Below are 65,587 nucleotides of genomic sequence, written 5' to 3'. Positions count from 1 at the left end.
CACTATGTTGATCATATCTACTATATGATTCACGCTCGACCTTTCGGTCTCCATGTTCCGAGGCCATATCTGTATATGCTTGGCTCGTCAAGTATAACCTGAGTATTCCGCGTGTGCAACTGTTTTGCACCCGTTGTATTTGAACGTAGAGCCTATCACACCCGATCATCACGTGGTGTCTCAGCACGAAGAACTTTCGCAACGATGCATACTCAGGGAGAACACTTCTTGATAATTAGCGAGAGATTATCTTATAATGCCACCGTCAATCAAAGCAAGATAAGATGCATAAAAGATAAACATCACATGCAATCAATATAAGTGATATGATATGGCCATCATCATATTGTGCTTGTGATCTCCATCCTCGAAGCACCGTCGTGATCACCATCGTCACTGGCGCGACACCTTGATCTCCATCATAGCATCGTTGTCGTCTCGCCAATCTCATGCTTCCACGACTATCGCTACCGCTTAGTGATAAAGTAAAGCATTACAGCGCGATTGCATTGCATACAATAAAGCGACAACCATATGGCTCCTGCTAGTTGCCGATAACTCGGTTACAAAACATGATCATCTCATACAATAAAATTTAGCATCATGTCTTGACCATATCACATCACAACATGCCCTGCAAAAACAAGTTAGACGTCCTCTACTTTGTTGTTGCATGTTTTACGTGGCTGCTACGGGCTTAAGCAAGAACCAATCTTACCGCGCATCAAAACCACAACGATAGTTTGTCAAGTTGGTGTTGTTTTAACCTTCGCAAGGACTGGGCGTAGCCACACTCGGTTCAACTAAAGTTGGAGAAACTGTCACCCACAAGCCACCTATGTGCAAAGCACGTCGGGAGAATCGGTCTCGCGTAAGTGTACGCGTAATGTCGGTCCAGGCCGCTTCGTCCAACAATACCGCTGAACCAAAGTATGACATGCTGGTAAGCAGTATGACTTATATCGCCCACAACTCACGTGTGTTCTACTCGTGCATATAACATCAACATATAAAACCTAGGCTCGGATGCCACTGTTGGGTTTCGTAGTAATTTCAAAAAATTTCCTACGCACACGCAAGTTCATGGTGATGCATAGCAACGAGAGGGGGAGAGTGTGATCTACGTACCCTTGTAGATCGACAACGGAAGCGTTAACTTGGTTGATGTAGTTGTACGTCTTCACGGCCCGACCGATCAAGCACCGAAACTACGGCACCTCCGAGTTCTAGCACACGTTCGGCTCGATGACGATCCCCGGACTCCGATCCAGCAAAGTGTCAGGGAAGAGTTCCGTCAGCACGACGGCATGGTGATGATCTTGATGTACTACTGTCGCAGGGCTTCGCCTAAGCACTGCTACAATATTATCGAGGACTATGGTGGAAGGGGGCACCGCACACGGCTAAGAATATGATCACGTGGATCAACTTGTGTCTCTAGGGGTGCCCCGTGCCTCCGTATATAAAGGCTCAAAGGGGGGGGGGCTGGCCGGCCAAGAGGTGGCACACCAGGAGGAGTCCTACTCCTTCCGGGAGTAGGACTCCCCCCCTTTCCTAGTTGGAATAGGATTCGCGGAGGGGGGAAAAGGAGAGAGAGGAGGAAGGGGGGCCGGCCCCCTCACCTTGTCCTATTCGGACCAAAGGGGGAAGGGGCGCGCGGCCCATCTCTGGCCACCTCTCCTCTCTTCCACTAAGGCCCACTAAGGCCCATATACCTCCCGGGGGGTTCCGGTAACCTCCCGGTAATCCGGTAAAATCCCGATTTCACCCGGAACACTTCCGATATCCAAACATAGGCTTCCAATATATCAATCTTTATGTCTCGACCATTTTGAGACTCCTCGTCATGTCCGTGATCACATTCGGGACTCTGAACAACCTTCGGTACATCAAAATGCATGAACTCATAATATAACTGTCGTCGTAACCTTAAGCGTGCGGACCCTACGGGTTCGAGAACAATGTAGACATGACCGAGACACGTCTCCGGTCAATAACCAATAGAGGAACCTGGATGCTCATATTGGCTCCTACATATTCTACGAAGATCTTTTATCGGTCAGACTGCATAACAACATACGTTGTTCCCTTTTTCATCGGTATGTTACTTGCCCGAGATTCGATCGTCGGTATCCCATACCTAGTTCAATCTCATTACCGGCAAGTCTCTTTACTCGTTCTGTAATACATCATCCCACAACTAACTCGTTAGTTGCAATGCTTGCAAGGCTTAAGTGATGTGCATTACCGAGAGGGCCCAGAGATACCTCTCTAACAATCGGAGTGACAAATCCTAATCTCGAAATACGCCAACCCAACATGTACCTTTGGAGACACCTGTAGAGCACCTTTATAATCACCCAGTTATGTTGTGACGTTTGGTAGCACAAAAAGTGTTCCTCCGGCAAACGGGAGTTGCATAATCTCATAGTCATAGGAACATGTATAAGTCATGAAGAAAGCAATAGCAATATACTAAACGATCGGGTGCTAAGCTAATGGAATGGGTCATGTCAATCAGATCATTCAACTAATGATGTGATCCCGTTAATCAAATAACAACTCTTTGTACATGGTTAGGAAACATAACCATCTTTGATTAACGAGCTAGTCAAGTAGAGGCATACTAGTGACACTCTGTTTGTCTATGTATTCACACATTTATTATGTTTCCGGTTAATACAATTATAGCATGAATAATAAACTTTTATCATGATTTAAGGAAATAAATAATAACTTTATTATTGCCTCTAGGGCATATTTCCTTCAAGACGGACTAGTCAACATCGGTGAACATCTTCATGTTGATCGTATCTTCTATACGACTCATGCTCGACCTTTCGATCTTCTGTGTTCCGAGGCCATGTCTGTACATGCTAGGCTCGTCAAGTCAACCTAAGTGTTTGCATGTGTAAATCTGTCTTACACCCGTTGTATGTGAACGTTGGAATCTATCACACCTGATCATCACGTGGTGCTTCGAAACAACGAACTGTCGCAACGACGCACAGTTAGGGGGAACACTTTCTTGAAATTATTATGAGGGATCATCTTATTTACTACCGTCATTCTAAGTAAACAAGATGCAAAAACATGATAAACATCACATGCAATCAAATAATAGTGACATGATATGGCCAGTATCATATAGCTCCTTTTGATCTCCATCTTGGGGCTCCATGATCATCTTGTCACCGGCATGACACCATGATCTCCATCATCATGATCTCCATCATCGTGTCTCCATGAAGTTGCTCGCCAACTATTACTTCTACTACTATGGCTAACACGTTTAGTAATAAAGTAAAGTAATTTACATGGCGTTTCTCAATGACACGCAGGTCATACAAAAATAAAGACAACTCCTATGGCTCCTGCCGGTTGTCATACTCATCGACATGCAAGTCGTGATTCCTATTACAAGAAGATGATCTCATACATCACATATATATCATTCATCATTCATCACAACTTTGGCCATATCACATCACAAAGCACTTGCTGCAAAAACAAGTTAGGCGTCCTCTAATTGTTGTTGCAAGTTTTACGTGGCTGCAATAGGGTTCTAGCAAGAACGTTTTCTTACCTACGTAAAAGCCACAACGTGATTTGTCAACTTCTATTTACACTTCATAAGGACCCTTTTCATCGAATCCGCTCCAACTAAAGTGGAAGAGACAGACACCCGCTAGCCACCTTATGCAACTAGTGCATGTCAGTCGGTGGAACCTGTCTCACGTAAGTGTACGTGTAAGGTCGGTCCGGGCCGCTTCATCCCACAATACCGCTGAAGCAAAATAAGACTAGTAGCGGCAAGAAAGTTGACAACATCTACGCCCACAACAAATTGTGTTCTACTCGTGCAAAGAGAACTACGCATAGACCTAGCTCATGATGCCACTGTTGGGGAACGTTGCAGAAAACAAAAAAATTTCTACGGTTTCACCAAGATCTATCTATGAGTTCATCTAGCAACGAGTGATCGGAGTGGATCTACATACCCTTGTAGATCGCGTGCGGAAGCGTTCAAGAGAACGTGGATGATGGAGTCGTACTCGTCGTGATTCAAATCACCGATGACCAAGCGCCGAACGGACGGCACCTCCGCGTTCAACACACGTACGGTTGGGAAGACGTCTCCTCCTTCTTGATCCGGCAAGGGGAGAGGAGAGGTTGATGAAGATCCAGCAGCACGACGGCGTGGTGGTGGATGCAGCAGTGATCGCAGTAGGGCTTCACTGTTCTTCTGCGAGAGGGAGAGGTGTAGCAGGGGAGAGGGAGGCGCCAAGGCTTGGGGTGCGGCTGCCCTCCCTCCCCCCTCCTTTATATAGGCCCCCTAGGGGGGTGCGGCGGCCCTAGGAGATGGGATCTCCTAGGGGGGGCGGCGGCCAAGGGGGAGGAGTGCCCCCCAAGGCAAGTGTAGGCGCCCCCTCCCCTAGGGTTCCCAACCCTAGGCGCATGGGGGGGCCCAAGGGGGGGCGCACCAGCCCACTATGGGCTGGTTCCCTACCCACTTCAGCCCATGGGGCCCTCCGGGATGGGTGGCCCCACCCGGTGGACCCCCGGGACCCTTCCGGTGGTCCCGGTACAATACTGGTGACCCCGAAACTCTCCGGATGGCCGAAACTGCACTTCCTATATATAATTCTTCACCTTCAGACCATTCCGGAACTCCACATGACGTCCGGGATCTCATCCGGGACTCCGAACAACTTTCGGATTACTGCATACTCATATCTCTACAACCCTAGCGTCACCGAACCTTAAGTGTGTAGAACCTACGGGTTCGGGAGACGTGTAGACATGACCGAGACGGCTCTCCGGTCAATAACCAACAGCGGGATCTGGATACCCATGTTGGCTCCCACATGCTCCTCGATGATCTCATCGGATGAACCACGATGTCGAGGATTCAAGCAATTCCGTATACAATTCCCTTTGTCAATCGGTACGTTACTTGCCCGAGATTCGATCGTCAGTATCCCAATACCTCGTTCAATCTCGTTACTGGCAAGTCACTTTACTCGTACCGTAATGCATGATCCCGTGACCAGACACTTGGTCACTTTGAGCTCATTATGATGATGCATTACCAAGTGGGCCCAGAGATACCTCTCCGTCATACGGAGTGACAAATCCCAGTCTTGATCCATGTCAACCCAACAGACGCTTTCGAAGATTCCCGTAGTATACCTTTATAGTCACCCAGTTACGTTGTGACGTTTGGTACACCCAAAGCACTCCTACGGTATCTGGGAGTTACACGATCTCATGGTCTAAGGAAAAGATACTTGACATTGGAAAAACTCTAGCAAACGAACTATACGATCTTGTGCTATGTTTAAGATGGGACTTGTCCATCACATCATTCTCCTAATGATGTGATCTCGTTATCAATGACATCCAATGTCCATAGTCAGGAAACCATGACTATCTGTTGATCAACGAGCTAGTCAACTAGAGGCTTACTAGGGACATGTTGGTGTCTATGTATTCACACATGTATTACGATTTCCGGATAACACAATTATAGCATGAATAAAAGACAATTATCATGAACGAGGAAATATAATAATAATCCTTTTATTATTGCCTCTAGGGCATATTTCCAACAATAATTGACCTCCATGTTAAATCTTTCGGCTGAACTGGAAGAACAGGGGATGCATAAGGACTGTAACTGTGTTGTATGATCCCTTGTAGCAGCATATCTTTGACTTGTTTCTTGATTTCATCTTTCTAGAAAGGATTGTATCGATACGGTCTGATGTTGATAGGCTGGGCTCCTGGGACCAGAGGGATTTTGTGATCGAATGGTCGTGCTAGTGGTAAACCCGTGAGAGAATTGAACAATGACTCATATTGACTCCGACGAGATTCGCCAGAGGAAGTTTTGGAACCCTAGGAAAGCCCTAGGGGTTGCTCTTTTCCGTGTCTCGCACGTCCCTTAACCAATGAAAAAATTGCGCGCTGTAGCGTTGCAAATAGCACGCTATAGCTTTCTGAGAATTGCCTCGCTAAGTAAATCGATGTACAAAGTCTCGCTAATAGCGTATTTCAAGGTCGACACTATTTTGCTATAGCGCGCTATTTTTTTCCTTGCTCTTAACACTCACAGCTTCCATGTTTCCGCGTCGAAATGCTTGCTGGGCTTCTTGAGCCTCTTGGGCTTGGGCCCTTGCTGGTTGACGATGGTAGATCAGTCGTACCATCTCCTCGGTGGGAAAGGAATTGCTAGTTAAGTCTGTCGCTCAAAGTGTTCTGGTCTTTTCCATGTCCTACTTCAAGTTACCAAGAGGATTATGCGAACACCTCAACATGCTTATCAGAAAGTTTTGGTGGGGGAGCAAGGAAGGAAAGAGGAAGCCTCATTGGGTATCTTGGAAAACAATGACACAACCCAAGAGCATGGGAGGCCTGGGTTTCAAAGACTTTGAGCTTTTCAACCTAGCAATGCTTGCAAAACAAGTATGGAGGTTATTACAGTGTGCGGATAGCTTGAGTGCTCGTGTGTTAAAAAGCATTTATTATCCAAATACAGACATCCTCGAGGCTGAACTAGGGGGTCACCCGAGCCAAGTATGGCGAGCCATTATCGAAGGTAGAGATACACTTAAGCAAGGCCTGATTAAGCGCATCGGTAATGGAGTCTCAACAAATATATGGACACAAAATTGGCTGGCCAGAGAAGGTATGTTTCGGCCATATGGTACTACTGCACCGAATCCCCCTACCACAGTATCCGAGCTCATTATAAGCACCACATCATCATGGAACAGGCCGCTTATCCAACAGATTTTCATGCCAATAGATGCACAAGTTATTTTGGAAATCCCTTTGTGCACTCGGAACATAGCCGACTTTTGGGCTTGGCACTACGAGAAACATGGCTCTTTTACTGTCAAGTCAGCCTACAATATGCTCGTGGCTACCAAACTGCGAAGGGAGGCTTGGTTGGAAGGGGCGGCTGGCTCCTCTACCGCTATCGCAGAAGAGGGAGCGTGGAAAAGATTGTGGAAAACGGAAGTGCCCGGGAAGATTCGTATGTTTCTCTGGCGACTCTCCAAACACTCCCTGCCAACCAACGATGTGCGAGCTCATCGTCATATGACAGACTCTGAGCAGTGTGGGCTGTGCGGCTCTAGGGACTCATGGCGCCACTCCTTGCTTGAGTGCACAACATCGAGAAGTGTATGGGCTTTGATTAAGGAGGAGACTACTCATAAAATCATAGGAAATGTTGAACCAAGTGCAAGACAGTGGCTATTTACATTGATGCAGCTGTTAACACACGATCAGTTTGTCTTAATGGCAGTCACGCTATGGGCCATCTGGCATGTCCGCCGGAAAGCTATCCACGAGTCCATATTCCAGAGCCCCCAGGCTACGTATAATTTCATTACCAGATTCATGGGTGATCTGAACATCATAAAAAGTAAGGAGAGCAGCGAGGTCGCTCACAATGGAGGTGCAGCGCCGGTTCAGCGGAGGCCAAAGAAGCCACCTGCGGGTTACTGCAAGATACATGTTGATGCTGGAGTGATGACTAGAAGGGGAGGATCAGCAGCAGCTGTATGTAGAGATGAAGGGGGCAACTATCTGGACAGCTCTGCGTTAGTTCTGGAAGGAGTGGTGGACCCGGCCACTCTCGAGGCTATAGCATGCAGGGAAGCCTTGTCACTGGCAGATGATCTGGGCATTCACAATTTCATTGTCGCATCGGACTGCAAGCAAGTCATCTCGGACATCAACAGAAACTCGCATGGGGTGTATGGAGGGATCATCACAGAGATACAACTTAGATCATCTATCTTTCATTGTAATTTTTCTTTCAAGAGTCGTGCTGTTAACTATGAAGCACATAGCTTAGCCAAGTTTTCGCTCTCTAGAGGTCCGGAACGCCACGTTTGGTTTGGCGTGCCTCACGACCAAAGATGTATCCCACACCATGTGGACTTTCATGAATAAATTTGGCTTTACCCCTCAAAAAAAATCGGATTTTAGCGCCGCCCACCACCACCGCTACACACTCACGCACGTACTGTCCTCCATCCATCGACCCTGGCTCGACCGCGTAACTTCTTGGCGTCGTGCGCGCGCGTCACATCCGCGCGCCCCCCGCCGCCGATGCCAGCCACACCGGCCGCTCCAACCAAAGCTCGGACGCCAGCTGGGTCATCGGCCCCGGCCGCCCCCGTGTACATCCCCATCGTCCTATATATCGTGGCCGGCTGCATGCACGCTGCAGTTCACGGCGCGTGCGGTCCAGACGAACGCACCGACGCCCCCTATAGCTCAGGAGCACGTGCGAGTGCCACCGACTGACCGACGACGCAACCGCTGGCTCCACGCACATATATAGACAGTGGCGACCTCGACGGGCTTGTAGTACTCCTACTACGGAAGGAGGGCGAGCGGTGTGGCCGTCGTATGCGCACCTGTCATGGCGGTGCGCGCGTGCGTGCGGGAGTCCGGCCGCTGAAAGCGATGGAAAGCGACGGGGCAACTGGCCGGAGCACGGGAGGTTTGACCATCGCCAGCGCGCCTGGTTGGCCGGCCGGCCGGAATCCATGGCCTCGTGCGTACGTGCGTGGCACATGGCACCATCGCCAGCCGGCCTGCGATCGAGTGCACGGATACTTGCAGATCAGCAGTAGCGGTCAGAACAACGATACAAGCTTGCTGCCAAGGCCATCTCCAAAGCTAACCCTCAAAACACCCACAAAGGTCCGGACCACACTGTCTTGTCGCAGTTTGCCAGCAAACGCATTTCTGTATCAGTCTGTCGACGGACGTCCGTTTTCCCGTAAACCGAAGACAAGCAAAGAGGGCTTTGCGGGCGGACATCCGCATAACGAACCAAAAGACGTCATGTACCCTTTCCACTCTGTCCGGATGACGAAATGATGACGAGATCCGCTGGCTGTTGTGTTTAGTGAAAGATTAGTTTAGAGTTTTGGCCGAAGGCGATTATTAGCATGCGTTCGTTTGGTAGAAGGCTAGCTATGATGTTCATTACTCGTCTAGTCTAGTAATAATGTATGCATGTTTTGGCGGAAGGGTTGTGGATGTTGACGCAAACTATTGTGTTTGGTCGAAGCTAGGTAGTTGTTAGTGCTAAAAAATGCTTGTTAGCAGTAGTAGTCCGGCTAGAAGTTCAATTAGTCGTGTCCTAGTTAGCCTTACGTCCGTTTGTGTTTGGCCAAATGCTATTTTTAAGTTAATAGAAGAGGACGCATGAGGTATAGCATTGGATGGTCGGCTCCAACATCGATGTATATGGACTGGTCTCTCTGTCCATGGACAGATGTGGTAGCAAATTTACAGGTAAGCGTTTAAGATGCCCTAAGTAGGGAAATGAGTGTTCCAACTTATCTCAAAGGAAACGATAAGAAACTACTTCCCATGTTCCATACTAAGAGCAACTTCAAGAGTTCCCTAAAAAACGTTTCATAAAAATCGTTTCATAGGATGTTTGTATAATTTACGGAAAGTTTTTCGATAACAATTTTTTCCCATTTTTTGTAAAATCTTTTATTTTAATTTTTTTATTAGACTAGGCCTAGGGCCCAGAAGCCAGTGTCATGTTCGACGGTAGCCGGTGAGGTGCGGCGTTGGTACATGGCGTCGATAGCGGCGAGGTGGCGGCAGGGCAGCACGGCAGTGCGGCGGTGTGGCGTCATTGAGGCGATAGGGCGGTGCGGCGCGGCGGCGACGGTAGAGGCATTCCAGCGACGGAGCGGCGTTGCTCCTGCGTTCCGGTGGCGGCGTTCATAAAGTTTCAGACAGTTATCCATATGCCAAAATTATAGTATGAAAAGCCCATCCCATAATTTTTTTGAAAACCCCCCTATATTAATTAATTAATAATGTTATTATAATCATTCATTACAAAATTCGCCACACACGGAGGAACACTATTAAGAAGAATCCCATCAGACTTATTTATAAAGCTAAACTTCGCAATTTCGTGAGCCACCTTATTGGCCTGCTGATTAATTTTCGCAATTTTAACATTCTTGAGCATCCTCAATATACCCTAGACTTCTTTCTTCAGATCAACGAGCAGAGACCTGTCAAGATTCTCATTTGCAAGGAAAGAACGGACAAAAGCACAATCAGTCTCCAATATAATGGACCGGTGAAGAGTGATACCTATATAAAGGCCTGCCAGACAAGCACGTAGCTCAGCTTCATTCACGCTGCAACACTGGCCCAGAAAGTCCCAGGAAGAAATAATAACTTCACCCGATGAGTTCCTTACAACCACCCCCACACTGGCCGCACTAATACTGTCCACATAGCTGGCATCGACATTGATCTTGATATAATCATCTGGTGGAGGCTTCCATCCCACCTGTTCATGTGATGTTGCTAAAACTGGTGTAGCACCTCCTATTTTCCCTTTGTTATTAGTAACAACCTCAACAGAGTTGTGACTGGACGTAAAAGAAGACCAATAGTTTACCACAAAAATTGCAGAAGCAGCAATGGATTCCTTCCCTTTCCCAAAAATTAAATCATTTCTTAGGTGCCAGGCTCGCCAGAATATAAACAAAACTTGCTCTCTCTGTTGCAAGCTCAAAAGATCCAACAAAATCAATAGCCAATCTGGTCCCGAGAATTTGAACCACTCTTCATCAGGAATATTCCATGATTCTCTCAAGGCCAATCGCAGGGCACGAGCCTTAGGACAAGTAACGAGGGTATGAAAAGTGCTTTCCTCTTCTACTCCACAAATAGAGCACATACCTGAAGTAATCTGATGTTGCTTAACACTATTGGTCTGGACGACCAAACTATCGGTCGTGGCCCTCCAAGCAAAAAGCCTTATCTTCTGCGGGATATTAGCCTTCCAAATTAAATTCCAGAGTCTTCTTTCTCCGCATGGATCGCCACTAGATTGACCCAATTTATCTTGACTATCCTTCAACTTAAGTGCTAAATTATACGCACTTTTAACGGAAAATATACCGTTATTCTCATAATGCCACGCAATAAAATCCCCATCCCCATAAGCATGAATACGAATCTTAAGAACCTCCTCTGCATCATGGGGATAGAAAAGATACTTGATCAAATTTTCATCCCATGCCTTTCTCCCACTTAAGAACAAATCAGAGACCCACTTCAATCTAGTATTATGCCTTTTAGCTGAAATTTTAAGTCCAGTGCTCATGGGTAACCAGTTATCCCTCCAAATATTAATGCCAGATCCATCACCCACCCGCCAAATGACACCATTCTTAAGCAAATCCAGACCATGCATAATACCTTGCCAAGTCACTGATGCAGACTGAGGAAACACTGTATCAAGAATATGTCCATGAGGGTAATACTTTGCCTTCATCATCTTAGCACACAACGAATCCGGATGAACCAATAACCTCCATGCTTGTTTGGCTAAGAGGGCTTGGTTAAATAATCTAAGATCCCGGAATCCCATACCCCCCTTACCTTTAGACCTTGTTAATTTGTCCCAAGCTAACCAATGTGTTTTTCTTCGATCTTCCTCATCTCCCCACCAAAAATTCCTGATAATCTGTGTTAACTCCTCACAAAGGGAAGCCGGGAACTTAAAAATACCCATAGCATACACAGGTAGAGCTTGAATAACTGATTTTATTAAGTCTTCTTTCACCCCACACGAAGCGTATTTCTCTATCCAGTCAGAGAGCCTTCTCAAAACTTTATCTTTAGTAGATTGGAACTTACCAGCTTTCATTCTTCCCTCAGGAACCGGAAGTCCAAGATATTTATCTTCGAACCCATCGACCGTAATTTTTAAGATTACCATAATAGCCACTTGATTCTCTAAACTGCACTTTTTCCCAAACATCATGGAACACTTATCAGGACTTAATAACTGCCCGGTCCCTTTCTCGTACTTCGTCAGAATGTTTTTAATGACAATTGCTTGATCAATGGCGCCTTTGAAAAATAACATACTGTCGTCCGCAAACAACAAGTGAGAAATACCTGGAGCTTGTCTATTCAAATGAAACTCCTGAAGAGATCCTTTGGTTGAAGCATCATTAAGCAGCAAAGAAAGTGCCTCAGCAACAAAAAGGAACAAGTACGCAGATAAATGGTCCCCCTGCCTGAGTCCCCTAGAAGGTGAAAAAGACTCCAGCAACTGTCCATTGAAGCGGATGACAAATTTCACCGATGTACCACACGACATAATCCAATTTATCCACCTCGGCGCAAAACCCAAAGCCCCCATCATACATTGCAAGAAATGCCAGTCTACGCGATCATAAGCTTTCGCCAAATTCAACTTATACGCACAAAATTCCCCTCTTTAATCTTTAAGAGTACTCAACGAATGCATACATTCAAAGGCTATGAGAGCATTGTCAGAAATTAACCTTCCCGGAATAAACGCACTTTGAGTAGGGGAAATCATACCATTAAGGAGCGGCCTCAGTCTGTTAACAAGGCATTTGGAAATAATCTTGTAGATAACATTGCATAAATTGATCGGCCTGAAATCTTTAATAGACTGAGGTTCTTAATTTTCGGAATGAGAACAATAGTTGTGTTATTAATCCCCTCAGGCATAACTCCAGAAATAAAAAACTGTTGGACAGCCTTAACAATATCCTCCTTGATCAAACCCCAATTCCGCTGGAAAAACCTTGCAGGAAAACCATCCGGCCCCGGAGCCTTTAACGGCCCCATTTGGAAAAGCGCATCACTAATCTCTTGATCCGTAAAAGGTTTGCAAAGCTCCTCATTCATATCATCAGGGACAAGGGGATTGACCAGCGAAATAATATGGGACGGGTTAACTGAATCATCACATGAGTAAAGTTGTTTAAAGAATGAGTTAGCGGTACCTTTCATCTCCTCCAAATTTTCCGTGAGGCACCCATCCTCCTTCCTTAGAGCAGAAATATTATTTTTCTTTGATCTCCAGGAAGCCTTCCTCTGAAAATAATTAGTATTACGGTCTCCTCCTCTTATCTTGTCCAACCGAGATCTTTGCTTCCAAAGCATTTCTTCCTTTATAAGAAGTTCATCCATCTCTGCAAGTATTTTCTTCCTTTCCAACCCTGCAGAATGATCATTCCTGCTAAACAATTTTTTTAGTCTTTTACGAGCCCACTCTAGTTTCTTTGGTAGATACCCAATATGAACGCGACTCCACTCATGAAGAGATTTCATTAGTTTGTCTAGCTTATTTGCAACATCTCCAAGATCATTAATATTAGAATGTCTATTCCAGCAAGCACTAATCTGATCATCCAAAGTCCCACCTTCCCTCTCCCAATAAGATTCATATTTCAACTGTTTAACAAAAGTGGCAGCTTTGGGAGAACCCAACAACTCAATAAAAATGGGACAGTGGTCAGACCTGGAGCTTATAATATGGGATACCTTACATTGAGGGAACATAGAAGACCAAAGCGGGCAAGCCACCGCACGATCAAGCCGTACGTTAACATTCTTGAACCCATCTTGCTTATTATCATACGTCCAAGGCACACCATGAAAACCCAAGTCATATAGATTACAATCGGACAGGGCTTCCCTAAAATTAGCCATAAGCCTAGTAGACCTCTTGTGGCGAGAGAAATGCTCATTTTGCCACATAGCTTCGTTAAAATCTCCCAGCATAAACCAAGCTCCTATAGCAAGAGGGTTTAACCATCTCAAGAGATCCCACATAACGTACCTTTGGCTCGCCTTAGGCTCACCGTAAATGAAAGTGCACCTCCACTTTGTTCCATCTCCCTTGCCGACATACATATCAATAAAATGATCCCCATATTTGTTCAGCTCACACGAGTAGGCCTCATCCCAAAAGACAGCTAGTCCTCCACCTTTACCATGGCCAGAAATACTAAACACATTATTCATACCCAACCTGTAGCGCAAACTCTCAACATACTCTTTATTTTTCCTTGTTTCAGATAAAAAGATAACATTGGGTCTGTGCGTCTTAGAGAGGCACACCAACTCTTGAACTGTACGAGGCTGGCCCAAGCCTTGACAGTTCCAATTCAACATTTTCATGGCTCCTGACGGGTGTCATCTGCGCCCGCCAAGTCACCGGCAGCCCCAAGGCTGGTAGCTTCCTTTGTTGCATCCCCATCCTCTTTTTCCTCACCCACTGATTCCCTCCTCCTATCCCAAGCCTCCTCCTCTCTTCCCTCCTTTTCCTCAGTACCATGAACAATAGACCCATCTACACCAACTACAGCCTCAACCCTCTCAGTACAGACTCTTTTACAAGAAACAGTTCTATCACTTGCACTCTTATACTCTAAGCTCTCAGAACTAGTGCTATCCATACTAAACACTAAATTTTGATCATCAAGCAGACTCCTTTTGCTACCAGCCGTGCTCTCGAGGATGGCTGCAAAGGCGCCCTTGCGACTGGACATTTCGCTGCCACTGTTTGAGGGCGAAGGGACCCCAAACTTCACATGCTTGGCACAGACGCCTTGAACGGCAGCGCGTTCCAGTTGCTCATCTCTGTACAACCTTTTCCATCGGCCCCGAATAGATTCGGCAGCCTCCCCTTTAGCATGGGCGCTCATGTTGATGGAGCTAGCACCCACGTCATTAGTGCCCTGCACCTCCACCAGATCTCCATGGTTGACTATAGGAGCACCGTCAGTATCTTCCATGTGCCGCAACTCAGCAGCAGCAGCAGCAGGGGGCTCAGGAGCACTCAAGATGATGGAGGGAGTGCCCCCCTTAACCCCTACAGTAGCCTGATCCGGCCCGTCTTCCATGCCAGATGCGATGTTCATCTCAGCATCATGGAGGGAGAGACCCCCGGCCGCCAGCGTCTCCTTCCCACTACTCTGCACACCAATAGAAGTGGGGAGCAAAGGCGCCGCGGCGACCGAGAGCTTCTGGACACTTGTGGTCACCGCCTTGATCATCTTCTCCGGGAGCTTGGACCTGCCCGCCGCCTCCGCATCTCCAGGGGCCACCGACAGCCCTTCATAATCGAGGAGAGGCCCGGTCGAAGCCCCCGAAGCGTGCAAATCCCTCGGATGTGCTGGAGCCTTGAGGTCGATGGAGAAGTTCTTCTTCCGTAGCTCACTAGGGAGTCCACCGAGTTTAGCCGTAGTGTGCCCCACGATGCCGCAGCACAAACAGAAATTAGGCAGCTTTTCATATTTAACTAGAAAGTAAATCATTTTAGTGCCCCCTGCGTTGGTTGTGTCGATGAACTTCCTCACTGGCTCATCCACCTGATGCTCGACGCGGATGCGAATGTACTCGTCGACGATCTTCTTGTTGTTGTGTAACACCGCAATGACGGTGCCGAGCTTGTCGCCTAGAGTCCTTCCCATTTCCACGATCTTGATCGGAACCGGCAACCCATGAATTTGCACCCAAATTCTGAAAGAATCCAGGGGAACATCCACGGGATCACCGCTTCCATCAAACGCCGTGAGCAGGACGGCATCATTTCTGTAGTGCCAAGGTCCAGCTTGCAGAATATGACGTCGGTCTCCCTCCTACGTGAAGGTGATGACGAACCGCCTATCTTCGCTTTTGACCCTCTGGGCCGCCGCCTCGCCGCATAGCCGCCAAGGCCCTTTCAGCTCGTTGACGACGGCCTGGGGGTCAGCCAGGTACGGCGAAAGTACCCGGCCCACCACCAGCTTGTCCGCCACCGCCCGCAAAGCCGCCTCCATGTCGATGACGATCGGCTTGTCGTTGATCAGCTTGGCCTTGCTGTTCCTACGGAGGGTAGGTGGCATCGTCGTCGTGGCAGCAAAACCAATGGAGGTCCTCGGCGTAGCCAGAACCAGGCCACTCGGACCCCCTACAGCAGCCTTGCCAATCATCAGGGGAGGCAAGGCAAAGGTAGCCGTCGGCTCGCTGTTCACCGCAACCTGGGAGTTTGGCGCCTCCTCCATCAGCCCGTCCAGATCGCTGCAAGACCCGGCCGCAGCAGCCTGAACATCTTGGTTCTTCCCAGCCATAGCCGAAGGGGAGCCCTTACCTGTCATTTTTCCCTGAAACAAACGAACAACAGAGCGACTGGAAGCAACGACTGAAGATTGCGACCCAAAATCGTGCCCCGCTCCCGTGAAATAAGCCTCACCCTCCTCAAATTTCGTCTCCAAATCAAAACTATTAACTCCTGAATTTAATTTCGCACAAGAAACGACGCTATTTCCAAATCCCCCATTCACTAGGCTGTTGAGCGCACTGGAAACTGCCCCTTTCTCTCCCCAATTACTCACCAGATCGGCCTCCGACGGAGAATCCGGCTTCAACAAATCCGGTGCGACCGCCTCAATCGTCGCCGTAGCTCTCACTTCCTTCAATTGAGAATTCTCTCGATCTAGATTGAAGAAGCCTTGCATCCTCTACCAAAGACGATGTTGGAAATATTCCCTAGAGGCAATAATAAAATGGTTATTATTATATTTCTTTGTTCATGACAATTGTCTATTGTTCATGCTATAATTGTGTTACCCGGAAATCGTAATACATGTGTGAATACATAGACCACAACACGTCCCTAGTGAGCCTCTAGTTGACTAGCTCGTTGATCAAAAGATAGTCATGGTTTCCTGACTATGGACATTGGATGTCATTGATAACGGGATCACATCATTAGGAGAATGATGTGATGGACAAGACCCAATCCTAAGCTTAGCTCAAAGATCGTGTAGTTCGTTTGCTGTAGCTTTTCTAAATGTCAAGTATCATTTCCTTAGACCATGAGATTGTGCAACTCCCGGATACCGTAGGAGTGCCTTGGGTGTGCCAAACGTCACAACATAACTGGGTGACTATAAAGGTACATTATAGGTATCTCCGAATGTGTCTGTTGGGTTGGCACGAATCAAGACTGGGATTTGTCACTCCGTATGACGGAGAGGTATCTCTGGGCCCACTCGGTAATGCATCGTCATAATGAGCTTAATGTGATCAAGTGGTTGATCATGGGATCATGCATTACGGTACGAGTAAAGTGACTTGCCAGTAACGAGACTGAACAAGGTATTGGGATACCGACGATCGAGTCTCGAGCAAGTAACGTACCGATTGACAAAGGGAATTGTATACGGTTTGATTGAATCCTCGACATCATGGTTCATCCGATGAGATCATCGTGGAGCATGTGGGAGCCAACATGGGTATCCAGATCCCGCTATTGGTTATTGACCAGAGAGTCGTCTCGGTCATGTCTGCATGTCTCCCGAACCCGTAGGGTCTGCACACTTAAGGGTCGGTGACGCTAGGGTTGTTAGTAAGACTTGTATGTGATTACCGAATGTTGTTCGAAGTCCCGAATGAGATCCCGGACGTCACGAGAAGTTCCGGAATGGTCCAGAGGTAAAGATTTATATATGGGAAGTTGTCATACGGTCGCCGAATTCGGGGGCATATCGGTATTGTACTGGGGCCACCGGAGGGGTTCCGGGGGTCCACCGGGAGGGGACACCTCTTTCGGAGGGCCTTATGGGCTGTATGGAGAAGGGAACCAGCCCAAGTGGGCTGGGGTGCCACACCCCCCTAGGACCCATGCGCCTAGGGTTGGGGGAAACCCTAAGGGGGGGCGCCCCCTTGCTTGGGGGGCAAGCCCCCCTCCCCTTGGCCGACGCCCCCCCTCTAGATCCCATCTAGAGGGGGCCAGCCCCCTTCCCCTTCCCCTATAAATAGAGGGGTGAGGGGAGGGCTGCAGAGAACATCCAAGGCGCAGCCCCTCCCCTCCCCAACACCTCTCCTCCTCCATAAGAGCTTGGCGAAGCCCTGCCGGAGTACTGCAGCTTCATCACCACCACGCCGTCGTGCTGCTGTTGGAGCCCTTTTCCTCAACCTCTCCCTCCTCCTTGCTGGATCAAGGTGCGGAAGACGTCCTCACTCCGTACGTGTGTTGAACGCGGAGGTGCCGTCCGTTCGGCGCTAGGATCTTCGGTAATTTGGATCACGTCGAGTACGACTCCATCAACCCCATTCTCTTGAACGCTTCCGCTCGTGATCTACAAGGGTATGTAGATGCACTCCTCTCTCCCTCGTTGCTAGATGACTCCATAGATTGATCTTGGTGATGCGTAGAAAATTTTAAAATTCTGCTACGTTCCCCAACAGACGCCGTAGACAACCCTCTGGATCCCGCGCTCTCCGAAGGATCTCCCTTCCCCGCCTCCTAAAGATGCTCCACTCGTCGCCGATGTGGCCATCCACCCTCCGCCGCTCCTCGCGGCCTGACCCGACGAGCGCCAGGGCCGGCGCCGCCGCCATTCCCGTCACGAGCGAGTCGCCCTGGGCGTCGCCAGAGCTCCTCCCCAAAACGTTTTTTTTCTCCCGGTTCTGTCAGCAATTAGTTATCATCCCATAAATTTGAAGGTTGAAGGGTGGAGGAATGTTTTTATGGATCCCGGAAAAAATTATGGGTTTATGAGAGTTGTTTGAGGTCTTTTTTTAGCTCAACTTTTCGTAAACAGTAGTTATTTTAAGGATACAGATGCTATTGGAGTTGCTCCAAGTGTCCTTGCATTGGTGAGGATATGAGTTAATTTGGTGGTGGTACTCCCTCTGTTTTTATTTATCCCGCCTATTAGCTTTGGTCAAAATTAAGCTTTGTAAACTTTGAAAAAGTTTAGAGATAAAAATATTAACATATACAATAACAAATTGTTACCATTAGATTCATTACTGAATGTACTTTCATATCATATAGATTTGTTATGATAAATATTTATATTATTTTCTCTAAACTTAGTCAAACGTTGCTAAGTTTGAATTCAGTCAAATCTAATATGCAAATTATATAAATAAAAAGGGCGGGAGTACTCGAGAAAAATAAAACGTGTACCAAGCCCATCCACGTGTAAGCAAAGCAAGTGTACGTTTGTGTGCCGCCCAGAATAATTCACATCTCACATGGAAAATGAATAAAATGCGCAGCTGGAGACGCGTGTACACATGTGAACATTGAAGTACTTTCCGCGCCTAGTATGCCCAAAGTACGTACGTGTCCACCTAAAATATGTCGATCCCGACCCAGGATGAGGATGGATCGATCATCCCTCCCTCCATCTCCATCCCGTACAATACACTATCTTCATCACTGCCTAGGTTAATTCAAGCCCATGCTACTAGCTACCAAAGTAGTAGTACTCTTATTTAATACCGCACGCAGGCACACAAGTTTGGTCCAAAGGTTAAGGTCATAGTCATATCTTTTTTAGTCATATCTTGCTTGCACCTCCAAAGACTACAACGCCTGCCTTTCTCCTCCTCTCCATTCATTCAACGCTCTACCTAGAATCGACCCCACGCTCTCTCATGCGCTACTCCATGTCCGGATCCGCATCAGGAGAAGGAAATCACGACGGCGGCCAACTCTACGGCGAGCACGACAGCGTCTTCTTCCAGAGTCCGGCGTGCGGCGGTGGGGACGATGTTGGTGTAACCCCGTCGGCCTACTCCACCATCACCAACTACCTGCAGGGGCTCCTCAACCCCGCGGAGCTCGCGAGGCCACCAAGCTGCCCGGCTGCGGGCCAGGTGATCTGTGCCGCTGCGGCCCCGTCCACGGCCAACTCGTCGACGTCCAGCGAGGCGGTGGCCGGGCCCCGCGGGTGCAAGAGAGGCATGCCGGCGCCGGAGGAGGGAGACGAGGATGGTTTGGCCGATCATGGCAGCTGCAGGTACGTGAACGAGTTTATCAGGGTGGATTTGATCTTGATGCAACCTGTTGGAAATATAAGCAAATTACTACGAGATTTAATCCGAATAAACAGAAAATAAATTATGACCACAGCAGCAGAGATTAAACTAGTCATGCGAACTAGCATAGCAGATGAACATATCACATCTAGGGCACATACTAGAAGCATGAATTCTACCACGATCTCGAACAGGAAGGATAGAATCACATACGGTACAGCGGGTGCAGCACCGCCGACGTTGACGTTGTCGCCCATGTCGTCGAGGACAAGGTTGCCGAGGTCGGGGAAGAAGTCGTCGTTCGCGAAGTCGTCGCTGCCAGCAGTCGCGCTCCCCAAAAACCTGATCGCCCCTCTCCCATACAGGATCACGAGAGGCAGGGTTCCGGAGGCCTGTTGTCCCTTCTCGCGGTGCACGTCGGAAGGAGGGATGGAGAAGACTTGCTTGGCGGCGCAATGATCTGAAACGGTGGTGAGAAATCATACGAAGCGGCGGCGGCTAAGGTAGAATATATTGCGGGCCGGGTAGGTCGTGGGAGTAAACCCCACGTCCGAGTCGTCACGATCCAAAAGAATCGAAAACGGTACACTAATTAACGCGTCTGTTAATTATTAATTAATGACTCATTAATTTTCCCATGCAGCAAAAATATAGACAACGTGCATAGCTCTATCCTCGGCTCGGCTCAATCCCGCAACCCGCGGCGCGGCGCGGCGCGGCGAGGCGGGCGAGGAGGAGGAGCGCGCGTGTAGGTCTCCTCTTCTCATGCTCATACAAGTGGTAGAAGAGCTCACCTTATAAAGAGGTGCAACTCTCTCTCAACTTTCAGGGTGGGACTAAATTTTAGCCCCACTCACTCCACTCACATGTGTGCATGAATGGGCCAAGAGAATTTCAGAATTTTAGTTGGGCTTTGGGCCAAAGGCCTACTAGCAAAATTCCACCAATACCCCACAAAGTCTCATTGGCACATCTCATCATTTAGTTCCAAAACATTGTTTTATATATCGGTGCTTAGTGGAGACTGTGAGGTTGAACTTCCACTTAGAAATTTATGCTACACTAGATCACAACTTGAATAGTGGACTATGCCTTGAACTACAAGTTTTCTGTGAAACTAGTTTCACACAAATTCTTGATCGATACTGGGCTGCCGCAAGGCTTCCCCGCGGGTGGAGCGTATACGTCATACTCCAGAGCCTTTCATGAATTTATTAGAGAACACCCAATTCTCAGACGTTAACAGTCAAATTCATATAGGTGTGTTCCTCAGAAGATGTTCTGCAGGACAACATCTCTGCTTACCCGAATAAGCCACTTGGAACACATTAAGATAAGTATCAACCTGCCATGCAGATCAGGAGAGTATTGCATCTTCATGGAGTGGGATAATTAATATAGGGATACTCTCCTCCCAGCTGACCAACAGCTTGTCTCCCACTTCTACTTCACGGGATCTCCGATCACATGGAGTGGATTACCACTATGGACAACTCATGCGGTGGGTCTCAAACCCATCCCCATTGATGCATTATCTATCACATTACGTGATAGACCCTTTGTGAAGGGATCTTCCAAGTTTTTCGACATTTGGATATAATCCAACGTAATAACTCCGGAGTTCCTCAATTTTCTGACAGATTTTAGTCTCCTCTTCACATGCCTTGAGGACTTCATATTGTCCTTAGAACTGTTTATCTTGACGATCACAGTTTGATTATCACAGTTCATCAGGATAGGGGGTATTGGTTTTTCAACCATAGGTAAGTCCATCAAGAGTTCACGAAGTCACTCTGCTTCAATAGTGGCAGTGTCTAATGCTGTGAGTTCTGCTTCCATAGTTGACCTTGTTAAGATGGTCTGCTTGCAAGACTTCCAGGAAACAGTGCCACCACCAAGTGTAAAAACATAACTACTTGTGGCCTTAATCTCATCAGTATCAGATATCCAATTTGAGTCACTATAACCCTCCAGTACCCTTGGATACCCGGTGTAGTGAATCCCATAGCTTGCGGTGCCTTTCAAATAGCGCATAACTCTCTCAAGCGCATGCCAATGATCATCTCCCGGTTTTGACACAAACCAACTTAGCTTGCTCACAGCAAAAAAGATGTCAGGCCTCGTGGCACTCGCCAAATACATAAGCGAGCCAATAATCTGAGAATACCTTAGTTGATCTCTAGCAATCCGTCAATTCTTTCGAAGCAACACACTAGCATCATATGGAGTTGGAGAAGGCGTGCAGTCGCTATACCCAAAACGATTCAAGACCTTTTCCACATAATGAGACTGAAGCAGTGTGATCCCACCATTCTCATCTCTCAACAGCTTGATGTTTAAGATAACATCAGCTACTCCTAGATCCTTCATCTCAAAACAGCGAGATAAGAAATCCTTAACCTCCTTGATTAAATCAAGTTTGGTTTCAAAGATCAATATGTCGTCGACATACAGACAAAGAATAACTCCTTCGCCCCCACCATAGCGATAGTACACGCACTTGTCACCATCGTTTACTACAAAGCCGGCAGCAGTTAATGTTTTTTCGAACTTCTCATACCACTCCTTAGGAGCTTGTTTAAGGCCATATAAAGATTTTAATAACTTGCACATCTTTCCTTCCTGACCAGGTACTACAAAACCATCTGGCTGATCCATGTAAATTTCCTCCTTCAACTCTCCATTAAGGAAAGCCGTCTTAACGTCCATTTGATGAATGAGAAGACCATGTGAGGAAGCCAGTGATAGTAGCACCCGAATTATGGTCAGTCTAGCCACGGGTGAGTAAGTATCAAAAAAGTCTTCACCTTCTTTCTGGGTATAACCCTTGGCCATAAGCCGTGCCTTGTACTTTTCAATCGTACCATCAGGTCTAAGCTTCTTCTTGAACACCCACTTACATCCTACAGGTTTGCACCCATAAGGACGGTCAGTGATCTCCCAGGTATCGTTAGCTAAGATGGAATCCATCTCGCTACGTACAGCTTCCTTCCAGTAGTCAGCATCAGGAGATGCATAGGCTTCTGAAATAGTCCTGGGTGTGTCATCCACGAGGTACACAATGAAATCATCACCAAAAGACTTTGCAGTCCTCTGTCTCTTACACCTCACAGGAGTTCCATTGTTACCCTCAACAGGATTCTCAACGTGTTCCATCGCAATGGTGGGTTCAGGAGTTACAGTGAATTCCTCACTAGATGGAGTAGGTATCTCCTGATTTGATGAACTCGACATATCCTTCATAGGAAATATGTCCTCAAAGAAAGTTGCATCATTTGATTCCATAATCGTACCAACATGCATGTCGGATACCTTGGATTTTATTATCAAAAATCTATTGCCGACGCTATGAAAAGCATAGCCCAGAAGAACACAATCCACGGTTTTTGGTCCAAGCTTGCGCTTCTTGGGAATTGGTATATTGACTTTCGCCAAACAACCCCAAGTACGTAGGTAAGAGAGTTTCAACCTTTTCCTTTCCCATTCTTCAAATGGAGTCATGGTCTTATGCTTTGTGGGAACTCGGTTTAGGACATGACACGCAGTCATTAGCGCCTCCCCTCACCATTCCTTGGATAGACCCGAAGTCTTTAACATGGTGTTAACCATATCAGTTAGAGTTCGGTTCTTTCTTTCGGCTACCCCATTTGACTGGGGTGAGTAGGGAGGCGTCCTATCATGGATTATACCATGTTCCGCACAAAACAAATCAAATTCATTGGAAAAATACTCTCCACCACGATCGGACCTAAGCCGTTTAATTTTCCGATCAAGTTGGTTCTCCGCCTCAGCTTTATAGTTTTTAAAGAAAGTCAAAGCCTCATCTTTTGATTTCAGAAGATACACATAACAATATCTAGTGGAGTCATCAATCAACGTCATGAAGTATCTCTTTCCACCTTTTGTCAACACGCCATTCATCTCACAAAGATCAGAATGTATAAACTCTAGTGGCGCCAAGTCTCTTGCCTCTGCAGTCTTATGGAACTTGCGAGGTTGCTTAGCTTGCACACATACTTGGCACTTGGAGCCTTTGACAGTAGAGATTTTCAGAATTAAATTCATATTGGCTAACCGCGTCATGCAACCAAAATTAATATGACAGAGTCGTGAATGCCAAATATCAGACTCATTATTGTGGCAAAAATTATTAATAACTTTAGTGCAAATATCTGATAAAGATAGGCGGAACAAGCCTCCGCACTCATAGCCTTTTCCAACAAATTGTCCACACTTAGAAATTACAACTTTATTGGATTCGAAAACCAACTTAAAACCATCTCGACATAAACGGGAACCACTAACGAGATTTTTATTGATGGACGGCACATGATGAACGTTCTTCAGACGCACAGTCTTCCCCGAAGTAAACTTCAGATCGACTGTACCAACACCTCGAACGATGGCATGTGACCCGTTCCCCATCAGCACGGGTGAAGTCCCTGTTGCCTGGTAAGAAGAAAACATGGAGGCGTCAGCACAAACATGTACATTGGCACCGGTGTCAATTAACCAATCAGGAGATTGAAATACTGAAAGGATGGTAGGAAAAATACCGTACCCTGATTCCTTCATATCAGTATCACCGATGACAACATTAGCGGACTTGTCGCTCTTCTCATGTTCGCACTCCTCAAAGCGGTTAGGACACTTCGGAGCCCAGTGATTAGGATCACCGCAGACATGGCAAAATCCCTTTCCCTTCTTATGAGAATTCTTCTTGAAGTTGGTAGAATGTGATGGCTAGTTCTTTGTATCAAACTTGCCTTTGCTCTGAGCTTTGTTCTTATTGTTTTTTAACTTGTTGGGCTGGGAGTTCTTCTTCTGTACCATGTGGGCACTAGAACCTCCCTCAGCAACTCGAGCACGTGTGTCCTTTGCTCTCGCCTTCTCTTCAACATCAAGAGTACCAATGAGATCCGCAACGGAAAACTCCTGTCTCTTGTGTTTCAGGGAAGTAGCAAAATTGTTCCACGAAGGTGGAAGCTTGGCAATGATGCCTCCGGCAACAAATTTGTCCGGCAACACACACTTGAAGTACTCAAGTTCTTTTGCGAGCGACTGTATCTCATGAGCCTGCTGTACAACAGGGCGCTCATCAGTCATCTTGTAGTCATAGAATTGCTCCATGACGTACAACTCGCTGCCGGTGTCCGAGGCACCAAACTTGGCCTCGAGCGCAGCCCACATGTCCTTGCCGTTGTCAAACGACATATACGAATCCACAATGGAGTCATCAAGAACACTCAGAAGAGCGCCTTTAAAGAGGGTCGATCTTATCAAAAGCTTTCAGCTGTGCTGGATTAAGATCTCCCTCAGGCTTGCCCTTGGTGGCATCATAGGAGCCCATGGTCTGAAGCCAGTAGACTGCTCTCGTGCGCCACCTTTTATATTGCGCCCCCTTAAAGGCAGGCGGCTTCAGATGCGCAGCAAAACCACTCGGAATAAATTGCCTATAATCAGGTTTTTGGATTGTTGGAAATATGAGCAAATTACTATGAGATTTAATCCGAATAAACAGAAGATAAATCATGACCACAGCAGCAGAGATTAAACTAATCATGCGAACTAGCATAGCAGATGAACATATCACATCTAGGGCACATACTAGAAGCATGAATTCTACCACGATCTCGAATAGGAAGGATAGAATCACATACGGTGCAGCGGGTGCAGCACCGCCGGCGTTGACGTTGTCGCCCATGTCGTCGAGGACGAGGTTGCCGAGGTCGGGGAAGAAGTCGTCGTTCGCGAAGTCGTCGCTGCCAGCAGTCGCGCGAGTGCGCTCCCCAAAAAGCTGATCGCCCCTCTCCCGTACAGGATCACGAGAGGCGGGGTTCCGGAGGCCTGCTGTTCCTTCTCGTGGTGCACGCCGGAAGGAGGGATGGAGAAGACTTGCTTGGCGGCGCAATGATCTGGAACGGTGGTGAGAAATCATACGAAGCGGCGGCGGTGCGGGCCGGGTAGGTCGTGGGAGTAAACCCCACGTCCGAGTCATCACGATCCAAAAGAATCGGAAACGGTTCAGTAATTAACGCATCCGTTAATTAATTAATTAATGACTCATTAATTTTTCCATGCAGCAAAAATATAGACAACGTGCATAGCTTTGTCCTCGGCTCGGCTCAATCCTGCAACCCGCGGCGCGGCGTGTCGCGTCGTGACGAGGCGAGCGAGGAGGAGCGCGCCTGTAGGTCTCCTCTTCTCATGCTAATATAAGTGGTAGAAGAGCTCACCTTATAAAGAGGTGCAACTCTCTCTCAACTTTCGGGGTGGAACTAAATTTTAGTCTCACTCACTCCACTCACATGTGTGCATGAATGGGCCAAGAGAATTTCAAAATTTTAGTTGGGCTTTGGGCCAAAGGCCTACTAACAAAATTCCAACACAACCGTGTGCTAACTGAATCCCAGCTGATCCCCTTGTATTTCTTGCCCATCGATCGATCATCACATGCGTACATAGACTTTGTCGATCAGATGGAAGAAGTGTAGATCCATCCACTGGTACGTGTTCTTGCCATATCACTCTCGGCCTCCATTGATCTTCTCGGCCGGACGGTCTGAACGCGAAGATACTGCCGCACGTGCCATACCGGATTTAGGGCTCGCCATCCGTCAACTTGTCACCTACCTACCTACCATTTCAAACAAACAAAGGTTATCCAATCAGTTTCGTGGGTAGCAACGGAAGAACCGGCGACAGAATGATGTTCAGGCTCTGGTCGAAACGCAACAAGACTGCATATCCATGTCATTCTTGGATGAGGCATGTGTCTGATAGATGTCTATCTTATGAATTCTTGTTTTCCCTACCCCTTGAGTTCATCTTGAATTGCTTGTATTATCTTGATGCTATTTTATGAGTCGATAAAACTGCCTTTTATCAAAAAAAGATTTTGCGCTGTTGCCTTTTAGACCTAGCTATGTTGCTTTGTACCGAGAGACAGACGTGAGTGAATTCCAGCTTTTACCCTCTATTTTGATATTTTTTTTACACTAATTACCTTATTTAGTGATATTCCACCCGTTTTAGCCATTTAGCAAAAGTTCTACCACATTTTACCCTATTTAAAATTTTGTGTGTGCCTTGACCGGCTGTTAGGGGCTTTGTACCAAATACAACAATAAAGGCAGGCACTTCTACATGTATTAACTCTGTACCGGTCACCATATTTGCTACCTCGGTATTCAAATGTGTAGATGCATCAGATTTAGTAAAGTAGTATATTTACACCAGTTTAATCTGATCCACAGAATCATGCAAACTAAGGTCGTATGTGATAGTATTGAAGAAAAACATAGATGATTTCAGGTTATACCGGTAACAGTTTTCAATGGTAACATGCCACGCTGATCATATTTGTTACCTAGGTATTTAGATATGTAGGGGAGAAGATTGACGTACCGGCAGCCGCCCACTCCAACGTTCACCAGCAGCCACACCTCTTGCCTGTCGTTCTTCGCCTAGGTCGGCCTACGCCCTCCTAACAAAGGAGGTAGTGGTTTGGGGCAGGATCATGCATGCAATTGGAAGGAATGCGAACGATGCATGCCGTAAATATTGGAGGCCAGCATGGTGTGGTCCTACTCGTGAGTTGTTTGTTGGATGCGAGCGACCTGCTCTGATGCAATCATATCATACTAGGCTAGTCAGGAGAAGTTGTGAGGACCAGTTCAGCAGGAAGAAAATAGTCAGGAAAAAATCATCGATGTGGCATGCTAGCTGGACCTGTCAATTGGGACTTGCCCGTCAGAATGCACACAAAATTCTAAACAGGGTAAATTATGGAATCACTTTCGGTAAATGGGTAAAGCAGATAAAATCTTGCTAAATGAGGGTAATTATTGTCGAAAATATCAAAATAGGGGGTAAAAACTGGAATTCACTCACAGACGTTGTTGTTTGCATGAAATGGAACTGGGGTTCCACCCCTGTTTCCAATCAAATGAAAGAAAAGAAGAACCGGCCGCTCAATGCAGGCTCATAACTAGCTAGTTTTCCGGGCAACTTCTTGTTTAGTTCCGCTTTGCATGTAGAAATTGTACTGTCGGTTACCGTGGCGAAATTCTCAGATCATGCACGTAAAACTAAGAATCACTAATGATGATCCTCATTGCGTTGACTGACTGATGCAGGAGCGCCAAGAAGGAGCAAGAGAAGAAGGGGAAGGGGGAGAAGAAGGCCCGTGGCTCCCGTGTGGCATTTGCGACCAAGAGCGAGGTTGACCACCTCGACGATGGCTACCGCTGGCGCAAGTATGGCCAGAAGGCCGTCAAGAACAGCTCCTTCCCAAGGTACTACCTCCTTGCATGCGTATGTGTATCGAAAGGAAAAACATGCCCTTCCACTTTTTATTTTTGCTCCTGTAGTGAGCTTGCAACTTCAGTTTGGAGATGCTACCCAACTATTCAAGTCGGATGGCAGGACTGTAATATGACCCCTACTTTGCTTTCCTTAATGAAATTGGGGAGAAATCCCTTCTATAAAAAAATCGTTTCGACTTTTGATCGCCATAATCATCTTTTTGAGTTTGAACTACACAATCTTTCACTTGAAGTTAAAGTTTCTACAACACACAACACATGTAATCATCTTGATTAGGCATCACGATATGCGTATTTAGATAGCAATGAATGTGTATGTGTGCACGTACTTATGGTAAGGCAGCCATATTCTAGCAAAATATGTCTATGTGCAAGTGGCGGGGCCAGAAATTTCCTTCCTGGTATTCATTTGTGCAATGCAATAGCAATGTGACAGCAAATATACAACAAGCTAGCAACAACATGCCAACGGATAACAAATCTTTGGTATTCATGTGAATACCTAAGAATACCCCTAGTGCCGCCCACCTGTGCATGCATGCACTGTAAGGGCAGCCATGCTACGACAACAATTTACCAATACATTGCATTGAAGTGAGATTCTGAAACGTGTGCAGGAGCTACTATCGGTGCACGACCGCGCAGTGTGGGGTGAAGAAGCTAGTGGAGCGGTCGCAGCAGGACCCTTCCACGGTCGTCACCACCTACGAGGGCCGCCACGGCCACCCAAGCCCCATCACCGCCCACCATGGCGCACGGATGCTAATGGCCACCAGTGCCGACACTGCCTACTCGCTTGCCGCGCTCCAACATCACCAACATGGCTTTTTTCCAACCGGTACTGATGTCTACACTTCGTCGGTGGCACACCGAGTGTCGGAGTATGGCGGCATTCAGTTCCATGCCGATCTTCTTCCGGATGCCACGATGGGATACCAGCAAGGGTATCGTTAAGTCAGTCACTACGAGTATGTACATAATATATCTATAGCTTCAGTTTGGCCTTAATTAGCAAGGCATGGAGCTGGCCCATGGCACATACATTTTTTGTTTCAAACTGACAGGTACAAATGTTTGTTGTCCTGGGTTTATTTTGGATGTTGAAATCAAATTCTTCATATCTAGCTACTCCACTTACAACCTTCCAGCGCCAGTCCTCGAGTTTCGGAGGCCCCGGGGAGAACTCAAATGAATGGGCCCAGTGGCGACATTGGAGGAAAAAAAATGATCCCATACATTGATAGAAAAATAATTCTTGCAAAGCTATAATAAACAGTGGTAATTTTCCTTGGTAAATAATACTCCAGGCCATAAATAACAACGTCATACTTCAGGTCTAAATCAATTACTGCCAAAAAGTTTCCATCGCTAACTTGGTATAGTTTCTCATTTGATCATCAAAAAGCCAAATTATGCTTGGCAAGAAACTTCACTGCAGCAACAATTCTAATCAGAACCTGTCTCCATCGCTCTTTCTCCTTTGCAATTTCTTGTTGCAGATCTTTATCAATTGTCACATTTTTACTTAGCCTCAGTCTTACCTCATTCCAAGTATTCATGTTAGTGATATGCTCAACACTATTCTGATGAAGTTTGAGCTTCTCGCTTAGATGCTTCCAGTCCATTAGTCCTTCAGATGCTAGTAAATTTTTGCTACTTTCGGACTTGAACAATTTGCAGCCAAAACAGTAAACTTTATTCACATGTTTAGAGTACATCAACCACTTCCGATCACTGACCTTCCCATTACTAAGCTTTCTTGAGTAGTAAGCGTACGAAAAATGTCTTCCAATATTATCGGTTTCGAATACAAGATTGTATTCCCTTGTAGGCCCTTTCTCAATCAGAATATCTCTTGCTTTATTGTCAAGAGCGTCCCAGTTTCTAGGGTCATAGATATCAAAAGGAGAAGATCCTTGTTCATCAACACTTGTAGGATTCTCACGGCCACTCAAATTTATAGGAGTCTCATGGGCATTGTTTTCCTCAATTGTTGTCTCATTCTCAGCAGGTTGTTGTTCTTTAGCACCATTGCCATCTAATTCATCAAGATTATCAGTAGTGTCATTCCTCACAACAAATTTATGCATAGCTCCCTTCTAAGTTCAAATAAACTTATCTATTCTTTTCCTCTTTGTTCTTTTCTCGAAACCAGATAGATGTTTTTTTGGGCAGCATGTTTGTAAGAAAAGGATTGAAGGCACTTGAAGGCTGAAGGAGTGAAGGTTACAATAAATCAGTGACACTCTGTGTTCTTCAGGCTGCAACTATCCAAATTCGATCATCAAGGAAACAATAAGTCCAGGACCAAGTCGGCAACAACAGATCGAACTCTACTCCAAGGCCACTAGCCCACTACTTGTTGTAAAAAGAAGAATATAGATTAATCACTAGATTAAGATTGAGGGCTACGAGAAATTAATCTTGAGATTTACCTTTGTCTCCTGCTATTCCTTGCAAATGCATCTAGTGGCAGCAGCTGTCGAAGACTCGCAGTTGCACAGTGTGCAATGCAGGAATGTCATGCGGAGTTTTTGTAACACATTGTATGTAATTGTGAATACTTTGTGCGTTGTCTAAGATATGTTGCACAATATATAGAAACTCAATACTCCTGAGCATACAATGCAAGAGCTGGCTGTGCTATTTGGTTGCCAAGTAGGCACTTTATCTCACACTTACCTTGGCTTTCCACGGAGCCTTACAAACCTGGAATTGAAGACTTTGTTTCCATGCTGGATATAATTGAAAATAGATTATTGGGCTGATCCACACTTCTGTCAACTAGAGATAAACTTATCCTCATCAAATTAATATTCTCTATCATGCCCATCTTCTTCATGTCCTCCCTTTTGATCCTTGTGACAGCGGTTAAGCAACTTAACATCTACCTCAAATATTGCTTTTGGAGGAAATATGGCACCCAGGAGAAAGGTTTTGCATTAATTGCCCATGACAAGGTTTGCTTGCCTAAAACTCATGGCGGTACGGTCGACCAGTAGAACGGCCAACCGTTGACTTTTGGAAAAAAAATTCAAAAATTCAAAAAGAATCGGAAATTCAAACAGGTTCACGAGTTCAAACAAAGTTACTGGATTTGGAAATTTTTTGCAGAATTCTAAAAGTAAATAAATTCAAAAAGAGTTCATAGATTTTTTTAAAAAAATCATCCATTTTGATTTAAAAAATCATCAATTCTGATTAAAAAAATTCATAATTTTTTAAAAAGTACATAAATTTTGAAAAAAAAAACTCACGAACTTGGGAAAAATGCATAAATTTTCATTGATTTCAAAAAAGGTCCACAAATTTTAAAAAAGTTTGCCAATTGTAAAAATAGTTCGTCAATTTGCAAAAGATCACAGATTCAAACAAACTTCATCAATTTGAAAAATGTTCACATGTTTCAAAAAAAACTTTCACGAATTTTATTAAAAAATTAAAAAAATGCACATTTAGAAAAAGAAACAATAAAATAAGGAAAAGGAAATAAATAGAAAAAAAACCACCAGCAAACTAAAAACACAAAAAGGAAAAACCAGTCGAAAGGTTCTAGAAGGCTCGCAAAAACGACTGGAATCTTCTAAAAGCTTCCCCGATTGATGTAAAAAGCCGTTCATAAATAGAAAAACAACGACTTTATATGAGCCGGCCCTAACCCATTAGACTGGAGGGGTGTGCGCCAGAAGCCGAATCGTATATACATAAGAGAAACAAGACGTTATCTCCATTAACTTATTTATTATCTCAACATACATGCATGAAAAAAATCCGCTAAGCTATTCAGCCATTCATATGAAAATGTTTTATCTAATTATTATTCTACTTATATTTAATAAATATTGATACAATTATACATACTCATCAAATATAATAAGACATGTATTTATTTTCAGCAACCAATTGGCCTACAGCTTAAAAAAAACCTACTCATGCACAGGAGGCACCCGTACTCAAAAGAAAAAAGGCCACCCATGCGGCCGTGCTCTCCCGCAGGGCGGCAGTCTTGCTCTGTCCGTGTCGATTCCCCTATGCTCCTCTAGGCGTTCCGATCTGCCGCTTGCCTCGCACCCTCGCCGTCGCCAGGCGCCACAGCGCCAGTCGGGAGTCGGCAGCAGGCCGGCGTGCCCAGCCGTGCAGTCCGCTCAGGCCGTCAGCCGCCCTGATTTGTCAGGAGACCGGAGGCAGGTACGGTCCCATTTCAGTAGATGAGAACCATTTTCTGCTGCTTTAATTTCAGTCATACCTGATAGTGCCCAATTGCCCATAATATAAGTGAATCAAGGACCATTCCGCGTGCCAAATGGACTGGACAAAGTTCAAACTCAAATAGTCAGAAGAATGGATCCCTTATGATTTATATCTGTAGAATGCTCTTTAGAATAGGCAGCTCAGTTAAATCTGCATCTTCTGATGGATATGATAAAATGTTTCCAGTTTGAGATAGTACCTCATTCTTAAGCTCATCTAGCAATGTTGTTAGTCTTTCCCTGGTTTTCCGCCGGATCTTATCTCAGCACGTACAAGTGATCGGAGAGCATCCAAGTACTCCTTGCGTTAGTGCTTAGATACGTCCATTTGAGTGACAAGTAATTTGGCACCGAGGGAGTACACCTGAAGGCATGAGAAATTATTCATTGTCTGGGTCCTCAGTCCACCCTCTCCATTCCCCATTTCTGTAACAAAGATTAATGATACATCATTTCCATGTTAAACAAACACTGTTTGAAATATCTGAATATGTTGGACCTGTAGGCTACAATCTGAATATAATCCAGTTTCATGTTCAGAAACATGCAAACTGTCTACATGAGGATTTTAGCATGTATGTAAGACCATATCGATCTATTTCTATGTGCTATTGGTAATTTAATTAGAACGTTCACATGTAATATCTGTTGTCAGCTTTTTTAGGAGGTGGACCACCCTGTTTTAGAAATTAAAATCCTAGATCCACCATTGCTTCTGGTGGGTAAGCTGAAATTGACTGATATGGGACAGTGGCGTAGCAGTATATGAATGTACAGATCTTAGATTTATACTTGGTGAAAGCAGAGGCAGTGGCAAGAATTGTTTTCTTAGTACAACCCTGAAATTCTGAGCTGAACATCGCTTCACAGTGGCGTGCCGTGCTTTCCAATCTACCTCCGGCTCATGTCTTCTGAGATCAGACCTTGCTTTGAATTTAAGTGAGATACACAAACCATGCCTGAATCTTCACCGATTATCAAAATTATGACCCTGCATCATCACCAATTCCTAGCACAGTTTGTTATTCTGTCTGTGTGATACTTACGTAAACATTGGGGGTTCCTAGCAACCTGACTGAGTGTCTCTAACTGCATTAGAATTTCACAAGTATTTTTCATGTGTGGCTGTATTCCCCGTCTTTATCTTACTTTATACTGATTCCTCTGCTGGGCCACCTCCAGAATGGGTCTCCTCAGCATCATCAGAAAAATCAAGCGCAAGGAAAAGGAGATGCGGATTCTCATGGTGTAAGTTTACTGCTCCATTCCTTTCGCCTAATTATTTTACCCCAGAATCCTCCTATCCCAACGCACAACTGTTCTTGGTTCTTTCGTTGATATGTATGCTTCTGGACTTTCAAGGTTTGTGTCATTCAGTTCTTTGTTCTTGTTGGTTTAACTCACCGATGTCAAATTTACAGTGGCCTGGACAACTCGGGTAAGACGACAATTGTGCTCAAGATAAATGGGGAGGATACTGGTGTCATCAGCCCTACTCTTGGTTTTAATATCAAGACCATCCAGTACCAAAAGTATGTAGTGCATTCATTGCTTATTTGTTAAGTTAATTTTTCCATAACAAGAAACATTGCTTCCCGTTAAATATGTTATATTCATCTGTTATGTTTTCATCCTACTACGAGGCAAGCGGCATGGGTGGTTGTACTTTTACCATTGAAAGTAGGCAATGCGATTACTAATCTGCATTTATCTGAAAGAGTACTAAATCACATCGGTTAAAATACTACATACTTTGGCCGAAATTTTGGCAGCTGCTTGATGCCCATCACTCATGACTCATGGTGGTCGAAAACTCAAAGTGCATCGAGTACATTCATGGGGAACAGCAGAACAAATTGACAAGAATTGATAATGGGGTGATTGTGGCAGGTACTCGCTGAACATATGGGATGTCGGGGGTCAGAAGACCATCCGTTCGTATTGGAGGAACTACTTCGAGCAGACTGACGGTCTAGTTTGGGTGGTCGATAGTTCTGATGTTCGAAGGCTCGATGATTGCCGTACTGAGCTCCACAATCTTTTGAAAGAAGAGGTAAACCTCCTAGTGAATACAACTGATCATCTGCTATAACGTAATTTCTCTGAAGTTTTTGCTTTGAGTAACTTTGCAGAAAACTAGCAAAACAGAATGTTTACTGTTAGCATAAGAAAATTCTCGGGACTGCAAATTTGATTACCTAGCATCTTTGTGCTTAGTTTATATATTATTGTTCAACTATTCGGATGATCCTTGAATTGTTGATTACAGAGACTGGCTGGATCATCGCTACTAGTTTTCGCAAATAAGCAAGACATTCAGGGCGCTCTGAAGCCTGACGAAATTGCCAAGGTAAAGCATACTAGTCCAGGAGCATGTATTATTCATACTGGCATACGTTGGTCAATCTTCCTACTTGGAGTCACATCATCTGTGTATCTTCGTTTTAAGGAATAGTCGAAAACTAATCCCACTATCCCAGCAAGCATAGCTCCAAGATGATTTTAGTTATTTTGACCGACTCAGACTCAAGTTTAGCAGTGTCTAGAAGTTTGATGATAACAGATTTGAGTTTTGGATTCAGGTTCTGAATCTTGAAGTGATGAACAAGGACCGGCACTGGAAGATCGTTGGCTGCAGCGCCTACACCAGCGACGGCCTGCTCCAGGGCTTCGACTGGCTTGTCCAGGACATCGCCTCCCGCATCTATGTCCTCGACTGAAACAGCAACCAAAGTCTGCCGATTTAGCCACATACGCTACTGTTGTTGGTTACACAGCCATAGGCTTTGTCTCGCTCGTAATATGTACTGTAATCTGATCAGGTTTGAACCAAACCATGGATGGCATTAAGTTTTGCACTTTCCTTGTGCTCTTTGTGTAATGTAACCGGCGGGATCAGTTAAGATAGATGTGTACAGCGTTGCTCGGTTTGCAGCAAGTTTTACGTCTTCCTTCTAAAGATGCATGCACAGAACATTAGAATCACTTCAGAAAAGACAGAAAATGCGCAAGCAGGAGGGAAAAGATATTTTGCAGCTATAACTTTTGCAGATCAACTGGTATCTGGGTCCTCAGTTTTATGTGAAAAACTTTGATGAATTTGCAGCAAGTTTTGCATCTTCAAGATATGCGTGTGTGGGAGGACCGCCCCTGAGGTCTTAGCTGAGCTCAAGGTCTGCATATGTCCAGCTTAAGCTCCAGAGCATTATTTGGTTTCTGTAATTTTTACATGTATGCCTGCCTGTTTGGGTCATCTTAACAATCCCTGCAGCAGTAATGAGGTTTTTCTGTGTTCTAAAGTTTGTTACCAACCCTCTCTTAGGTGATGTGGTATTGTGATCAGTGGTAAAATCCAAATCGTGGAACAACTGCTGTTTTTTAAATGACAATAGTGGTCTTCCTCGATGGTTTACAAGTTTTGTATTGAAACTGAATTCTGTTCCTTTGGCTTTTGACATTTTTTTTCCATTCGATCCAAAATTGGGGTATTTACTTTTTTGACATAACTGGGGTATTTACTTTCTTTAGTTTAGCCCTGATTCGGTGCGTTCCATTCTACTCCCTCCGTTCCAAAATAGATGACCCAACTTTATATTAATTTTGTATTAAAGTTAGTGCAAAGTTGAGTCATCTATTTTGGAACGGAGGGAGTATGACTTAATCAGAAAATCATATTACTAGAAAGCTTTGATACAATGTTCTCCTTTCTATCTCTGTATGTAATGGTTTTGAACTTTCCTTATCATCCTGCTTCTCTTTCCAGAGGCATTATGCAAATAGGCCGATTGTTGAACTTGAGACTGCAGCGGAGGCTCTTGTTTGATGTTATGTAAATTTTCTCTTTCAGCTCGAAATATGGTTTCCCCCCATAGTTTGCTATATCTATATAGAAACATTAGAATACTGACTAGTATTTGCAAAGACCTGACGCTAATCTACACTTGCCATTATTACACGATATAACTTATCGTACTTTGGTTCTCTGTTTGTTTATCTGAAGACAACTGAATTGTCTCAAAGAGATATAATGCAAGTTTCATTCTAAACATTGTCTTGAGGAGCATGGCGATATCCTCGTTCTCGATCTGGACATAGAAGCATAGCAGCTCTGGTGCCCGCTCCTCGTGGCCGATCCTCAGCCTCCGACCATGTCCCAGCGGTTGGCTCATGGCAGCAGCCTTGCCACGGAGGTTCACCCTCTTGAGCCACCGGTCTGTCAGGATCAGGTCATCGACGTCCTCGGCGCCAATCACCACCTGCACTCCTTCACCGGCTAGGTGACGCTCCGTCTTCACGATCTTTTCGGGTAAGACGAAGTGGGTTAGTAACAGAGTATTATCAGATCACTGCATTAATCAGTGGCAACTGCATCTGATGAGTGGCAGTTGCAACCGATCACTGCTATGATCTGAACATAGCACTAGCCAAGTGCAACTGTCACTAATCAGTGGTAGTCGACAATCATCAGTGTTATGATCTAAACATAGCACTGCATGGTTGGCAACTGCCACTAATCAGTGGCAATTCCAAATTAGGCAACATTCAGTCACATTGTTTCTACTATCTATGTGAGGAAACACAATGGTCCTACAACATACATGAACAGTCTAACAACACCAATCTAGCATCAATCTAGTTACCAACACCAGTCTATCATCAACACCCGAGGAGCACTAATGTAACAATCTAAGAGGATGACATGCTTATGCAACAATTTTGCATCCACACCTAAGGCAGGTGCCATCTACACTATCAGCCAACAACAATCAATTGGAATTGAATCGATTCGATTGCAGTCGAATCGATTGAAATCGAATCCAATCCTAGTACTCACTAAGCAGAAACCATAAACTACATCTATGAGCAGGGGGGGGAGGTGGAACTTATTGGAGCAGTTGCCATTGGAGTGTACGCCGGTCGTGGGGCAAACCCTAGCGGAAACGCGGGGACGCCCGAAGAGGATGCCCGGCCATGCCCAGGGCCATCGCTGATGCGCCGGTGCTCCTAGTGACGCGCGAGGTAGATGAAGAGGGCGTCGTCGTCCATGGCCCTGCTGTGCTCAACATAGAAAACCCCGAGCGAGGGTAAAAAAACCTTTGGCCACTGGGGTTCCCAACAGCGGCGCACCCGATGGGGTCCCCTCCGGCGGTGCATTCGAACCCAGGACCAGCAGGCCCGGATACGGCAGTGGAGCCGGAGCGGCCGACACTGCATTGGCCGGAGGACGCGGCCTGGTGCGGAAGGGAGACGGTGCGCATATGGCCACCATCAGGTCAATGGTTGTTGGCGAGGACGGCCACCCACCGGTCTTGGATTGGGCTACTGCCCGCGATGATGGGGGTGAGAGGGGCGCGGCGGCGGGCATGCCATCAGAGGAGAGCACGAAGGGGCGGTGAGGAAAGTGAGAGAGAGCAGTGTGAATGGGGACTGGAGAGAGGGATGTGAGTTATGAGATGTCTCGTCCGTCTCCCGCGCTCCTTGATCCGTGCAGTGAAGGGGCACGCATGGCTCGAGCGAGCCTGGCTCGTCAAGAACCGCCGATTCTACCGTTCCCTCATGAACAGGTTCAGGGATGCTTTATGTTTCGTACGGTCCGAGAAGCAGACGCATGCCAGTCAACTCTCCCTTGATGTAGCATTGTTGCATAAATTACGGTCATCGCTTAGAGCATCTCCAGCCGTTCGGCCCCCCATGGCGCTAAAAAAGGGCGGTCTGGGGATGAACTGTCGCTAGGTCGGCCCCTGGGGCGACCTAGCTCCCAGTCACACCCTCAGGCGCCGCCCCCAGGATGCAAAAAATTCGAACTTGGTCGTTCCCTCTCACAAAAGACGCCACAAGTCGGGCGATCGCAAGCCACAGTTCAGCGTAAAAAATAGAGCGGCAGAAGTTCGCGTGCGCATCACTCGGCGGGCTCTGCCCCAGGCGTCGGCGGAGTTGGCGTGCGCGGGCTTGGCGGTGTCGGAGCAGCCTCTGCGCTGGGCGGTGTCGGCGCGGTTTCGGTGGTGCTGGGCGTCGTGGAGGCGTCGTCACGTGGGCTTGGCGGCGGCATCGGCGTGTGCGTCGGCGTCGGCGTCGACGTGTGCGTCGGCGTCGGCGGCCTTGTCGAGGGAAGACGGTTCAGGATAAGGCCGCGCTCTGCCAAGTACCACGCCTTGAGCGCCTCGTCGGTGCTCTGGAGTATGTCCGCCCCGCCCAGCAGGAAAGCCAGGTCGGTGTTTCTTTTCTTCGCGGCGACGTTCGTCCGAAGCAGGTCGAGCTTGACGGCGCTGCTCGACATCAACGCCGACCACCGCGCCTCGGTCTTCTCTTCACGAAGGACGGCCCGGGCCTGCACGTCGGCGAGGTAGTGCTCGATGGACTCCTGCACTTGAGCGGTGGCCGCGTCGGCGTATTTCCCCTTCTTGGCAACTGTGTTGCTGTCCAGCCGCCCTTCCGATGCGCCAGGAGTCAGCGCGTCCGGCTTGTAGGTCTCCTTGGCTTTGTCGAGGGTGCGCCGGACTTCCGCCCACTTCTCGCACTTGTCAATGCGCTTGTAGACGTGGAGGTACTTGAATTCGGCGTCGCTGTTGCTCTGTTGGTACAGGGCGAACATGCGCAGCAACTGCGCGGAGGAACAAACAGTTGGCGCGCGTACACGGCGAAGAGAGGCGGGAGGCCGGCGTGGCATCACTAGTGCAGAACCAGGCAATAGCACCGGTTCGTAAGGCCCTTTAGTGCCGGTTCGGTAACTAAAGGTGCTAAAGGGCAACCACGTGGCACGAGTCAGCTCCGTGGGCGCGTAGGACATTAGTACCGGTTGGTAACACCGACCAGTACTAAATGTTTGGGTGTGTTTTGGTTTAATTTTTATTTTTATTTTAATTTTGTGTTTTCAATTTAGTTTAGTGATTGTTTTACATTATAATGAGTTGTTAAATCATTAGGTGAATGTACCGTAGATTAGTTTGACTGGATGCATGTGGATCCTAGCTAAATCATCAAGTATATGTCATATCCATATTATATATATTTGATCACCTAATTAAGTGATTAAGGTAATATGGATATGGCATATACTTGATCACTTAGCTAGAATCCATCTAGTTGAAACTAATCTGCGGTTTCTTTCATAAATAATATAATAACTCATCATCATCATCATCATCATCATATTAATATAAAAACTCTTGCATCATATATATCATCACCAATAACAGTTTTCATAGCTAGCTAAAAATCATCATATAATAGTCGTCTCATTACCACTACTTAATCATCATATAGTTATTACCGCTATCTAATCACCACCGACACTAGCTTAAAGAAGAAACATTCACTTGTACCAGAAGCAAAGATATCATCGAGTTCAACATGGTAATGATATTATAAGCGTTCATAATACCACAAAAGCAAATCACTCTTTGAGATTAAGTTCAGGACGAAGAACACGGACATGAGAGGATAAGCACTAAGAGCATGAACTAGCTAATTAATCACTCCCGCTGCTCTCTCTCAGGTAAAATAGCATAGAACATGTATCGCTTTCATGATTCATCATATTGGAGCATGCAGATGAACCTGTCTCCTAATCCTGGGTTGCGCTTCTGATTGCTGCCCCCTAGTACTTCTCTGCGATCGTTCACAATTTTTCTCCAGTCTTTTACTATTAATCATTCCTCGCTATTAGAAATCATGAATGCACTAAAGTGCATTGTAGGATATCTTGGCCGTAAGCTAACAATATTCATGGTACTTTAGTCTCGATCTAATCAGGCACAACATTCATCGGGAGTCCCTATTGAAGAACATCGTATAGTAACATACTTAGCAATGAAGTTTAGTTTAAAAAAAATAATGTATGCAAAAGATGCACTGAGGAGAAATAGTAGAAATCTTACCATCTCTCCTAAATATATGTGACCGTAGTTCAGTACGAACACTATTGGTCGCATGTTTTGAGTACTAACATTTCTAAGTGCAGGAAAAAAATTGTCTTGACAGCATCAAGATCCTCAAGCCATGAAACATAATGACTTGTCTCCTCGCAATTTAGTTCAGCCCCGGGACAGTGGACGGTCCTGTCTACCAAGCGCCGGACATGTTTGCTTGATTGGAAATAAGCTGTCAATATAAATTGAGATCTATTAATTATTCAACTAGTTCAAATAATCTCATATCGAAGACATAAATATGGTTGAGAAACTCACATAATGGTAGAACTGGAGGCGTCTGCACATCGACCCAGATGTCTCTATTATCTTCAATATCATTTTCCAGACGAATATCAAAGGTGATAACCATATCAGGCTCAAATGCATAAGCCTTGCATAGTGCTTGCCAAGTTTTGCATTCAAAATAGGTGTATGTGTCTGCATTGTATAATTTGACGTTGAAGGTATAACCATGCTCGGTCTTCAAGTAAACTCTTTTTACCTCCATAGTTTCATTAGGACTGAAACCTATCTTATCCAAGACAAAAATTCTTGCATGGTAGGGGATACGCTAGTAGAATAGTGAAAAATTAAAATTAAAAGTTGAAGCAAATGAAGCATAAGTCATGCTTAATTACAAAAAAGACTTGTCGTTGTGACTTACTGTATCCACTTCGAAATTCTCATCCAGCTTGATGCTGAAGCGTCTATCATCAACTAGAAAATTTCTGCCGCACAGGCCGCGCTGGTCTTCGCAGTATTCGCACATAATGAAATCGTGTTCGTCGTCAGACGACATTCCTATGTTCATAGGTGAAACATTAAACAATTATTAGTCCTATTAATTCAGCTAATTCTGTTAAATCAACTAGTTCAACTAATTAATTGAGCTAATTCTGTTGGAAATATGCCCTAGAGGCAATAATAAGATGGTTATTATTATATTTCTTTGTTCATGATAATTGTCTATTGTTCATTCTATAATTGTGTTATCCGGAAATCGTAATACATGTGTGAATACATAGACCACAGCACGTCCCTAGTGAGCCTCTAGTTGACTAGCTCATTGATCAAAAGATAGTCATGGTTTCCTGACTATGGACATTGGATGTCATTGATAACGGGATCACATCATTAGGAGAATGATGTGATGGACAAGACCCAATCCTAAGCTTAGCTCAAAGATCGTGTAGTTCGTTTGTTGTAGCTTTTCTAAATGTCAAGTATCATTTCCTTAGACCATGAGATTGTCCAACTCCCGGATACCGTAGGAGTGCCTTGGGTGTGCCAAACGTCACAACGTAACTGGGTGACTATAAAGGTACATTACAGGTATCTCCGAAAGTGTCTGTTGGGTTGGCACGAATCGAGACTGGGATTTGTCACTCCGCATGACGGAGAGGTATCTCTGGGCCCACTCGGTAATGCATCATCATAATGAGCTCAATGTGGTCAAGTGGTTGATCACGGGATCATGCATTATGGTACGAGTAAAGTGACTTGCCTGTAACGAGACTGAACAAGGTATTGGGATACCGAGGATCGAGTCTCGGGCAAGTAACGTACCGATTGACAAAGGGAATTGAATACGGGATTGATTAAGTCCTCGACATCGTGGTTCATCCGATGAGATCATCGAGGAGCATGTGGGAGCCAACATGGGTATCTAGATCCCGCTGTTGGTTATTGACCGGAGAGTCGTCTCGGTCATGTCTGCTTGTCTCCCGAACCCGTAGGGTCTACACACTTAAGGTTCGGTGACGCTAGGCTTGTAGAGATATTAGTATGCAGTAACCCGAAAGTTGTTCGGAGTCCCAGATGAGATCCCGAACGTCACGAGGAGTTCCGAAATGGTTCGGAGGTGAAGAATTATATATAGGAACTGCAGTTTCGGCCATCGGGAAGGATCCGGAGTCACCGGTATTGTACCGGGACCACCGGATAGGTCCCGGGGGTCCACCGGGTGGGGCCACCCATCCCGGAGGGCCCCGTGGGCTGAAGTGGGGAGGGAACCAGCCCCTAGTGGGCTGGTGCGCCCCCCCCTTTGGGTCCCCCCTGCGCCTAGGGTTGGAAACCCTAGGGTGGGGGGCGCCTCCACTTGCCTTGGGGGGCAAGCCTCCCCCTTGGCCGCCGCCCCCCCCCAAGGAGATCCCATCTCCTAGGGCCGGCGCCCCCCCAAGGGGGCCTATATAAAGGAGGGGGGAGGGAGGGCAGCCACACCCCAAGTCTTGGCGCCTCCCTCTCCCCTGCTACACCTCTCCCTCTCGCAGAAGCTCGGCGAAGCCCTGCTGCGATCACTGCTGCATCCACCACCACGCCGTCGTGCTGCTGGATCTCCATCAACCTCTCCTTCCCCCTTGCTGGATCAAGAAGGAGGAGACGTCATCCGCTCCGTACATGTGTTGAACGCGGAGGTGCCGTCCGTTCGGCGCTTGGTCATCGGTGATTTGGATCACGGCGAGTACAACTCCATCATCCCCGTTCTCTTGAACGCTTCCGCTCGTGATCTACAAGGGTATGTAGATGCACTCCTCTCTCCCTCGTTGCTAGATGACTCCATAGATTGATCTTGGTGATGCGTAGAAAATTTGAAAATTCTGCTACGTTCCCCAACAGTGGCATCATGAGCTAGGTCTATGCGTAGTTACTATGCACGAGTAGAACACAAAGTAGTTGTGGGCGTCGATATTGTCAATTTGCTTGCCGTTACTAGTCTTATCTTGATTCGGCGGCATCGTGGGATGAAGCGGCCCAGACCAACCTTACACGTACGCTTACGTGAGACCGGTTCCACCGACTAACATGCACTAGTTGCATAAGGTGGCTGGCGGGTTTCTGTCTCTCCCACTTTAGTCGGATCGGATTCGATGAACAGGGTCCTTATGAAGGGTAAATAGAAATTGGCAATTCACGTTCTGGTTTTGGCGTAGATAAGAAACGTTCTTGCTAGAAACCTATAGCAGCCACGTAAAAACTTGCAACAACAATTAGAGGACGTCTAACTTGTTTTTGCAGCAAGTGTTTTGTGATGTGATATGGCCAAAGGTTGTGATGAATGATGAATGATATATGTGATGTATGAGATTGATCATGTTCTTGTAATAGGAATCACGACTTGCATGTCGATGAGTATGACAACCGACAGGAGCCATAGGAGTTGTCTTTATTTATTTATGACCTACGTGTCAACATAAACGTCATGTAATTACTTTACTTTATTGCTAAAGCGTTAGCCATAGTAGTAGAAGTAATAGATGATGAGACAACTTCAAGAAGACATGATGATGGAGATCATGGTGTCATGCCGGTGACAACGATGATCATGGAGCCCCGAAGATGGAGATCAAAGGAGCAAATGATATTGGCCATATCATGTCACTATTTAATTGCATGTGATGTTTATCATGTTTTACATCTTATTTGCTTAGAACGACGGTAGCTTAAATAAGATGATCCCTCGTAATAATTTCAAGAAAGTGTTCCCCCTAACTGTGCACCGTTGCGAAGGTTCGTTGTTTCGAAGCACCATGTGATGATCGGGTGTGATAGATTCTAACGTTCGAATACAATGGGTGTAAGACAGATTTACACACGCAATACACTTAGGTTGACTTGACGAGCCTAGCATGTACAGACATGGCCTCTGAACACAGAAGACCGAAAGGTCGAGCATGAGTCGTATAGAAGATACGATCAACATGAAGATGTTCACCGATGTTGACTAGTCCGTCTCACGTGATGATCGGACACGGCCTAATTAACTCGGATCATGTTATACTTAGATGACTGGAGGGATGTCTATCTGAGTGGGAGTTCATTTAATAATTTGATTAGATGAACTTAATTATCATGAACTTAGTCTAAAATCTTTACAATATGTCTTGTAGATCAAATGGCCCACGTTGTCCTCAACTTCAACGCGTTCCTAGAGAAAACCAAACTGAAAGACGATGGCAGCAACTATACGGACTGGGTCCGGAACCTGAGGATCATCATCATAGCTGCCAAGAAAGATTATGTCCTAGAAGCACCGCTTGGTGATGCACCCATCCCAGAGAACCAAGACGTTATGAACGCTTGGCAGCAGCGTGCTGATGATTACTCCCTCGTTTAGTGCGGCATGCTTTACAGCTTAGAACCGGGGCTCCAAAAGCGTTTTGAGAGACACGGAGCATATGAGATGTTCGAAGAGCTGAAAATGGTTTTTCAAGCTCATGCCCGGGTCGAGAGATATGAAGTCTCCGACAAGTTCTTCAGCTGTAAAATGGAGGAAAATAGTTCTGTCAGTGAGCACATACTCACCATGTCTGGGTTACATAACCGCTTGACTCAGCTGGGAGTTAATCTCCCAGATGACACGGTCATTGACAGAATCCTTTAGTCGCTTCCACCGAGCTACAAGAGCTTTGTGATGAACTTCAATATGCAGGGGATGGAAAAGACCATTCCTGAGGTATATTCAATGCTGAAATCAACGAAGGTAGAAATCAAAAAGGAACATCAAGTGTTGATGGTGAATAAAACTACTAAGTTCAAGAAAGGTAAGGGTAAAAAGAACTTCAAGAAGGACGGCAAGGCAGTTGCCGCGCCCGGTAAGCAAGCTGCCGGGAAGAAGCCAAAGAATGGACCCAAGCCCGAGACTGAGTGTTTTTATTGTAAGGGAAGTGGTCACTGGAAGCGGAACTGCCCGAAATACTTAGCGGACAAGAAGGCCGACAACGTGAAAGGTATATGTGATATACATGTAATTGATGTGTACCTTACCAGTACTCATAGTAGCTCCTGGGTATTTGATACCGGTGTGGTTGCTCACATTTGTAACTCAAAGCAGGAGCTGTGGAATAAGCGGAGACTGGCGAAGGACGAGGTGACGATGCGCGTCGGGAATGGTTCCAAGGTCGATGTGATCGCCGTCGGCACGCTACCTCTACATTTACCTACGGGATTAGTTTTAAACCTCAATAATTGTTATTTAGTGCCAGCTTTGAGCATGAACATTGTATCAGGATCTCATTTGATTCGAGATGGCTACTCATTTAAATCCGAGAATAATGGTTGTTCTATTTATATGAGAGATATGTTTTATGGTCATGCTCCGATGGTGAATGGTTTATTCTTAATGAATCTCGAGCGTAATGCTACACATATTCATAGTGTGAATACCAAAAGATGTAAGGTTGATAATGATAGTCCCACATACTTGTGGCATTGCCGCCTTGGTCACATAGGTGTCAAACGCATGAAGAAGCTCCATGCAGATGGACTTTTAGAGTCTCTTGATTACGAATCATTTGACACGTGCGAACCATGCCTCATGGGTAAAATGACCAAGACTCCGTTCTCAGGAACAATGGAGCGAGCAACCAACTTATTGGAAATCATACATACTGATGTGTGCGGTCCAATGAGTGTTGAGGCTCGCGGTGGCTATCGTTATGTTCTCACCCTCACTGATGACTTGAGTAGATATGGGTATGTCTACTTAGTGAAACACAAGTCTGAGACCTTTGAAAAGTTCAAGGAATTTCAGAGTGAGGTTGAGAATCAACGTGACAGAAAAATCAAGTTCTTGCAATCAGATCGTGGGGGAGAATACTTGAGTCATGAATTTGGCACACACTTAAGAAAATGTGGAATAGTTTCACAACTAACGCCGCCTGGAACACCTCAGCGTAATGGTGTGTCCGAATGTTGTAATCGCACTCTATTAGATATGGTGCGATCTATGATGTCTCTTATCGATTTACCGCTATCATTTTGGGGCTATGCTTTAGAGACTGCCGCATTCCACTTTAAATAGGGCTCCGTCGAAATCCGTTGAGATGACACCGTATGAATTATGGTTTGGGAAGAAACCTAAGCTGTCATTTCTAAAAGTTTGGGGATGCGATGCTTATGTCAAGAAACTTCAACCTGAAAAGCTCGAACCCAAGTCGGATAAATGCGTCTTCATAGGATACCCTAAAGAAACTGTTGGGTATACCTTCTACCTCAGATCCGAAGGCAAGATCTTTGTTGCCAAGAATGGGTCCTTTCTAAAGAAAGAGTTTCTCTCGAAAGAAATAAGTGGGAGGAAGGTAGAACTTGATGAAGTATTACCTCTTGAACCGGTAAGTGGCGCAGCTCAAGAAAATGTTCCTGAGGTGCCTGCACCGACTAGAGAGGAAGTTGATGATGATCATGAAACTTCAGATCAAGTTGCTACTGAACTTTGTAGGTCCACAAGGACACGTTCCGCACCAGAGTGGTACGGCAACCCTGTCTTGGAAATCATGTTGTTAGACAACGGTGAACCTTCAAACTATGAAGAAGCAATGGCGGGCCCGGATTCCGACAAATGGCTGGAAGCCATGAAATCCGAGATAGGATCCATGTATGAAAACGAAGTATGGACTTTGACTGACTTGCCCGATGATTGGCGAGCCATAGAAAATAAATGGATCTTTAAGAAGAAGACAGACGCGGATGGTAATGTGACCATCTATAAAGCTCGGCTTGTCGCTAAGGGTTATCGACAAGTTCAAGGGGTTGACTACGATGAGACTTTCTCACCCGTAGCGAAGCTGAAGTCCGTCCGAATCATGTTAGCAATTGCCGCATTCTATGATTATGAGATATGGCAAATGGACATAAAAACAGCATTCCTTAATGGTTTCCTTAAGGAAGAATTGTATATGATGTAGCCGGAAGGTTTTGTCGATCCTAAGAATGCTGACAAGGTGTGCAAGCTCCAACGCTTGATTTATGGGCTGGTGCAAGCATCTCGGAGTTGGAACATTCGCTTTGATGAGATGAACAAAGCGTTTGGATTTATGCAGACTTATGGAGAAGCATGCATTTACAGGAAAGTGAGTGGGAGCTCTGTAGCATTTCTCATATTGTATGTGGATGACATACTGTTGATGGGAAATGATATAGAATTCTTGGAAAGCATAAAGGCCTACTTGAACAAGTGTTTTTCAATGAAGGACCTTGGAGAAGCTGCTTATATATTAGGCATCAAGATCTATAGAGATAGATCGAGACGCCTCATTGGTCTTTCACAGAGTACGTACCTTGACAAGATGTTGAAGAAGTTCAAAATGGATCAGTCAAAGAAGGGGTTCTTGCCTGTATTGCAAGGTACGAGATTGAGCATGGCTCAATGCCCGACCACGGCAGAAGATAGAGAAAAGATGAGTGTCGTCCCATATGCCTCGGCCATAGGGTCTTTCATGTATGCTATGATGTGTACCAGACCTGATGTAAACCTTGCCGTAAGTTTGGTAGGAAGGTACCAAAGTAATCCCGGCATGGAACACTGGACAGCGGTCAAGAATATCCTGAAGTACCTGAAAAGGACTAAGGAAATGTTTCTCGTTTATGGAGGTGACGATGAGCTCGTCGTAAAGGGTTACGTCGATGCTAGCTTCGACACAGATCTGGATGACTCTAAGTCACAAACCGGATACGTGTATATTTTGAATGGTGGGGCAGTAAGCTGGTGCAGTTGCAAGCAAAGCATTGCGGCGGGATCTACATGTGAAGCGGAGTACATGGCAGCCTCGGAGGCAGCACACGAAGCAGTCTGGGTGAAGGAGTTCATTACCGACCTAGGAGTCATACCCAACGCGTCGGGCCCGATGACTCTCTTCTGTGACAACACTGGAGCTATTGCCCTTGCCAAGGAGCCCAGGTTTCACAGGAAGACCAGGCATATCAAGCGTCACTTCAACTCCATTCGTGAAAGTGTTCAAAATGGAGACATAGAGATTTGTAAAGTACATACGGACCTGAATGTAGCAGATCCGTTGACTAAACCTCTCCCTAGAGCAAAACATGATCAACACCAGAACGGCATGTGTGTTCGATTCATCACAATGTAACTAGAATATTGACTCTAGTGCAAGTGGGAGACTGTTGGAAATATGCCCTAGAGGCAATAATAAGATGGTTATTATTATATTTCTTTGTTCATGATAATTGTCTATTGTTCATGCTATAATTGTGTTATCCGGAAATCGTAATACATGTGTGAATACATAGACCACAGCACGTCCCTAGTGAGCCTCTAGTTGACTAGCTCGTTGATCAAAAGATAGTCATGGTTTCCTGACTATGGACATTGGATGTCATTGATAACGGGATCACATCATTAGGAGAATGATGTGATGGACAAGACCCAATCCTAAGCTTAGCTCAAAGATCGTGTAGTTTGTTTGCTGTAGCTTTTCTGAATGTCAAGTATCATTTCCTTAGACCATGAGATTGTGCAACTCCCGGATACCGTGGGAGTGCCTTGGGTGTGCCAAACGTCACAACGTAACTGGGTGACTATAAAGGTACATTACAGGTATCTCTGAAAGTGTCTGTTGGGTTGGCACGAATCGAGACTGGTATTTGTCACTCCGTATGACGGAGAGGTATCTCTGGGCCCACTCGGTAATGCATCATCATAATGAGCTCAATGTGGTCAAGTGGTTGATCACGGGATCATGCAGTACGGTACGAATAAAGTGACTTGCCTGTAACGAGACTGAACAAGGTATTGGGATACCGACGATCGAGTCTCGGGCAAGTAACGTACCGATTGACAAAGGGAATTGAATACGGGATTGATTAAGTCCTCGACATCGTGGTTCATCCGATGAGATCATCAAGGAGCATGTGGGAGCCAACATGGGTATCCAGATCCCGCTGTTGGTTATTGACTGGAGAGTCGTCTCGGTCATGTCTGCTTGTCTCCCGAACCCGTAGGGTCTACACACTTAAGGTTCGGTGACGCTAGGGTTGTAGAGATATTAGTATGCAGCAACCCGAAAGTTGTTCGGATTCCCGGATGAGATACCGGATGTCACGAGGAGTTCCGGAATGGTCCGGAGGTGAATAATTACATATAGGAAGTGCAGTTTCGTCCATCAGGAAGGATTCAGAGTCACCGGTATTGTACCGGGACCACCGGATGGGTCCCGGGGGTCCACCGGGTGGAGCCACCCATCCCGGAGGGCCCCGTGGGCTGAAGTGGGGAGTGAACCAGCCCCTAGTGGGCTGGTGCGCCCCCCCTTTGGGCCCCCCTGCGCCTAGGGTTGGAAACCCTAGGGTGGGGGCCGCCTCCACTTGCCTTGGAGGGCAAGCATCCCCCTTGGCCGCCGCCCCCCAAGGAGATCCCATCTCCTAGGGTCGGCGCCCCCCAGGGGGCCTATATAAAGGAGGGGGGAGGGAGGGCAGCCACACCCCAAGTCTTGGCGCCTCCCTCTCCCCTGCTACACCTCTCCCTCTCGCAGAAGCTCGGCGAAGCCCTGCTGCGATCACTGCTGCATCCACCACCACGCCATCGTGCTGCTGGATCTCCATCAACCTCTCCTCCCCCCTTGTTGGATCAAGAAGGAGGAGACGTCATCCGCTCCGTACGTGTGTTGAACGCGGAGGTGCAGTCCGTTCGGCGCTTGGTCATCGGTGATTTGGATCACGGCGAGTACGACTCCATCATCCCCGTTCTCTTGAACGCTTCCGCTCGTGATCTACAAGGGTATGTAGATGCACTCCTCTCTCCCTCGTTGCTAGATGACTCCATAGATTGATCTTGGTGATGCGTACAAAATTTTAAAATTCTGCTACGTTCCCCAACAAATTCAACTAAGCACTTACGAAAAATATACCTAAATAAAGTAGCTCATCTAATTCAACTAACTAGTTCAACTAATTAATTCAACTAATTCAACTAAACTAGTTCTATTAATTTTCTTACTAAAAATAAGGTAGCTAGTTCTATATAATAATATGTTAATTAGATAATCAAATCTCATATAACTAAATTAAATATAGACCTAACATATAATTTATATCTAATTCATCTAACATTTGACATTAATATCTAACATATGTTCATATATAGGTGAAACATTAAACACTTACTAGTTATATTAATTCAACTAAATAAACTAGTTCTATTAATTCAACTAAGCATTTACTAAAAATAAACTAGTTCTATTAATTTCTTAGTAAAATAAAGTAGATAGTTCTATATAGTAATATTTTGATTAGATCATCAAATCTCATATACCTAAATTTTCTTACTAAAAATAACTAGTTCTATTAATTCAACTAATTCAACTAAGAATTTACTAAAAATAAACTAGTTCTATTAATTTTTTTACTAAAATATGTAAAGTAGACAATTTTATAACATTTATATATAATTGACATTTCTAATATTTCTATAACTAAAAACAGAAAAATTTCTAACATTTTTGTAAATAAAAAACATAAAAATTTCTATAACTAAAAAACTAAAAAACAATGTGTGTGTGTGGACATGGCGGTCGGGGCAGGATCTCACCGGCGAGGCGAGGCGACGGGGGCGGCGACGGGGACGGCGACAGGCGGCGCCGACGGGGATGGTGACGACGGGGATGGCGACGACGGGGATGGGGACGGGGCGGCGACAACGGGGACGGACCGGGCGGTGACGACGGGACGACAGGGCGGGGCGCGGCGACGGGGGCGGGGACGGCCAGGGCGGGGACGACGGGGACGGGGACGGGGCGGCGACGGGGGCAGCGACGGGGGCGGCGAGCGATGGGACAGAGGAGAAGAAGCAGATGAGAAACTGAATTTTTTGAAGTGTTTTTTTATATAGGATGGGCCTTAAGTACTGGTTGGAGCCACCAACCGGTACTAAAGGTTGTGCGCTGCCCCCCGCGGTGCACAAAGTTTAGTCCCACCTCACCGGGCGAAGGGCAGCCGCACTGGTTTATAAACCCAGCCGCGGCTGCCCTTTCAAACTCCTCTATAAAGCAGGCTTCTGTGCCTAACTACGGTGCGCTGCCCTGTGAGTTTGCTGGGCCTTGTGGGCCTGAAATTGCATGCCCGTGGTCAAGCAGGCCCACAGGGCAGCGCCCCAAATTTTTTTATATAGTTTTCTTCTTTTCTACTTTATTTTTTCTTCCATTTATCTCTGAGTAGTTTTTTTCTTTTCTGCTATATTTATTTTCTTCTATTTATTTCTGAGTAGTTTTTTATATAGTTTTTTTCTTTTCTGCTATAGTTTTTTTCTTTTCTGCTATTTTTTCTTTTCTGCTTTTTTTCTTTTCTGCTTTATTTATTTTCTTCTATTCATTTATTTTTATATACCATGCCAAGTTGATGGTTGAAAGTTGATGATGTCACTTTGAATGCTGCATACTGAACGCAAAAGAAGTCCGGAGTTCAAATAAGTTTAAAAAACATTGAAGTGCCAATGAAACAGATGAGTTCTCGTCCGAAATCCTAATACTCCGAAAGAGATTGTCCAGTTTGTACACGAAGTGCGTCCAGTTTTTGCCGTGACCCTCTCTACTCTTTCGCACATGCTATGCGGATGAAATGATGATACAATGCCAAGTTTCAACATTTTCACAGTTCATTTTGTAGTGATCTTCAATTTCACGGTCATTTAGCTCTCTAAACAATTAGGTAAATGACTGAAAAACAACAAATGTAGTCAGAACATGTTGGAAATTGATGACCTCGCTTTGAATGCTGCATACTGAATGCAAAAGAAGTCCGGAGTTTAAATAAGTTTAAAAACATTGAAGTGCCCATGTAACAGATGAGTTCTCGTCCGAAACCCTGATACTCCGAAAGAGATTGTCCACTTTGTACACGAAGTGCGTCCAGTTTTTGTCGTGACCCTCTCTACTCTTTGGCACATGCTATGCGGGTGAAATGATGATACCATTCCAAGTTTCAACATTTTCACAGTTCATTTTGTAGTGATTTTCAATTTCACGGTCATTTAGCTCTCTAAACAATTAGGTAAATGACTGAAAAACAACAAATGTAGTCAGAACATATTGGAAATTGATGACGTCGCTTTGAATGCTGCATACTGAACGCAAAAGAAGTCCGGAGTTCAAATAAGTTTAAAAAACATTGAAGTGCCCATGTAACAGATGAGTTCTCGTTGGAAACCCTGATACTCCGAAAGAGATTGTCCAGTTTGTACACGAAGTGTGTCTAGTTTTTGCCATGGCCCTCTGAAAGGATCGATAAGGTTGACTAGAGGTGGGTGAATAGGCAACTACCAATTTTTAGCTTTTCTTTACCAAATTAAACTTTGCATCAAAGTAGGTTGTCTAGATGTGCAACTAGGTGAACAACCTATATGATGCAATAACAACAAGCATACAAGCAAGCAAGGGAAGGAACACTAAAGAGCTAGCACAAGTAAAGGTAAGAGATAACCAAGAGTGGATCCGGTGAAGACGAGGATGTGTTACTGAAGTTCCTTCCTTTTGAGGGGAAGTACGTCTCCGTTGGAGCGGTGTGGAGGCACAATGCTCCCCAAGAAGCCACTAGGGCCACCGTATTCTCCTCACGCCCTCACACAATGCGAGATGCCGTGATTCCACTATTGGTGCCCTTGAAGGCGGCGACCGAACCTTTACAAACAAGGTTGGGGCAATCTCCACAACTTAATCGGAGGCTCCCAACAAGACCACGAAGCTTCACCACAATGGAATATGGCTCCGAGGTGACCTCAACCGTCTAGGGTGCTCAAACACCCAAGAGTAACAAGATTCGCTAGGGATGAGTGGGGGAATCGAAAATCCCTTGGTGGAAGTGTAGATCGGGGCCTTCTCAACCACTCCCGAGCCAACCAACAAGTTTTATTGGCTAGAGAGATAGATCGGGCGAAAATGGAGCTTGGAGTATTTAATGGAGCTTGAGCAATAACTTGGGGGAGGAAGAGGTAGGTGAGAAGGAAGAAGGGGGACTCCCTTTTATAGTGGGGGCAACACTCCCGTTGCCCCCCACCAACCAGCCCCGCACAGGGCGGTACTACCGCTGAGAGGGGGCGGTACTACTGCCAGGACAGCGGTACTGCCGCCCCAGCCAGCGGTACTGCCGCGCCGAGCAGACTAGTAGGGAACGGACCCAAATGCGGTACTACCGCGGTGGTAGGGCGGTACTACCGCTCCTGGAACGGTACTACCGCCACTACAACCGTGACTAGTGCCGCAAAACCCGACACGAGAAAAAGACCTCTCGAATCGAGGCGGTAGGAGCCAGACTGCCCGGCGGTACTACAGCCGCAGGGTCAAGGGCGGTACTACCGCTATGGAGCGGTACTGCCGCTTGTGACCCTTCGGCCGTACTACCGCTGGCAGGGCGGTACTACCGCTGGGGCGCAAAAGAGAGAGAGAGAATCTCTTCAAAGATGACGAGGACGATGCGGAGGTGCCAGGCACCCCAGCGGTACTACTGCTATGGATTCATGGGCAGTACTACCGCTGTGGAGCGGTACTGCCGCTTGTGGCTCCTCAGCGGTACTACCGCTGGGTGCGCGGTACTACCGCTTGGACCCAGACAGGACAAGGGAGAGAGAAGAGAACTCTACAAGGGAATGGAAAAGCTTGGAGGGTGAGAAGCTGATGTGTACGTGATGATTCCACCCATGCAATACCCCAGCGGACCCCCCCCCCTTGATAGTACGGTGCCCTCTATGCAACTAGTCCACCGAGAAAGAAACGAAAGAGCTACACCGTCTTGAAATACACTCCGAGGGGAAGAACGCGTCTCGTGTCAGGGGAGAATCTGTGAATTAGTCAAAGCACAAGATTAGTCCGCAAACATGTTGTCATCAATCACCAAAACTACCTTGAGAGAGATATGCCGTAACAATCTCCCCCTTTTTGGTGGATTGATGACAACAAGGGATTTGCGCAAGGAAAAGAATTAAAACGAATAAAACTATGAACTACAAAATATAGACGGGCTCCCCCAGAATGTGTGCACCAAGATAAGGCACGACACACACATTCGGATCAACACTCCCCCTATATTTTATAGTCCAACAACACTAAGCACAAGATATATAACAGAAGAGAATAAACAGGACAAACATGCATCTCATAATAAACTACAGTACTCTGAAGTGACATAAGTAATAAGATAGCGATAGGGAGCATATGTCTCACACCATATGTCTAGAACTGAGGACTCACACCAAACCAAACCAAAAGAAACACACAAGAAACCACAAGGCGACTCAAAGCATGACACAAGAAACAAATCCCTACACTCTCTCCCCCTTTGGCAGCGAGACACCAAAAAGGGCAAAGAGGGACACTACGACTCCAGGTGATGGGAGAGGAAGGTCTCGAACATCACATCTCTGCATCTTCATCATGGGTCGAAAACTGCTCGGCATCGGAGTCGGTCCAGTGGCAATTCTAATGAATCCAGTCCTCCTCTTCAGTGATCTGAACCTCAGACCCACTGGCAACTGTTGCTCCCAACTGAAGCATGAGCTCCTTGTGGCGCGTCCTAGCATGCTTCTCCGCCACATGAGTCATGTACTGACCATGGGACTCCATGCAGAAAAGCTTCTTCATCTTGCACTTAAGCTTCTGAGCCCACGACGGTTCTGCACTAGAGGGGCCAAGGTTCTCCTTAGGAGCATCAGTAGCATCCTCACCCTCGATCTCCATGGCAACGGCAGCAGCAGACGGACCCCCCTGTGGCAGCAGTAGCAGATGTACCCCCTGTGTGAGGCGCTGACTAGTTGTCCTTCTTCCTCAGACGCTTCATCTCATGAGAAACCAAGTCTCCAGTCTCTAGCAGCACTCTGGGATAAGTCTGTGCCCAGGCCCTCTCAATGAGCCTCATGATGAATGGACCATAGATAGGACACTTGCGCTCAGACACGGCAGATAGGAGTTCAGACCACATGACATGAGAGATATCCAGGCTCTCTCCAGTGCTTGCTTCCTTCTCATGCTGACAGAAAAGGAGCATGTCCACAAGGTAAGAGTGGACCATATCCAGATTCCCGATCCGAGGGAAGAGAGTCTCACGGAATATGCGATGAAGAATGTCCAGATACGGAGACAGCTCATAGGTCTTCTTCTCAGTTACAGGGTGAACCTTCATAGTGCAATAGGGCCAAAGGGCTTGCTTGTGGGTGGATGTAGCATTGCGGTGAGGACGGAAACCGACAGGAGTCTCAAGCCCGTTATCCACCACATCAAGTAACTCCATGAACGCCCGCCACTTGACGGAAAGTAGCTTGCCATTGGTCATCCATGTCAGAGTCCTTTCGCCATCCGTCCCAAGATGGACTGTGGCATAGAATTGAGCCACCAAATCCGCATCGAAATCCCTGTTGAATTGCATGATCCTGAGAATGTTTAACTGAGTGCACATCTGAAGGGCTTCTCCAAAGTACTCTGGGTCCTTCTCCATAGCATCAGTGTCAATGGAACGAACATCAACAAAAAGATTCTTCTTGGCCTTGATCACATCAAAGTAGATGGCAAACTGAAAACGGTTCCAGAACGGGCGGTTGACCAAAGTGGGTTCTTGGTCCACCGTATAGGGGTTGCGGCGACGCTTCTCCCAAAACTCCTTGTTGGTCATCTCAGTCACAGTCTTCCCTTTTGGCTTGTTGGCGGCTCGCTTCGAATGCTGAGGATGTGGAGGAACACTTGCAGCTGCACTTGCTGGAGGCGGTTGGGTGCTTGAGGAACCACCGGCTGGCTTTGATGTGCGGTAGCGTTTTGATGTGGCACGCCCGGGGTTGATACGGCGACCTTGCTGCTCGGAAAGGTCATCACCTGGAGCCAAACACAAAAACACGCAAACCAACCAGAAGGAATGAGCATAAGCCAACAAACACAACAAAAAGATTAAGGTAAGGCAGGAAAATGATGGAAATTGGCATGCAGCGGTAGTATCGTGACCTGCCCGCGGTAGTACCGCCCCAAAGGGAGCGGTAGTACCGCTCTAGATCAAGCGGTAGTACCACTCCAAAGGGAGCGGTAGTACGGCTTGAGGCGGATAAACAGCAGTTTCATAGCACGAGGCGGTGAAACAGTGGTTTCCTACTACCGTGGTCAGATCCGGCACTACCGGCCTACCAAATTCAAAAATAATCCTACCAAACTCTAATCTAGATTGTCTAGTTGCCTTCTCCAACCAACTCAAGCCTAGATTTAGCCAAAAATCTAGAGATGCAACCAACATTGCCCCTAAGAAACAAGAACTGAAAAAGAGACAAAACAAAAGAAGGAACGGGGGCAATACCGGCATCCATGGCAAGAGGACGAGGTGGGGATCGACTCCACCAAAGGAAATGGAGAGGGACGCCCCGGAGACGGAGATCCGCCGGAGCCCTCCCACGGCGAGAGGAGGCTGGAGAGAGAGGAAGAGACAAGAGGGGCGAAGTGAATGGGTATGGGGGAGAAGAAACCTCCCCTTGCCCCGACTTAACCCCCTGGTCCCGTCCCTCGGCGGTAGTACCACGCTGGGGGCGGTAGTACCTCTTATAGCGGTAGTACCGCGCACCACCAGCGGTAGTACCGCCCAGCACGCCACGGCAACTAAACAAGCACGGCTTATGCTCGACGAAACGACAAACACGGCAAGAGAGAAACAACAACACACAACAGCAAACGACCAAGACACACCTCTTCAAAAGAGGGCGGTGGCCGAGGCCACCTATGTTTGAGTCAAAAGGTATGGCACCGCGAAGATTTTAACCTTGGGCCCATGACCAAAACTCGTCTTTGAAGCACAAGTGCCATCAACAATGGCTAAAGTGAAAGACTTGATCAATTTATGCATAATGGGGGGAGGGAGAGTTCATTGAGAGAACAACACTCCCCCTATGTCCATGCCTACACCTAAACATAGACAACAAATTGAGCATGGTGGGGTGTGCACGGGTTCAAGCAACATTGCTCGAATCGATGATATTTAGCTCATGCCTTAACTCGCGAAATCTTGCTTCATCCAAGGGCTTCGTGAAGATATCTGCAAGGTTATCATGAGTGTTGACGTAGTTGAGCTCGATCTCTCCTCGCCTAATGTGATCCCGGATGAAGTGATACCAGATCTCAATATGCTTCGTCTTGAAGTGTTGCATCGGGTTGAGAGAGATCTTGATGGCACTTTCATTGTCACACCAAAGAGGCACTTTGTCACAAGTGACACCGTAATCCTTTAAAGTTTGCCTCATCCATAAGAGTTGTGCACAGCAACTACCGGCCGCCACATACTCCGCTTCGGTGGACGAGAGAGACACACAACTTTGCTTTTTGGAAGACCAACTTACCAAAGAGCAACCAAGGAATTGGCACCCTCCGGAAGTGGACTTCCTATCCACTTTGTCTCCCGCCCAATCGGAATCCGAGTACCCTACAAGCTTGAAGTTTGATCCTCTTGGGTACCATAAGCCAAAGTTTGGGGTATGAGCCAAATATCGAAAGATTCGTTTGACCGCCACAAAGTGACTTTCCTTAGGTGCGGCTTGAAACCGTGCACAAATTCCCACACTCAACATGATGTCCGGTCTAGATGCACAAAGGTAAAGCAAGGAACCAATCATGGAACGATATACCTTTTGATCCACCACTTTACCATTGGGATCTAAGTCAAGTTGGCACTTGGTGGGCATTGGAGTGGAGGCCGGCTTGACGTCACTTAGCTTGAATCTCTTGAGCATGTCTTGAGTGTATTTGGATTGATTGACGAGGGTTCCTTCTCTTCTTTGCTTCACTTCGAACCCTAGAAAGAACTTCAACTCTCCCATGGAGGACATCTCGAACTTTGAGGTCATGAGAGCGGCAAATTCCTCATTGAAAGCTTTGTTAGGAGAACCAAAGATAATATCATCAACATATAATTGGCACACAAACAACTCCCCTTTGACCTTCTTAGTAAAAAGAGTGGGGTCGATTAGCCCAACTTCAAAACCACGGTCTTGTAACAACTCGGTAAGGTGGTCATACCACGCACGTGGGGCTTGTTTAAGGCCATAGAGTGCCTTATCGAGTTGATACACATGATCGGGAAAGTAGGGATCCTCAAACCCGGGGGGTTGCTTGACGTAAACCAATTCATTAATGGGACCATTAAGAAAAGCACTCTTCACATCCATTTGTTGTAACTTAAAGTTATGATGAGAAGCATATGCAATCAACAAGCGAATGGATTCAAGACGAGCAACGGGAGCAAAGGTTTCACCGTAGTCGATACCCTCGACTTGGGAGTAGCCTTGTGCTACCAAACGAGCCTTGTTGCGAGTAATAATCCCATGAGCATCTTGCTTGTTCTTGAATATCCACTTGGTTCCAATGACATTGTGATTCCCCGTTGGCCTTGGCACCAATCTCCACACTTTGTTGCGCTCGAAGTTGTTGAGTTCTTCGTGCATGGCATTGAGCCAATCCGGATCTTCTAGCGCCTCATAGACCTTGCGGGGTTCCACACAAGAGACAAACGTGTGATGCTCACAATAATTTGCTAGTTGTCTACGAGTGCTTACCCCCTTTCTTAAGCTTCCAAGCACATTCGTCATGAGATGATCCTTGGTGGAGATCTTGGAAGCAACCTTGGCGGCACGATGCTCTAATTCCTCCTCGGTGGTGAGTTGAGGAGGGGTTACTTGATCATCTTGAGCACCGTCATGAGCTTGTTCTTGATCTTGAACTTGCTCGGGAGAGAGAACTTGACCTTGGGCATCACTTGGTGTGTCAACACCGTCTTGAGCATGATCTTGCCCTTGGTCTTGTTCATGAGGTTGAGGGCCTTCACTTTGTTCTTCGGAAGCGTGTGGGCCTTGGGTTGGTGATGGCTCCACTTGAGTGGAGCATTGTCCTTCTCCTTCAGCCACAAGGGTTTCCTCAATGGGTAGGATGAAACCAACACCCATTCTTCTTATGGCTTGAGGAGGAATTTCATCACCTACATCACAAGTGCCACTTTGCTCCACTTGGGAGCCGTTATTCTCATCAAACTCCACGTTACACGTCTCCTCAATAAGTCCCGTGGATTTATTGAGGACACGGTAAGCATGAGAGTTTGTAGCATAACCAACGAATATGCCCTCATAAGCTCTAGCCTCAAATTTAGACAACCGAACACCTTTCTTGAGAATGAAACACTTACACCCGAAAACCTGGAAGTACTTGAGATTGGGCTTGTTGCTGGTGAGTATCTCGTATGGAGTCTTGTTCAAGCCCTTGCGGAGGTAGAGCCGATTGGATGCATGACACGCGGTGTTGATGGCTTTGGCCCAAAAGTTGTATGGAGACTTGAACTCCGCCATCATGGTCCTTACTGCATCCATCAACGTCCGGTTCTTCCTCTCCGCAACACCGTTTTGTTGAGGGGTGTATGGTGCGGAATATTGATGCTTGATTCCCTCATCACTAAGAAATTCATCCAAGGTGTAGTTCTTGAACTCGGTGCCGTTGTCACTTCTTATTGTCAAGATCTTTGCATTGTGTTGACGTTGTGCTTCATTTGCAAAGTCAATGACGGTTTGTTGGGTCTCGCTCTTCCTCTTGAAGAAATACACCCACGTGTACCTTGAGTAGTCATCCACAATCACCAAGCAATATTTCCTACCTCCAAGACTATCGAATGATGGGGGCCCAAAAAGATCCATGTGAAGGAGCTCCAAGGGCCTCTTTGAATAAATGATAGTCGTGGGAGGGTGAGCCTTCTCATGTAGCTTTCCTTCGATACAGGCACTGCAAGCACGATCTTTAACAAAACTAACATTCGTTAGTCCACGGACATGGTCCCCCTTGAGGAGACTTTGCAAAGATCTCATATTGACATGGGCTAAACGGTGATGCCGAAGCCACCCCACATCAACTTTAGCCATTAGGCATGTCGCGGTCTTAGTGGGTTGCTCCGAAAAGTTAATCACATATAGACCGTTCTCGACATGCCCAACAAAAGCTACTTTAAGAGTCTTGCTCCACAAAAGGGCCACGGTATCGATATCAAAGAAAGTGGCAAAGCCCATGATTGCAAGTTGACGAACGGAAAGTAAATTGTATGCAAGGGACTCAACAAGCATGACCTTCTCGATCGTGAGATCATGAGAGATGACCACATTGCCAAGTCCCAATACCTTAGAGGATGAGGCGTCACCCCACTCGACATTGGTGGGCATAGATGGAACTTTATGCACGTCCACCACCAAGTCCTTGCTTCCGGTCATATGATTTGTAGCTCCGCTATCGAGCAACCATGATCCACCACCGGAAGCAAACACCTACAAGAGATCAATGCTTGGTTTTAGGTACCCATTTTGTAATGGGTCCTTTGATGTTAGTAACAAGGGTCTTAGGGACCCAAATAGACCATTCGATGTACTCATGAAGAGAACCAACAAATTTGGCATAAACATGCCCATCACTAGCACGGCATAACACATAAGAAGGATTAAAATCGTCGGCTTTGTTGGGAGGGGTGACATTGCCCTTCTTGAGATTGTTCTTCTTCTTCTTCTCCTCGGGGGAACTCTCTCCCTCCCTCACAAAGGTTTGCATGAGGGGAGGAGGTCGTTTGGTCTTGTCATTCTTCTTCTTGTTCTTGGAGTCGGGCACGTACCCAACCCCTTCCTTGGCCACACCTCCCTTTTGGTTGATCAAGAGATCGTTGAGGTTCTTCTTGCCTTGTATGCACGTCGCAAGACCTCTCTCAAGTTGCTCCTTAAACTTAGCATTTTCCTCAACAAGATGTATATGCTCACAACACGGGTTAGTAGCATTTGCATTATCAATTAAAACCATATGAGGAAAAGTTGCTTTCTCCTTAGTTAGCTTCACTTGGAGTTGATCATGAGACTCCTCGAGACTAGCGTGAATACCCTTCAAGGCCTTGTGGGCCTTGTCAAGTATATCAAACTCCTCTTTGAGTCTAGCAAGATCAACTCCGAGTTTGTCCTTCTCGGAATTTAGCACACGAAAAACAATGAGGGCATGATCATAATCTTTCTTTAACTTAGCATGATCAACGTTGTGTGACTCCTCAAGAGCCAAACGAAGACCACGCTCTTCCTCAAGAGCATTGGAAAGATCCGAAATCTCATCGGCATAGTCACGACTATGCCCTTCCATCTAGAGATGGTGTCTTCGTGAGCCTCGATCATGTCATTGGCCTCACTAAGTTGTTCCAAGAGAGCAACAAAGTGCTTCTTGGATTTTCCCTTGAGTTTGCCCATAAAGGCCTCAAACTCGTTAGCCTCCACATTAGCTCCCTCAAGTTCATTAATGCTATCCATTTGGGAAGGATGGTTAATGATGGTAGTTTTGATGTTAGAGGTTACCTTGTTGGTGGCTCTAGCCATGAGGCACTTGGCGGTGATGCTCTCGTTGGGTGAGTCGAAGAGAGACACTCGTGACGTTGTTGCAATGGCAACGGAGGCCATGGCAACCGACTCATCATCTTCATCATCGTCATCATCCTCATTGTACTCTTCTTGCACAACCAAAGCCTTGGGAGGAGTCTTCTTGGTGAAGTTGTTCTTGTTGGGGAACGACTTGGCCTTGTCCTTTCGGATGAGTTTGCCACCATTGTCTTCCCTCTTCTCATACAGGCATTCCGCAACGAAATGACTCACTTTGCTGCAATTGTAGCAAGTCCTTACACGTTGCTTGCCCCTTGTGCCACTCGAGTTGCTTTTGCTAAAGTTTGGCCTTGAGTTTTTCTTGCTCCAAAATTGCCTTGAAGCAAGTGCCATGTGTTCATGATATGCATACTTCATATCTTCGGGGTTGCTCTCCTCTTCTTCCTCTTCTTCTTCTTCCACGGTGAGCTTGGCCTTCAATGCTAGGTTAGGCTTCTTTGCCCGTTGAGAACGGAGCACCGCATTGTCGGCGGTCTTGTCCAAAATGTTCATGGCCACAAACTCATCCAACACTTCGCTTGAGGTCAAAGTGTGGAAGTCTGGTCTTTGACGAATGATGGAGGACATGGCCTTGTGATAGGGCTGTTGGAAATATGCCCTAGAGGCAATAATAAATTAGTTATTATTATATTTCCTTGTTCATGATAATCGTTTATTATCCATGCTAGAATTGTATTGATAGGAAACTCAGATACATGTGTGGATACATAGACAACACCATGTCCCTAGTAAGCCTCTAGTTGACTAGCTCGTTGATCAATAGATGGTTACGGTTTCCTGACCATGGACATTGGATGTCGTTGATAACGGGATCACATCATTAGGAGAATGATGTGATGGACAAGACCCAATCCTAAGCATAGCACTAGATCGTGTAGTTCGTATGCTAAAGCTTTTCTAATGTCAAGTATCATTTCCTTAGACCATGAGATTGTGCAACTCCCGGATACCGTAGGAGTGCTTTGGGTGTGCCAAACGTCACAACGTAACTGGGTGGCTATAAAGGTACACTACGGGTATCTCCGAAAGTGTCTGTTGGGTTGGCACGAATCGAGACTGGGATTTGTCACTCCGTGTGACGGAGAGGTATCTCTGGGCCCACTCGGTAGGACATCATCATAATGTGCACAATGTGATCAAGGAGTTTATCACGGGATGATGTGTTACGAAACGAGTAAATAGACTTGCCAGTAACGAGATTGAACAAGGTATCGGGATACCGACGATCGAATCTCGGGCAAGTATCGTACCGCTAGACAAAGGGAATTGTATACGGGATTGATTAAGTCCTTGACATCGTGGTTCATCCGATGAGATCATCGTGGAACATGTGGGAGCCAGCATGGGTATCCAGATCCCGCTGTTGGTTATTGACTGGAGAGTCATCTCGGTCATGTCTGCATGTCTCCCGAACCCGTAGGGTCTACACACTTAAGGTTCGGTGACGCTAGGGTTATAGAGATATTAGTATGCGGTAACCCGAAAGTTGTTCGGAGTCCCGGATGAGATCCCGGACGTCACGAGGAGTTCCGGAATGGTCCGGAGGTAAAGAATTATATATAGGAAGTGCTATTTCGGCCATCGGGACAAGTTTCGGGGTCACCGGTATTGTACCGGGACCACCGGAAGGGTCCCGGGGGTCCACCGGGTGGGGCCACCTGCCCCGGGGGGGCACATGGGCTGTAGGGGGTGCGCCTTGGCCTATATGGGCCAAGGGCACCAGCCCCGAGAGGCCCATGCGCCAAGAGAAGAGGAAAAGGAAGAGTCCTAAAGGGGGAAGGCACCTCCGAGGTGCCTTGGGGAGGAGGGACTCCTCCCTGGCCGCACCCTTCCTTGGAGGAAGGGCCAAGGCTGCGCCCCCCCTCTCCCTTGGCCTTATATATAGTGGGGGGAAGGGAGGGCAGCACCACCTGAGCCCTGGCGCCTCCCTCTCCCTCCCATGACACATCTCCCTCCTCCCGCAGCGCTTGGCGAAGCCCTGTTGGAATCCCGCTACTTCCACCACCACGCCATCGTGCTGCTGGATCTCCATCAACCTCTCCTCCCCCCTTGCTGGATCAAGAAGGAGGAGACGTCGCTGCTCAGTACGTGTGTTGAACGCGGAGGTGCCGTCCGTTCGACGCTAGGATCATCGGTGATTTGGATCACGACGAGTACGACTCCATCAACCCCGTTCTCTTGAACGCTTCCGCGCGCGATCTACAAGGGTATGTAGATCCACTCCTCCCTCGTTGCTAGATGACTCCATAGATAGATCTTGGTGACACGTAGGAAAATTTTGAATTTATGCTACGTTCCCCAACAAGGGCATCATTGCCTTGAGGAATTTGCGCTTGATCCAATTGCCATCCGTGTCCTTGCTCCCGTGATCTCGTAGTGAGACCGCGAGTTTGGTTACTCTCCGATAAAGCTCACGAGGTTCTTCATCTTCTTTCATTGCAAACTCATCAGCCTCATCTTGTACCACTTCATAATTGGAGCATTGAATGCTTGCGCTTCCCCGGTAGAGAGAGACAACACAACGCCATGCATCTTTGGCCAAGGCAAAGGGACGAAGATGAGGTAGGTCTTCGGGTGGAATTGCATCTTGAATGATGAAGAGAGCATTCTCATTGAATTGATTATCCGCGGCTTCTCGAGGAGTGAAGTTGCTTGGATCATGCGGATAAAAACCTTCTTCAATGATTCTCCAAAGGTTAGTGTTCACATGATTTAAATGACGTTTAAAGCGGTAAACCCAAGAATCAAAGTCCTCATTTTTCACAATCTTAGGAGGAGGACCGGCATGATTCAAATGAGTGGAAGGAATCGGTCCACCATAAACGAGTGATGGTTCCACATGGGCAAAGATGCCGGTACCATTCTTACCACTAGAAGAAGGAGCCTTTTCACTACTAGCTTCCCCTTTGTCGGGGATAGCATCCGTCACCTTGTTGGCAGGATCACCCACTTTCAACGGTGCGGTGGATAGTTTAAGCCCTTCAAGAAATTTAGTAAACATGCATTCAACTTCGGTCGTCATGGAGGTTTTCAATGTCTCCAAGGCCACATTGAACTCCTCACGAGAGACCGAAGTTCCCCCATCTCCCGTAGACGAGATCGGATTCACACCGGAGTGTTCCTCCACACCGTCTACGGTATCAACCATACTCTTTGGACGGTAAACTCCTTAATAAAGAGACGAGGCTCTGATACCAATTGAAAGGATCGATAAGGTTGACTAGAGGGGGGGTGAATAGGCAACTACCAATTTTTAGCTTTTCTTTACCAAATTAAACTTTGCATCAAAGTAGGTTGTCTAGATGTGCAACTAGGTGAACAACCTATATGATGCAATAACAACAAGCATACAAGCAAGCAAGGGAAGGAACACTAAAGAGCTAGCACAAGTAAAGGTAAGAGATAACCAAGAGTGGATCCGGTGAAGACGAGGATGTGTTACCGAAGTTCCTTCCTTTTGAGGGGAAGTACGTCTCCGTTGGAGCGGTGTGGAGGCACAATGCTCCCCAAGAAGCCACTAGGGCCACAGTATTCTCCTCACGCCCTCACACAATGCGAAATGCCGTGATTCCACTATTGGTGCCCTTGAAGGCGGCGACCGAACCTTTACAAACAAGGTTGGGGCAATCTCCACAAATTAATCGGAGGCTCCCAACAAGACCACGAAGCTTCACCACAATGGAATATGGCTCCGAGGTGACCTCAACCGTCTAGGGTGCTCAAACACCCAAGAGTAACAAGATCCGCTAGGGATGAGTGGGGGAATCGAAAATCCCTTGGTGGAAGTGTAGATCGGGGTCTTCTCAACCACTCCCGAGCCAACCAACAAGTTTGATTGGCTAGAGAGATAGATCGGGCAAAAATGGAGCTTGGAGTATTTAATGGAGCTTGAGAAATAACTTGGGGGAGGAAGAGGTAGGTGAGAAGGAAGAAGGGGGACTCCCTTTTATAGTGGGGGCAACACTCCCATTGCCCCCCACCAACCATCCACGCACAGGGCGGTACTACCGCTGAGAGGGGGCGGTACTGCTGCCCCAGCCAGCGGTACTGCCGCGCTGAGCAGACTAGTAGGGAACGGACCCAAATGTGGTACTACCGCGGTGGTAGGGCGGTACTACCGCTCCTGGAACGGTACTACCGCCACTACAACCATGACTAGTGCCGCAAAACCCAATACGAGAAAAAGACCTCTCGAATCGAGGCGGTAGGAGCCAGACTACCCGGCGGTACTACGACCGCGGGGTTAAGGGCAGTACTACCGCTATGGAG

General features: G+C 46.4%; 2 protein-coding genes and 1 pseudogene across 2 annotated transcripts; 2 read left to right on the top strand and 1 right to left on the bottom strand.

The window, feature by feature from the left end:
- Window positions 1-14,018: 14,018 nt before the first annotated feature.
- LOC147992919 (uncharacterized) lies at window positions 14,019-16,343 on the bottom strand (annotated as a pseudogene).
- Window positions 16,344-19,165: 2,822 nt separating this feature from the next.
- LOC125533200 (WRKY transcription factor 71-like) lies at window positions 19,166-29,162 on the top strand. Its single transcript, XM_087541833.1, has 3 exons — window positions 19,166-19,643; window positions 27,801-27,959; window positions 28,607-29,162. Exons 1-3 carry the CDS (start codon window positions 19,279-19,281, stop codon window positions 28,941-28,943), a joined length of 861 nt encoding a protein of 286 aa, XP_087397959.1. The 5' UTR covers window positions 19,166-19,278; the 3' UTR covers window positions 28,944-29,162.
- Window positions 29,163-31,927: 2,765 nt separating this feature from the next.
- Window positions 31,928-35,183, top strand: LOC125529843 (ADP-ribosylation factor-like protein 2). The gene is made up of 6 exons (XM_048694265.2): window positions 31,928-32,177; window positions 33,422-33,487; window positions 33,661-33,771; window positions 34,130-34,292; window positions 34,509-34,589; window positions 34,822-35,183. Exons 2-6 carry the CDS (start codon window positions 33,423-33,425, stop codon window positions 34,957-34,959), a joined length of 558 nt encoding a protein of 185 aa, XP_048550222.2. The 5' UTR covers window positions 31,928-32,177; window position 33,422; the 3' UTR covers window positions 34,960-35,183.
- The last annotated feature ends 30,404 nt before the right edge of the window (window positions 35,184-65,587 follow it).

The sequence above is a fragment of the Triticum urartu genome, chromosome 1A (genome assembly GCF_056163025.1).
Source record: "Triticum urartu cultivar PI428250 chromosome 1A, HENAU_Tu73, whole genome shotgun sequence".
Classification (NCBI taxonomy): Eukaryota; Viridiplantae; Streptophyta; class Magnoliopsida; order Poales; family Poaceae; genus Triticum; species Triticum urartu.
The sequence above is the reverse complement of the archived record's forward strand: the minus strand, read 5'-3'. Positions and strand labels throughout refer to the sequence as shown.

Coding starts and splice junctions, on each gene's coding strand:
- LOC125533200 (XM_087541833.1), top strand. CDS start 19,279: ATGCGCTACTCCATGTCCGGATCCGCATCAGGAGAAGGAAATCACGAC. Junction 19,644..27,800: donor GCCGATCATGGCAGCTGCAG/GTACGTGAACGA, acceptor TGACTGATGCAG/GAGCGCCAAGAAGGAGCAAG. Junction 27,960..28,606: donor AAGAACAGCTCCTTCCCAAG/GTACTACCTCCT, acceptor AAACGTGTGCAG/GAGCTACTATCGGTGCACGA.
- LOC125529843 (XM_048694265.2), top strand. CDS start 33,423: ATGGGTCTCCTCAGCATCATCAGAAAAATCAAGCGCAAGGAAAAGGAG. Junction 33,488..33,660: donor GAGATGCGGATTCTCATGGT/GTAAGTTTACTG, acceptor TCAAATTTACAG/TGGCCTGGACAACTCGGGTA. Junction 34,293..34,508: donor ACAATCTTTTGAAAGAAGAG/GTAAACCTCCTA, acceptor TGTTGATTACAG/AGACTGGCTGGATCATCGCT.